We start from the raw sequence: 72,089 nt of genomic DNA, 5'->3' as shown, positions 1-72,089 counted from the left end.
TGAAATTGCGGATGCGTTAACTCATTCGCAGTGGCAGCGCTTCAGGAAGCTGGCGCCGGGAGCGGAGGCTTGCAAGACCAAGGTGCCGGAGGGTATCTGGGCCTGGGGGGAGTGAGAGTGGTGGGGCTGGTTGAAAGTTCAATAGCTGAGTCTACTAGGCGGGCGTACAGGTTGGCGTGGTCTGAGTTCGTAGCCTTTTTGGGTGGAAGAAAGGTGCGTGCGGATGCCCAAGGAAGCGTGTGAGCAGGGGGTGGTGCGTTTTGTGCTGGGCTGCATGGACAGAGGTATGTCTCAGACGGCGATTGCGGGCAAGTTGGCAGGCGTTTCATTTTACATTTTATATTTGGGTTTTGATCCGGCCAGGACGGATCTGCTGAGTTGTATGATGAAAGGTTGGGGAAGGTTCTTCATAGGTTGTGTCCGGGGGCCGGGCGCCGGGGGCCAAGACGGTCACCTGGATAGTGGGACATTCTTTTGTACATTGGGCCTCGAAGTATGCGGACAGGCAGGTGTACGGTCGTAGCCTGGGCCTGAGGAGCAGTCATCATGAGGTTCAATGGTGGGGTAAGAGCGGAATGCGTTTGGGCGAATTGCTGCCATGGCTTACGAAGAAGGTGTCACAGCTGGGCTGCACGGACATGCTTGTGATCCATTTAGGGGAGAATGACTTGGTGAAACAATCGGGGGTGTCCTTGTTGCTCCTGATGCAGCGGGACTTGGAGGCAATGAAGCACAATCTGGCTGGCGCTTGTATTGTTTGGACTGAGTTCATACCACGACGGATCTGGAGGGAGGCTCTTAAGCCCGCAGCCATTGAAAGGGCCCGTAGGAAATTGAACAGGGCAATGAGATTCTTTTGTGCTGATCATGGACTTAAAGTGCTGGCTCATGGCGGGCTCAAGCTGGAGGAGCCACTTCTCTTTCGAGATGATGACGTGCACCTTTCGCACATTGGAAAAGCGTACTACCTTATGGAGCTGCGGGATCTGATCAGTTTTCTGTGGAATGAGTCGATATAGTGTAGGCGTGACTGAGTGCGAAAGGTGCACGATTAGTGGGGCAGGTAACCGCCCTCCGGGGGTTCCCTGGGTGGCGTCCATGACGGGCAGAATCACCCTTCCGGGGAGGGGGTTACAGGTGCAGGATGGGGGTGTGGTAGATGGGAGTGGGATGAATGGAGATGCTGGAAGAGTTTGGAAGTGAAGAGGGATGTGAATAGTATACGTGGAGAGGTCGTGGTGTGAATTGGGAGTGCCCAGTGGAATACGTGAGTGGATGATGGTTGAAAGGCAGGATGTTGGGGGGGATTGTTAACTGTTAAAGATGTTATGTTTGATTATGGTCTGTCATGCCTGTCCTAATAAATGGCCTTTTACGCTAAACTGATGCGTGGAGTCGTTATTGCGCGATGCAGCCCCCGGGGAAAGCAGGTCGACAGACCAGTCTTTTCCCCGGGGTGTTCGCGCGAGAGGACGGCAGGCAGAGGGTTAGGTCAGGGGGTGGGTTTAGGGGGTGGGGGATAGGAGGTTACTTAAGGGGACAGGAGGGGAAGTACTTCCTCTTCCTGTCCCCAGTGCCTCAGGGAATAGGTTTAGTTTTGTCCGCCAGCCCACCCTACAAAATCGTTCAGGAGTGAGGTTTGGGTGTTTGGAGTGCCAGTTTAGGACAGGTTGACACATGTGGGGTTTGCGGGACCGGGGAGGGGTGGGGCGTGCATGGCGGGCAGAATCACCCTTCTGGGGAGAGGGTTACAGGTGCAGGATGGAGGTGTGGTAGATGGGAGTGCGATGGATGGAGATGCTGGAAGAGTTCGGAAGTGAAGGGGGATGTGAATGGTATACGTGGAGAGGTCGTGGTGTGAATTGGGAGTGCCCAGTGGAATACGTGAGTGGATGATGGTTGAAAGGCAGGATGTTGGGGAGGATTGTTAACTGTTAAAGATGTTATGTTTGATTATGGTCTGTCATGCCAGTCTTAATAAATGGCATTTTACGCTAAACTGATGCGTGGAGTGGTTATTGCGCGATGGCCAAACCAGGAGGAGAAGCCAAAAGCCCGGCCCTATCCCACTGAGGCTACGGTGAAAACACGCGGGAAGAAAAATGGCAACCGTCGCGTCTCAGATCCCTGCAAAGCGGCTGCTCCGGGAGAGGAAAGCATGGACCGCATACGTACGGGGCCTGATACAAAGACCCTGGTCCACGAACTCCTGTAAAGCAACCAGGAGGACTGCATGAGGCTCTCAAGCACAGGCACACAACACGTACAGCCGGCAAGGTCAAGTCGAAAAGGGGCCCTGATCCGTGCCAAACTCACCAGACGCCCGCCGGCAAGAGGAACGAGCCAGCACAGTACTACCCGGACCAGGGTGTGCAAAGGCCAAAGCAGCAGAATGTGACCTCAGGTGGCCTGGAACTGCGCACGCGGATATCCACCAGGAGAGTTAGAAGACAGTAAAACAAACAGCTACGGTCAGGTGACAGCCGCGGGCCCCACACGTACTTGGGTTACAGCCACAGGACCCTCACACACTTGGGTTACAGCCGCGGGACCCACACGCACTTGGGTTACAGCCGCGGGACCCTCACACCCCTAGCTCCGGTCGTGCACTGCAGCATGTTTCTCTTCACGCTGCATTTATCCGCGACAAAGCGCTGTACAAAAAAAGCGGTCCTATGACCCAATGCGGTAGATGACGCACTGGCTACGCCGCCAAAGGTGACTGTCACACGAAGCCGCATAAATAAAACTGCAATGGGCAAAAAGAGTCGTCCAACGCAGCCAGGCAACCCCCACATGTGGGAAGCCCGTCAGGAGAAAAACTCCACGACCTCAGCCAATAAGTGCCCCCACACCCGGACCCCGTATTTAACAAAGGTGGGGGTCGGGGACGGATGTTGAGGCCAGCGACACCCCGGAGCAGTCAGGCCCGGGGAGTCCCAACAAGGAGAACCCGCTAGAGCAGGCCTGGACAAACACCCAGAGCCCCCAACCTCAGAGCTCTCTAGAGCAGAGCAAGAGAAACCAAGGGGGAAAGGTGAGGGTACAAGGTGGGGGGGGGCAGAGCAGGAGTCCGCTAGAGCAGGGCCTCGTCCCCCGGTCCGTAAGACCTGCTGGAGCAGGCCCTGGCCCTAACTTACCTGTTGAAACACGCTCTGGAGAATCTGCAGGCAGAACGAAAAAAACAGGCTGATGAGTTAAGCTCACTTTGTTAGTCATGTGGCGAGGAAGACTAACGAGGAGGTACTGTTTTGGAGCCTGACCTGCTTTCCCCCTTTTAGAAAGAAAGGATTTCCTTCAAGAAAAACCCAGGAAGGCAAGTAAGGGATGCAGAAATGAAAGAATTTCCATTTGCTGGATGTTTAAACAAGTTACAAATGAAATGTACAAAGCTGGAAGTGCATTTGGAGCGTGTGAACTTTTTTCATGCAATGGGATACTATTTTGAAAAACTATTAGGATGTTTAGTGTGGAACATTGAAGTAAAAATCTGTAATAACGCTACTCACCTGAAATCAAAACGCAGGTTATTGTTTTTGCATGCGTGCTCTGATGAAGAAATACAGCCTGCCTTTTAAATAACACATGAGCATTTTCAAACAACAGAGAGACTTTTCCCGCGATCAAGGCTTGTAAATGCTGAAACACATAGGGAATGCGAAGGATAAAGGAATATCAACCTCCAACAGATCTGATGTCAGATTGATGCTTTTGGGGGCTCAAACAGGGTAACTTTGTCTGACACCAAGGGTGATGTTTTAGGGTTATTCCACAAAGAGATGGCCGAAGATGTAGATATAGTATGGGGCGAGAATTTATCTACCATCTTGAAAGTGCGAATATTATCGAGAAGAATATGAGTGGAATTGTAAACCATCAGAGCGTTCATTGTTAGCGCCACAAGCAATGAACATGGGGATATAAGGTAAGAGCCAGTGAACTGCTATACTGGATTGAGTGTCTAACTAGCATGGACCACAAGCTACAAGAAAAGCTTTTTGGTAAGTTAACCAGTTGGGGGGCTTGCATCACTCCATCAGATGTGGCAATCTCAGCTTCTTAAGACTCATTCTATATTTATTGTTAGTCCACAAATAGCTCGAGACAAGTTTATCAATTATAGAGAAAACATTTGGAGATAGACGTACAGGGAGCATCATGGCCAGAAAATTTACAAGTGGCGTAATCATCATCAAGGTATCCCACTTTCCCCACTACTTTATAAACTTTGGGGAACAAGAGGATAGAAGATCCTTAATTTTGTCTGATGTCTTCTATTCATTGATCACTAATGACTTTATCATTTTTGGCTGCCAATGAAGGCTAGATTGTCCAAGACAGGAGGAATGGCAATGAACATTGAGGGGCATAACTTCCATTGTATCCCTATTTGAAGAATATCCCAAGAATTCAGCAAAATATTGAATCAAGAATATTACCTTAAGGATCGCAGTGTCAGGATCCTCTGAGAAAATACGTATGTCATCCACGTAAGCGGCTGTTCTACATGTATGCTATCTGAAAGTGTCACCCCTGTAATCAGGCGGCTGATTAATTAAGACCAACAAAGGGTCTATAGCCAGAAGCGGGGATAAAGGATAGCCCTAATGGGCACCTTCGTGAAGAGAGAATGGGGAAGAAAGAGCACCATTAATTCTAATTATAGCAATAGGAGTAGCAGATAAAGACATGACCATTGAGGAGAATGAATTACCCAAGTTATATCGTTCCAGAGCTGCCTTAAGAAAAGGGAAATACACTTTTTCACAAGCCTTCTCAGTGTCTAGTGCGATGGCTACAGTGGCCACAGATTCCGGAATAGCAGCTTTCTTTATTATGTGGCAGAAGAAACGCTCATTGTCACGCGCTAGTCTACCCTTCGTAAACCCGGACTTGGATTGGTGAAATAGTCCAGGTTTCAAGGATTCTAGACATTCTGTTAAGATCTTTGCATATACTTATGCCTCCATATTGAGGAGGGAGATGGGTCTAAGTTTTTAGTATGGGGGTGCCCTTCCCCTACTTGGGAGAACAACAGTGGTAACCTCAGCTGCCAAACACTGTTAGAGAGGGCAAAGTGATAGAACACTGATTTCAGGGGCATAAAGATCGAATCAGATAAGGACTTGGAGAACTCAATCAGGAGACCATCCAGATGAGGAGCTTGACCAGCAGGAATACATTTAATTGCTTGAATAATTTCTCTAGATTCAATTGGTTTGTTGAGGGGTATGCCGTCTATATCCAAAAGGAATTTTAAGGGTATATGTTTGAGAAAGTTTGTCCAGGCATCTCGAGTAGCAGCAATCTTTAAGGTATACAGCAAGGCATACAACATTTTCAAGACCTTTAAAATATCAGAGGTTTTAGTGTTAGTACCACCTTGAGGCTCCTTGAGTGTTGTAATGAAAGAAAGATGCTAAATACGCTGGCTTTATTTGAGTTTAAATATTTCTTACCCTTCTGGACCTGAACTGTCATGTGTGATCTCTTACAAACACTGGAATTATAATAATATTTGAGCTTTTTAATCTCCTGCCTTAGTAAATGATCTCTGGAATGTCTTTTCTTTAAAAGGGTCCTGAGATAGACCAGCACTTAGCAAATTATAATCGATTCTAGAGAAGGAATTGTGAGGAGGAGAAAAAAATGTGAAATCGCTACCTGTAGGGTCCTGCAACTGCCAGACATACCAGTAATGTATGGCTTGGACATAAATTGAGCATTCATTTATGTGCCTTAGGCGGTCTATATTGAAATGCAGTCTGTCTGTCAAGAGTTATTTCCACAGGTAGATTGAAGTCCCCCCCCTTGGACAATCATGCTGATTGTGGCAAAGAGGCAAGCTTGTCATTAATAGTGTGCCAAAACTGTGGATCATCACCATTGGGGGCATAAACATTAATGGCATAAAGCTCACCATCACTGTGGGAGAGTCTGGCTGTGGACCACCTGCCCTCGTCATCTTGTTCTACTGAAATTAAGAAGAGGCCAGATTGTTTTTCAATGAGTGTCATCACACAATTTTGTTTAGAAAGCGCAGGGGCGCAGGCCAAGTCAGCGATCAGGCCAGAGTGAAGGAAAAGGCTGTGTTTGTGATCAATTTTAGTCTCTTGGAGGAAAATTATATCTCCCTTGAGACCAGTGCAGCAATCTAATATTTTCTTATGTTTTACTGGGTGATTGACGCCTTTAATGTTGAGAGAAATTACTATTAGATCATAGAGTACCCCTGAGACTATAAATCAAACTAGTACAATAGCAACATTAGATATCTTTATTTACTGATGGCATTTGAATCATTTCTTATATCATTTGTTTTTTGTTTTTCAGGTTCCTTAAACCAAACATCTTTTGAAAACAAACCATATAGATTAAATTACCCACATGGCTGGCTTGATATTGCAATACTTATACATATACAGTACAAAACATTAAAAGGAAAAACAATATACATTCCTATTCACATCACAATAAAATTGAATACATATTTACATATGAAGTGAATTAGTCTTACAGCTTCTTTCTGTGTTGCAGGAGCCTTTTCTTATTGGGTTCTCTGCTACGGTTTTACTACAGGTCTACTGAGGATCAGGGACAATCTTAATTCTCTTTTTGTCTTTTGTTCAGTGGTTCACTCTTAGTTCCCCACTCTAAAGATATTGGATGTGAGTTAAATCCTTGTGTCCTTTGGTCCTCACAAAAAAATAGTTTGGGGGAATGCCAACGCATTTCGACCTTCGGTGCTTGACCTCAACTTCTCATATGAAGGTCTTCATCAGGGCGATACATTTTATACGTAGGACAGTATACCTATCCCTCCTTCCATTTGTTGTAGGGGATATGGAATAGCTTTCAGTCTTATCCTGTTTGTGTTTGTTCTTCAGCTCTTTTCTTTCCTTTCTGGTTCAATTTATGACCTTATATCTTGGCCTGTTGGTCCTGAATTTTCTGTCGCCTTTCATATGTTCCTTATGTATCTCAAATTGGCTGTTTTTTAGTCTCCACCGTATGCTGCTGGTCTTGATGAGGTTCTCTTCATCCATCGTTTATCGACTAACTTGCCGTCACGGCCTCGCTGGCGTCCAGCGTTTGGACGCGAGCGACGCTGGATGAAGAGAGTGGTACTCTACGTTCTTTCACTAATGTTGATTCTTTCCCCTGTAGTGCTTAACAGAATCATTCCCTTTCTTGTTGTAACTCATTACTATTAGATCAGGCATCTTTAAAATGATGTATTATAGAATAAACTGGAATGATAATGCCCAAGAAAGAGTGCCATAGACAATAGCTATCAGGACTGAGTGAGGTGTTCCCCATGGCACAGGGGTGGAGATGAAGAGGTGAGGAGAGAAGAAAAAAAGAAAAAAAGAAAATAACTAAAGATAACACAAACCCATAAATACTCTTTACGAGAAGAGAGAAAATGTTCTAGGGGCGAAGTGTAAACCTAATAGGCTGTGGGAAGATCTGTACGGAGAGCCTGAAAATATACAGCGTTGTCAACATAATAACAAAGTAACCCCTAAACATAGAGTGAATACATAGGAGTAAGAGGTAAATGTAAGCAAACTACTATACATGATTGAGTGATACAAACATGTGGCACAAAAATTACATTGTGAATCCACTCAAAAACATGAGAAAAAACAACACGACATAAATGAGACCAAATAAGTAAAAAGCCAATTAAGATATAGCAAAAACATAGAGGTAATTACTAAATAATCGGTCATATGGGCCAAAAAGAAGGCGCAACACTATAGAAAACAAATAATCCAAAAAATCCTCTAATGAAATTAAGACATAGAATATGGAACAATAATACTATAATGCCAAGAAAGTAGATTTCAACAAAACAAAGAGAGAAGAGAAAGAAATGTATCCCTAACCCAGAACCCCACTCTGTAGGCACTAAGAGAGAAAGAAAAAGAAACAAACAGAATGATTGCCCAACGTTAAAAAGTTGTAATATACATAAAACAAAATAGGAAAGAGGTTAAGTATATGGTATAAGTGTGGTGAATCACATTTACAAATAAAGTGGTGAGGGTAAAAGACCAACATCAAATTGTAACAACAACATAATGCAAGGATTCCGCAATTTAGTTCGTATAGAAAAGCCTACAGCATTCAGTACTCCGGGTGATAGTAAGAGATTTGACCCGAGTCAGAAGTAGCAGAGTCACAGTGCCATAATATGTATGGATAATACCACCTGAATGAGAACAGGGCACATAAGATATAGCCCCCCAAGATTCAAGTAGCGGGAAAATTCGAGGTGCCTGTAGCACCATCTTTGTCCTTGTGAGTTTCAGATGTATTATTCAAGAAGGTAGCGAGCTCCACAGGTTCATAAACAATGTGTGTTCTGCCTCTGTAGATGATTTTTAATCTTGAGGGAAAGTCAAAGGAGTACAAAATTGCTTGTTCAGTGATTCTGTTTCGGAGGGTAAAAAGGCTCTTCGTCCTAGTTACAGTGTTTCTTGCAAAGTCTGGAGAAATGGAGATCGTATTCCCTTGCCAAGTGGCCCCCTTAGATTTTCTCATAAAGGCCACATTGTTTTCTGAAAGTTGTTGGTGAACAGGCTGAAAACAGAATTTTTACGTTGAGCGGGAAGCACCCGAGGTGCAAGTTTGATTTTGAATAATCTTTGAAAAGGGATCCATAGAGTGGCCAACTCCAAAAACTCAACCAAGGAAGGGGCCTTCTCTCTAATGCCTTCAGGAAGGCCAACACGTCTAAGATTACCACGCCTACAACCATGCCTACAACGTTCAACCACAGAGGTTATATCATGTTTGAGAGAGGAAATAACCTGATCTCTCCAGCTGCTTCCCATGTTGCCATAGTACGATCCTATATATTGCTTATTCTTGTTTCGGCCTGGTTGAGTCTAATGTTTAAATCCTTTAGGTCCGCTCTTATAGCTGCCACCTCCGCCTGGAGAGTATCTATGTTCGTCTTGGTGCTTTGTGCAATGTCATGCGTGGCATTAAGCTGTTTTCAGAATGGCTTCCTTTATCACTGAATCCTCGGATTTATCCCTGATGGGAGAATCTGGGAGTAGGGGTTCCTTGGAATGTTTGTGGCTGGACATGATGTATTGGAACTCCCTCCCGACCCACCTCCGCCTGACCCAGGACCACCTCGCCTTCAGGAAGCAGCTCAAGACCTGGCTGTTCGAGCAGTAGCGGATCCCCCTCCCCAAGCACCTTGAGACCCTCCGGGTGAGTAGCGCGCTATAAAAATGCTCTGATTGATTGATTGATTGATTGATTTATCAAATGTACTTAAATTATTCAGTACAGGTAAAGGCAAGAATGCATGGCCACAACGTTGGGAACCTACGTGCAGATTACTGAATAGGAGACTGTAAAGAATTGAACGCCTCCAGGATTGTAATGCTTTTCTTAATAATTTTATTCTAACGGAGACACCCATGACCCAGAGCTCCCGATGCATGTGGAAGACCAGCAACTGAACAAACGCTGCCCGAGTCCTGGCGCTCCTCGTTTCGGCTCCAGATCGTGGAATACAGTTTGAGTGAATCCAGAGCACACAGATAACATAGAGCATCCTCGCGCCACAGAAGCACGCGGGGATGCTCTCAGTCTCATATTACAACTTCTCCCTCCTTTTGTAAACATTAAATGCAACCAAGCATAAATACAAAAAAACTGTAAAAAGCTGCAATGCGCAACCCTCACATACATCTGAAATTTAACGATCTATCCCAAGACATAGTCATCAAACTTACAAGGCATCTTCCTTTGACGACAACCTACACCAACCCTTGACTGAGACCCTTTGACCACATGCCTTTGTAGCAGGAAGGGTGTCATCACCAAGCGGCAAAGTGACGAAATTTGAACAAGTGATGTCCCCAGAACCACCCTCATTCACCCACACTGAAGCATCTGAAGGTGAATCATGCAACCAACTGAGCCACTTCTTCAACAAACTCGCCTGAGAGTCAGAAAGGTGCACACGCGACCTCCTTGTTCCCAAGAAGTGCTGACTCTCTGCTCACATTTGTCACTTGAACTGGCGAGGAAAACCTCCACAATCCTTTGGGTACTTTTTTTAGGATTTTTGATAAAGACCCAATCATTTTTTTCAAGATGCACATTCTTAAAACCTTTGCCAGCATCCACCTTCACCTTCAGGTCATGCTGTTTCTGCATCACTTGGGAAGCAACAAGTTTACAATCACTACTTGCACTTTCAACACAATGTTTATTCTGTAACCATTCAGGACATACATCTGTGCATGCTTTTCTCCCGCTTAGAAGAGTAAAAGGTGGCACACCAGTTGTGCAGTGCAGCGAAATATTATACGAGCACACTTTAGCATCAACAAATTCTTGCACATCCTGGCATGAAGACAAAGCTGTCTGTTTACCTTCCTTCACTAATCTATTCACCCTTTAAACCAAACCATTAGAAGATACAGAGGTTTCAGGGATAGAAGTTGGAAGCCTGAAAGAGAGTCAGTTTTACAATGCACTGAACTCTTGTCACCGTTGATCCCAACAAAACCCAGACATTTTTGATCAAAGTCTACTGCCCCAATTATAACTCGTCTATCCGCCAAACCTCAGAAGGCTATTGTTGTGAAAGCTAAAAAAAACAGACTCCATTTAAGTTCTACATTATCCATCCTTTTTATTCCTCAACTCAACCCAACTCTGGAGTGAGGCCTCAAGGATGACCAGTGGGGGGCAGAATCAAAAAGCACCAGCGCCAGTGTGTGGGAAGGAGGATATAATAGGTGTAAATCTATAAGAATGAAAACTGTAAATCCATTGATGAAGGAGAACAGGATTAAATAAATATTCAACATCTTGGGCATCAGGAGCAATGGGAGATTCTTTGAAATATGATTTTTTTCAGGTACAAGGAACAGACTGCACCCAGGGAGCCAAGGAATTTTTCCCTTCTGCATCGGGAACATTTCTTGTTGAGCCGCGGGTTTTTAGGTCTCGGCTAAACGCGCGGAAGCGCGTCTCCGCCGAGATCTTTTGTTAGCGACTATGCTTCCCAGGAGACAGTTTCGGCCACGCGCATCCTTCGAGTCGATTTGTAACTGGAACGCGCGCTGTGGCCAGGCGCTGTCTCCTGGGAAGCACACACGCATGCGCATACACACACACACACACACACACAAGCGCCCACGCACATACATACAGAGTCACCCACCCCCCCTCCGCAGACATACACACACGCGCGCGCGCACACACACACACACTAGTGCACCCCCCTCTCCCCCGCCGTCGCACACATGCATACACACACAACGAGAGAACCGAGCCCCCCCCCCCCAGCCATTTGTAAGTTACCAGCTCAATGTTGAGGGACTCCGCTCTCCTTCTGGCGTCGCGAGACGCTTTCACTCCGCCTTCTCTTCCGGTTACGTACGCAGCCCCGCCCCCGTCACAGGCGACTTTGCCTGACTTCCCGTGTGCGCAGCTTCTTTGAATTAATAACTAGCAAAATAACTGCCTGTGTTCAGAAACCAAATATGTTAACACTTTCACAAAGAAAGGAACTGTACTTTGACCCCCCCAAATCAATTATAAATAATCTAACGAAAATTCTTCAAGTTGGACATGAAGACCCACTTCAATTATTCCTTTTTTTTTAAACTACAAAGCTGGTAAAGGTGCTTACCAACAGTACTCTTTAAATGTTTACTCTTCTTCTGCAAGGATACAAAAGCCTCCCTGTGCTAGAGTGAGCTGGGTAGCTATTCCTTCTTCAATGTGATATTTTCATTGACGTTCACGAAAAGTGGAACGCAACAAGTGTACCTCTTAACTTTGAAGACCAGTAAAACAGAATCGGAAAAGAGTATATAACCGATTTAAGTCACAAAACTGCACAGGGAAGGCTTACCTAACCCTCTTAAGCAATCTGCTACTACATCAAAACAGTAATGTTTCGAAAATCAGTGGCTCGATTTCTAAGATGCTACCCAGCAAATGTGAAGAGGGAACCCTTTTCCACGAGTAAAGAAAGTTTCCCTCTCGAGGAGTTACATTTTTCATCCAGTACTGGTTTGCTGGATTTTTAATAAGTGCAGATAAAGCCAAATAATTGCTTTACTACGTCAACAGCTCATAGCACTTAGCCTTCTAAAGTACAGTGACCCTTCTGCTGCAGAGGTCCGACTCGGGTGAGAGGGAGATAAGGAACAGTTCTTAGGTGGAAAACTATGAATTGCTTTTTAAAACAAAGCTGCACCTAATATCTACTGGATTGTAAACGCATTATGAAATATGCTGGTGTTCACACATTTGTTCGAAATGTGGGTTCATTAGCTTGCGTTGAAAAGATAATGTTTATCTGACAAGGCAGACCAGAATTAAAAATCAATACAAAATCCTTTCTGCATTTATTTTTAAATACCGAAAATGGTTCTTCTTTTGAATGCTTCTAAATGTGGTAAATCATGGCTATCCGGTGATTCACTATACAGGCTGACCGATCGGAAAGTTAAAGGAGAAAGTTTCCTAATGAACTTTAAATAGGTTCAGGTGTGACTCTACTTAAGCTGTTCTATAATGCTCATGTTTCTTTGATGAGCGTGTTGTATTGTATACGACTTCATATAGTGCTAAAAACTGTTAGGCATTGACAAATAAAGGTACATTTATTGGCTAAATAAATGTGGACACAAAAAAAAATGCCATTTGCAATGCCAATAGCTCTAACTTAACAAAAGCCGAGACCATTGCAGTGCAGAGTAGTGAGTGCAGAGTAGTGAGTGCAGAGTAGTGAGTGCAGAGTAGTGAGTGTGCAGACTGCAGAGTAGTGAGTGCAGAGTAGTGAGTGCAGAGTAGTGAGTGCAGAGTAGTGAGTGCAGAGTAGTGAGTGCAGAGTAGTGAGTGTGCAGACTGCAGAGTAGTGAGTGCAGAGTAGTGAGTGCAGAGTAGTGAGTGCAGAGTAGTGAGTGCAGAGTAGTGAGTGTGCAGAGTAGTGAGTGTGCAGAGTAGAGAGTGTGCAGACTATTGAGTGCAGAGTGCAGAGCAGTGAGTGCAGAGTGCAGAGTAGTGAGTGCAGAGTGCAGAGTAGTGAGTAAAGAGTGCAGAATAGTGGGTGCAGAGTGCAGAGTAGTGAGTGCAGAGTGGTGAGTGTGCAGAGTAGTGAGTGTGCAGAGTAGAGAGTGTGCAGACTATTGAGTGCAGAGTTTGAGTGCAGAGTGCAGAGTAGTGAGTGCAGAGTAGTGAGTGCAGAGTAGTGAGTCCAGAGTAGTGAGTGCAGAATGCAGAGTAGTGAGTGCAGAGTGAGTGTGCAGAGCAGTGAGTGCAGGTGCAGAGTGGTGTGTGCTGTTGAGTGCAGAGTGCTGTTATTTATGATTTAAGGGAAAAAAAAGAAATGTCATGAGCAATGCCAATAGCTCTACTTTTAATGATGCCGAGACCATTGCATTGTAAATGCTTGTTGTAACAGTCGCGGCTCCTTTCATGGGCAGCTTCAGAGGCATAATCAGGAATGCAGGAGATCGACCACTGCCCGGCCAGGAGTTGCTTCGACAGTCGCAGCGGTACAGAGCTGGAGCCAGAGCCGAGCAATGACGGGGGCGGGAATGAACAGGAGCCCGCCAAATAGAAAATAGATTAGCGGTAAAACCCGCACGAACAGATTCCAGCCGGGGGAGAAGCGCCATGCAAAAGGGCTCAATTATGCTCAGCAAACACCGAGGTAGGGACCCTCAGGGGGGAGATGAAGTCATCTTGCTCCCATTTAACGTCTTTGATTTAGCATGATTACCAACTCAAGACTTACCTCAAGGAAATCGTAATGCCATATTTTTTGCTTTTCAACACAGCTGTTTATGGATGTCTTCTAGCAATCTCTTTCTTCATCTACAAAGTGAGACATTGTTATTCAGCAGATGGGGCGAATTATCCAGCAAGACCACGGTGACCACTTTAATTATTTGAATTTATTATTTTATGGGAACAGTATTTCTTCTTTCCTATGTATTCAGTATTATTCTATTGAAAAAGCCTAACTGCACATGGGGATTAGATCACTTTAGTTCTTACTGCAATCTTCTTTCGGTAATCTCCATTGAACTGATATTCTTTGCAGTTATATTTAAACAAGTATTTCCTGAATATCTTTATGTTTATATTTGGAATAAGTAATTTCATGATTTACATGCTCCGTATTTGTTCTCGCTGCCATGCGACTAATTGTCACACCTATACCTCCAGCTTGTGATTGGGGTAGGTCTATGGTGTTACATTATAATGTGTGGCATTATATGCCATATGCCACACCTACTTAAATATTGCAGTTTTTACATTTTTCATATACAATAGGCTTCACTTTTTGTGGCGTACATTTATACCCAGTTTTACAATTTGCATTTAATCCTTCGTACTGTGTTGTTTTTCCACCACACCTAAATATATACGTATTGTATTTTATTCAGTATTGGTTTCTATGCATTGCATTTGACAGTGTAGTAGCTTTTAGTCATATGGCTTGCACCCACAACTATTATGCACACATTTCTGTCATGTAGCTTGCACCCACATTTATTACGTACATTTTGCATTGATCTGTCATGTGGCCTACACCCACATTTACTCTTCATAATATTACATTTTGTTAAGTGCATTTCACCTACATCTATTTTATACATTTTGCTTTGTTCAGTGTGCCATGTTCACACTTTATACCTACATTTTGCTTTGTTCAGTGTGCCATGTTCACACTCCATATGTACATTTTGTTTGTTCAGTGTGCCATGTTCACACTTCATAGGTATTTTACACCACACCTGTGCATTTTACAGATTGTTCCATGGTGCACAAGTAGTTTGACCATTCCACCCTTCTGTGGATTTGTCACTTACAATGTCTGACCCTTCCAGTCTCTTGTGGATTTGTCACTTAAAGTTTCTCCTAAACTTTACTGTATTTTGCTGTTTTACCATGTTCTGTACACTGCACCCTGTACTTCTTTCATCATTTCTCTTTCTCAGCATATTGCCTCAACCCTGTACTTTACTCTTGTCAGCCTAGCCAGCTCTCATTATGTTTGTATTTGGGTTGTTGTTTATTTAGTTTGTGTGAGGGAGTGGGTGCTTATCTTTTGTGAGAAAGATGCATGAGTTGTTTGTATTTTCTTTCCTGCTTTCTCCTTTTATTCTCATAAACAAAAATTATCATTCTATGTAACTTCTTTTCCAAATCTCTTTTCTGTTCTCTGCATTGCCTATTCTTCTTGTTGCATTTTATGACATTCTACTTTGTCATTGATTGTTGTTATTAATGCTCCTTTCTTTTTTGTCAAAAGAAGGGGGATGATGTTGTGGTGACAAAGTGTCCTTATTCCTTTAAGGACAATTTGTCTGTTGCGCGCCTGTTCTCAGGCGCTGTTGTCATTTGTATATGCCGATCATTCTGGTGCTCTCGTGCTTCTGTGAGTTTGACAGTTGCAGCGGGAACACCAGGATGAGCGGTTGTGGGTTTTTCTTTCTCCATGCTTAAAACCTAATAAAGGTCTTCAAACTAAACTTACGCATAAGGATCCTCATTTCAACACAAGAACCCTCTTTCAACACCAAGTCACCATCCACCTATAGCCCTGTTGCCGGACACCATGCTTAGAGGACTCTTGATCATCCGAACTGTTATGTAATGCTTTGGAATTCTGCATATGTTGTACAAATACTACAAATAATGTTTTTTTCTAAACTGCGCGTCCAAAAGCTATTGGAGTAAGCTCACATCAAGCATTGTTTGAAAGAACCATGCTAGGGTGGGATTATTATAAACGCAAAAGATGCTCCCAGTGGAGTCACTTATAAAAATATAGAGGTTGAATAAGTGACTCAAATGTTAAATGCAAAGCATGTAATAGCGCAAATCAGTGACAGTGTAAATATATAGAAAAATCAAGACTGGTGTAACAACATATTTAATACATTTTTCATAATGTTGTTTCACTATTGATAATGGGATCCAGTTGAGCTGTAGTATACCAGGTACACATCTCAGGACTGTAATACCGAATGTTCCCTATATCCCATGCAAACCCTGTCATAGTAAGAAAAGCTAAAAAAAGTGCCTCAACTTTAACTCCATGCGCGCTAGCGGAATTCCGCTCTTGCGCTGAGTTTTCGTAAATCGCATGTTACGTGACGAGCTGGGCTCGTCATCAGCGTGCGAGCGGGCTACGCCATGACGAGCCCAGCTCGTCATCAGCGTCGAAGGGGTTAAAGGCAACTGATAGACGAGGAAAGGCAAGGAAGCAAATTGACCTCCTCCTCCTCCCCAAATATCTTTTTTTTTCACAGTATTTCTCTGGCCAGCAACACTAACTCTGCAACAAGCACAATGAAGGTCAAGTGCCAACACAGCCCAACCACCAATAGCACAAGCATTGCATACAGCAACAGCCATAGGCCACATCACAATGACATTACACAGCCCATGGACAAGCTCAAGGAATACATCACAACACCGGCCACCCACCACTGAAGTTATAAATTACAAACTGATGTTGTTTCTTGTATATCTAGCATATCCCTCTGGCATTATCAAAGTTTACGCCAGCCCAACGGATCTAAGACCAATACAACTTTTTGCCATCTTTTCTTTTTTATTAACTCTTTTTATTGAATGTTGTGAAAATGTACATGCAATCACATGCATCACTTCAGATCAAAAACAGGGGTTTATAATACAATACTGAACATCCCTCCAAATGCCCCCTCCCCACCCTCCTTCAGGATTATGTCAATGCGTATGTCTGGTCCATTTCTGTGCTCTGCTGTGGACGTGCAAATATTACCACGATATATGTTCCATTGCCCGCATATATTATCCCACTTTTTAGGGCGGCCTCTGTTTGTGTAGACTGCTCGCTCTGCCAGTATACACCAATCAAGTCCGCCAATGATATCAAACTCCACCATGATGATACCTACTACATCAATAAACCATTGCAGCAGGCTTTTAAATCTCACAGATTCCCCAATCATCATTTTTTACCATAATGTTTGGGCACTTTATGTTCAGCGTGCAGTTACGCTATTAGAGGGAAAACGTCAATGTAGGAGGTAGTTGTTAAAAGTGAAGCATGTACCTTTTGATGCAATGTCATTTTTTGCAAACACCATGTTCTGAACATATTATCTAATGTCGATGTTTCTTAATTTGTAGTCTACCCCTGGCGAAGGGCAAGATTAAGCCCGAAATGCATTGGGATTTATATTTACCATTGAGGACTATGTGTGTACATTCTTACTGGAGAAAAAGGCCTGGATTGGCATATCAGCAGCATTAGATATAAAATACACAGCATCTCTCATATGACATGATTAAACAGAAGAATCAGTGTAAAAAAGTGTGGAATACAAGGAATAAAATCAATTGAAATTGGACAAATGTGTTGAAAATCTATTATGATTCAGGCATTAAGCTGTGCGCCCGGCACAGGAGTGTCACTAAGCATGAGCGCAAAATCCGTTCCGCTCGCGGATTTTGCGAATTTTCGGTAAATTCGCGATCCGCGAACTCCCGCGAATTTACCGCGAATTCGCAAATCCGCGAGCGGCGGATTCCAGGGGCAAAAGTTGAAGCCTGGCTGGCCTGTCAACTTGTAACTATTTTAGGATGGCGCCGTCAAGCTGCCAGCGCCATCCTAAAATAGTTACTAAGTTAGCTTCAACAGGAAGCTCTAATAGATAAAATAAAGCAGGTGCTCGCACCTGCTTTATTTTATCTATTAGAGCTTCCTGTTGAAGCTAATTTAGTAAGTATTTTAGGATGGCGCTGGCAGCTTGCCGACGCCATCCTAAAATAGTTACAACATGCCCTAATCGTGAGCGTCATCGAGGCAGGTGTGCCTTCTTCACAAATCTACAGTGGAAAATCAGCTGTGATGCTGGATTGAGGCTTTTGCATCCTTGACTTTCACGAGCGCAATACCCGTGCTGTTTCTGTGACCAGGAGCTTATTTCTCTTCATCTGCTGAACTGATCTTTCTCTGACCTTTTATACACACAAGAAGCATGTGAACTCGCATGGTAGCCCTGCCCGTTTGGCCCCGCCCACACACTCACGGTTTGCACCGTCTTCCCGCCATTCACCCACTATGATGGACAGCTCACTCAAGGGACCCCTGCGCCCTTCGGGCGATTGCATAGTAACACACACATGGTCGCTCGAACTAGTTGATGCTCAAATTCAGTGACTCATTCATTAGCCCAAAAACAATCGTGAGCGTCGTCGAGGCAGGTGTGCCTTCTTCCCAACTCTACCGTGGAAAATCAGCTGTGATGCTGGATAGAGGCCTTTGCATCCTTGACTTTCACGAGCACAATACCCGTGCTGTTCTTGTGACCAGGGGTTTCTTTCTCTTCATCTGCTGAACTGATCTTTCTCAGACCTTTTATACACAGAAGAAGCATGTGAACTGGCATGGTAGCCCTGCCCGTTTGGCCCCGCCCACACACTCGCGGTTTGCACCATCTTCCCGCCATTCACCCACTATGATGGACAGCTCACACAAGGGACCCCTGCGCCCGTCGGGGCGATTGCATAGTAACACACACATGGTCGCTCGAACTAGTTGATGCTCAAATTCAGTGACTCATTCATTAGCCCAAAAACAATCGTGAGCGTCGTCGAGGCTGGACAGGTGTGCCTTCTTCCCAACTCTACAGTGGAAAATCAGCTGTGATGCTGGATAGAGGCCTCACAAGAGGCATGTGCACTCGCATGGAAGCCCCGCCCCCGCCCCAAATCCGCGGATCCGCAAATCTGCAAAATCCGCGGATTTTGCGGATCCACGATCCGCAAATCCGCAAAATCCGCGGATCGTGGATCCGCAAAATCCGCCCATGCTTAAGTGTCACTCCGCTCCAGCTTTTGACTAAGTATCCAGAGTATTTGCCATGGTTAGTATAGATTTGGAGGACTCTGCTTATTGAGGCACAGGGAGCGACGACATAGAGCAGGATGTCATCCGCATATAGCGATATTCGGTCCTCCCACTGATTTTCCCACTTAAACCCCCGTATCAATGGGTCTCTGCGTATCCAGCATTCAAGAGGTTCCAGGACAAGAGAAAATATAAAAGGAGAGGAGGGGCAGCCCTGTCTTGTTCCGCAGCGCAAGGTGAATGTAGTGGACACATGGCCATTCACCACTTCCTGAGCCAGTGGTTCAGCATGGAGGAGTTTGTCCCACTCTAGATATTCCCCACCCAGGCCCATGCGTTTAAGGACGGTGAACATACATGGCCATTCCACCGTATCGAAGGCCATCCGTGCGCCTAAGGAAATTATGGCCGCTCCCTTTCTAATGGTGTTCTTCCTGGATAGAATGCCATTAATGCGACGTAAATTCATAGCAGTGTTACGTAGAGGCATGAAGCCAGATTGGTCTGGGTGGACCTACTTTGCGATGACTGGGAGCAATCTGTTCGCTAACACTTTTGCAAGGATTTTGGCTTCAACATTCAGTAAAGATATCCGTCGATATGAGGCTAAGTCTCCCGTCAGTTTCCCTGCCTTGTGTATCACAACGATTGATGCATCCTCTGTGCTCCCAGGAAGCATGCTGATCGACTGGCTCTCACTGTACATTCTTGGATGCTGTTATTTTAAGGAGTTCGACAGGGATACCATTGGAACCTATGGCCTTCCCTGAATGTAAGGTCTGGCCATTATTCACAAAATAGAAATCAAACTCTCCTAGTTAAATATGGCGAAATACTCGACCTTTGAATACCTTGGGGCGGATCGTTTAACCAAAGGCTCGCATCGGATCAAATTCCACGCCATCTACCATCCTCCTGGTGACTGAGCCTTCTTCACAGAGGAATTCTCAGACCTTATTACTTGGTTCGCCTTAAATGATACGAAGAATGTGTACCTTGGCGATTTCAACATTCTTTGGAACAAAGCAGAAGACACTTCAGTGCGACTACTTTTGAACCTTATGGATCTTAAGAACCTAAATCAACTCTGCAATGAACCAACACGCAATAAAGGTGCCATCCTAGATGTGATTATCGCTACAAATGACCTGATCTCAAACAGCTCCATATCTCCTATCGAGTGGTCAGACCACCATCAAATTGTGTTCAATATCAATACCACAGTCAGACCCCTCCTTGATGTTACTAAAAAAACAAGGCAAATAACCAGAAATATCAAAATTGTCCCTATTCTTGAACTTGAATCCAAGATACTTGAACAACTACAGCTTCCCCCACCCCCCCTACACAGCTGAAGCGCTTACTTCACACTACCACTCATCGATCTCGGTTGTTCTCGATCAAGTGGCCTGCCCAAACTAAAACAACTGAGAGTTACTAAATCAAAATCATGGTTTAATTCAGATCTCAACAATGAAAGAAGAAAACTCAGACTAGCAGAAAGGTCAAACCCCCTCGACTACTCACCTAGCTCTGTGTAGAACTACAGGGCTATGTTACAAAAAACACATCTTTAAAGAAAAAGCCTCCTTCTTCCACAACCAACTGGATCGTGCAAAAAATAGACCCAGAGAACTATTTAACATTGTGAAAAGACAAACCACGTCTGACCCTCCTCTTGCTTTAACTGCAACAAATGAAAGTTGCAAGAAGCAATCCTTCTTGCAAGTCTCCTCTCTATCCTCCATCCTTACCTCCCTCTTTGACCCACATCTCCTTCTGTTCTCATTGCTGACCAAATCACCCCCAAAGATTCAAACGGCTTCCTAAATCAATCCAAACTGAAAAACAACACAAACTGGTCTGACTTCAATCCCTTGTCGGAAAAAGAAGTCTTCAATATAATCAGGAATCTAAAGCCTTAGGTCCACACAAATGACCCCCGCCCATCCACGATGTTTAAAAACCTTAACCACATCATTGCCCAGTTTTGGACTCTAATCATCAACACATCTCTCACCACGGGCTGTGTTCAAATCTCTCTCTAACGAGGACAAATCAAACCCATTCCCAAATATCAAAGGGTTGGCCCTAACGATCTTAACAACCTCAGATCTATCTCAAACCTCCCGTTTCCAGCCAAGGCTTTGGAGAAATGTGTCTTATAGCAACTTAAATATTAAATACACAAATTTCGCCTTCTAGACACGTTCCAATCTGGTTTCAGGAAAGGCTGCAGTACTGAAAAGACCATGCTGAATATAGCTGATGACATTCACAGATCCCTAGACGAGGGAGACTCTTGCCTACTTTTCCTTCTTGATCTATCAGCGGCATTCAATACTGTTGATCACCTAGCCCTACTTGAATCTCTGAGGTGTCACTTCGGCATCAATAGCACTATCTTGAAATGATTCCCATCTTACCTGCAACACTGATCGCAACAAATCGAAATCAACTCATGTCTATTTAAACCCACACGGGTCAATTTAGGAGTGCCGCAGCACTACATTCTATCCCCCTCCCTCTTCAATCTCTTCATGGAACCCCTGACGATCATATAGAAGCAGGCAGGGATCAAATATCACCTATATGCTGATGACACGCAAGTTTATTACAAAATAAAAATCACCCAGTGACATTCGATATCTTAATGCCACACTGATCAAATTAAAATACTGGTTCTGCACTAATCACCTAAAGCTAAACCCCATCAAAACTGAAGTAATTATTTTCTTCCCCAAATGCAACCACCTTCCAATCCACAAATGGCTCAACAACATGGACACCTTAAATTGCTCTCTCACTATATCCAACTCCACAAAGTCCCTTGGCTTCTTCCTGGACAAAAACATGACAATGAAAGAACACGTCAAAAATTCAGCAAAGGGAGTGCTATACTCACTAAAAAACAATTACGAAAATTAAACCTTTCATTCCCACCGATGATTTCAAGACTGTGGTGGAATCCTCGGTCCTTACCAAACTGGAGTATGGTAATGCCATTCTCACAGGGATGCCGAAATCTCACCTTGCCCCCATTAGATCAGTTCTTAACCCAGCAGACCGGCTCATTTCAGACATCAAACAATTTGAACACATCACTTCTGCCCTCACGGGCCTAAACTGGCTTCCCATTGAAGGAAGATATACTTACAAGACTGGCTGCATCATCCACATAACACTCCCAAATACCTTGAAAACAAGCTAATAAAAGCGGGGTCTACCCGATCTTTGAGAAGCTCCAATGTTCTTTTACTCATACCTCCCAATCTAAAAAAATCAGCAACCAAGTCTTGCGCTTTTTCCGGAAATGCTCAGAGCATTTGGAATGCCTTACCATGTAAACTTCGATGCAACCCCTCCTTCCATAACTTAAAAAAAACCTGAAACAACTCCTCATCAACAAACACTTTAACTTCTAGATTATTGACCTTGTTTAATTTATCGCATGTACAGTCCTAGTCCCGATGACCATAGGCTGTTTATCTGTTTTATGTTGTAAATTTGATCCTCTCGACTTGCTTCTCTTGATTTTGGTACTGCTTTTATTTTCTTTGATGTTTAATATTTTCTATTTTGATTTCTCGCCTCGTTTGTGTTCACATGTCTGTTTTACTGTATTTTCTAGTCACAATTTTGTAAATCACACTGATACCCTTGGATTTAGCAAGCGCTATATAAAACAGACAGTAGACAAATGTTGAGTATGGCGGCTGTAACCCCCTTGACCGTGATATCGCCGACCAGCAGTTGTGGTCATCTTGGGTTAGAATGGGGAGTTGTATATGGATTATTTTTTGCCCGTACTTCCTCTACAGTAAATGCTTCCCCGGTGAGAAGAGTTGCGTATCATATTCTGTAAACCCGTCTGCTATATGTTGCGGATCACGAAGACAGGTCCCATTCTGGTCATATATTTCTCTAATTCAGCAGCCTTCCCTTTCCTTCCCACCAGCCATGTTAGGAGCTTACTGGCTCTGTCTTCCATACTTATATATTTTGAACAGTGTAGCTTGGTGTTTGAGCCTGGCAGTTTTGTTGGCTAGATCCCTATACTCTTTATGTTTAAGTTCCAGAATGTGGTTCTCAGCCTCGTCTCAGGTGCCTCCTGAAGCGCATTCCTTAGCCAGGATGTCCTGCTCCAATTCGATAAGTTGTCGGTCCCTCTCTGTCCTGTGGCCTACCGTAAGTGACAGTGATCGACCCTTAATTACTGCCTTATAGGCTTACCACAAAGTCTGCGCCGACTGACCTGTTACAACATTTTCTGCAAAATAATAGTCTGTGTCTTTGATCAATGTGTCTTTGATATGGGGGATCAGAAGGGACAGTAGATTGATGGTAAGTGTGCCTACGGGTGGGGGTCACAAGTACAGCATATCATGCCTTCATGGTAGCATGGCCAGAGATTCCCCTCGCCAAGTGCTGAACCCTCAGTGAAGTGATGTGCAGTGTCAGCTAGAGTTAGTATGTGATCAATACGAGATTGACTTTTATGAGCAGCTGAGTAGTATGTTTATTGTCGTACCTGTGGGTGAACCGCCTGCCAGATATCTATCAGGACCCGCGCTGTTGTTTTTGCTCGTGCAACGCCCCTCAGGGGGGACCTGTCAGCTTGGGCACAGAGCGTCATATTAAAGTCACCACCTAACATTACTTCACTTTCTGGTAATGCGAAAATCCTCTTACTCAATTCCGGCAATGCTAACTTGTGTAAAGCAGGAGGTATGTATACTGAGAGGACATTTAGAGTTCTACCATCCCAGGTCCCTGACACCCCAGCAAAGCGTCCGTAGTTATCTGTATGCATCTGAGTCATAACAAATGGGAGATGTTTCTTCAATAATATCCCAACCCCTCTTGACCCCGTGGTAAATCCTGCATGAACTACCAATTTGTATCCCCATCTATCAAGCGCTTTGGAGGTATTCCCGACGAGGTTGGTTTCCTGCAGCAGAACTATGTCTACCGCCAGCCGTTTAATATATTGTAGCGCTATCTTGATTTTATTCCATAGCCTATTGACATTCCAGGTGAGTATGGTTAGAGTCGCCTTGCGTATCATGACACAGGCCACATCAGTGGCCACCATTATACCTGTATGGAGTTTCTACAAGTCCCACCACCTCTAGGGCGCGGAGGAGTCGAAGACGCTCTGCATGCCTATGCAGTAGAAAATGTATTTGTAGACTGCGTATACCAGGCAAATCTAATGGGGTTCAGCAACAACAGTGTTCATTGATGAAGTGATGAGCATTGTAGGGTTACCACCTGGTATGGTGCAAATTCAGGACGGTCAGTGTAAAAATTCAGGACAAAGGGTCAAAATTCAGGAGAAAAATTCAGGACAGAAGGTCAAAATTCAGGACAAACATTTGGGACAAAACATAAGTTTTACAGACATATTGGAAGGAGGTGGCACAATAATATATAAGTAAGTAAATAGACAACCAAAATAAATACAAGTCAAAATAAATTTATATAAGGTTGAGCCAATTGTGCACTTCACATTTTTCAGTATGCGCGCAACTTTGCAAAGCGACATCGGGCCCTTTCTGCAATCAAGATTTGTGCTAGTAACAATACAGATTAATAAATAGTATTTTTTTATTTGTATGTTGGAATCTGTACAGTGAAAACGCTGTTAGTTATTTTATTTTTATTTTCTCCAGCATGGCGCCAAGACAAAAGCAGAATGCTTTGCCATAGACAGTCCCATGCAGGAGTAGGCACACCACATGCTGTCACTAAAATTGGGCCCATTGTCATTCTATAAATGCTAATCAGCTGCACTCTCAGAATGACAATGGGTCACTCCACAGTCTGCACGAGGGAGGTCCGGGAGGGGCCTCTGCAGGCAGCCTCTTCAGTTTAAAAGATAACTGCAAGAGGCCCCGAGTGAAAACTTTTAAACTCACTGGCCTCTCACATGGGAAACTGCATTCCTTACTCAGATTTCTCATTTCGATTTTAGTACAATGTCTATAAGGCGTCCGTAATTTGAGATCCCTAAATTACGGACGCCTTGTGGACATCATACTAAAATGACGGACGGTTTGTGAAATTTACGGACGGTTGGTCACCCTAGAGCATTGTGATGCATGTGAATATTAAGAAACTTCCCCTAACTTGTCCCAACCGTCCCCCCCACCCTGCCTCCCTGCAAGATGGACTTCGAACAACCCGCCATCCCAACATTTCAGAGCGCCCTTTGCCCACCCATCCCTATTCCAGAGGAGATGTGAGCCAACAGTGCTAGTCCCCCCTCTTTCCCAACAAACATATGTATTGCAAACAGTCTCCAGTTATAACATTCTTTTCATATAATCAGCCATCTCCAGCCCATGGTGTCGCCTCTCTGACTCCTCAGTAATGGTCTTTAGATAGCTCTAGGCTGGATCAGATACCAGACAGTTCGGCTGAGAACCCCGAAGGACGCCCAGTTGGCAATGTATGTTCCTCTTTCTACTTCAGTGTGTTCCTGATCCCCCTGCATTATGCAGGACCAGTTCGGCCAGTCTCTATATGCTCTGTATTTGTAGTATTGCATCCCTCTCATTCCGACGTGCTCACTTTGCGGTCTTTCCCTATTCTCCTTCAACGTCTGTCTGAGTGATGTGCACCTCCAACCTGTTTCCAACCGTCCAACCACTCCCATACCGCTTCCGGCTCCATGAAGAACCATGCCTTACCGTAAGCCTCCACCCTGAGTCCAGCAGGGAACAACATAGCATATTGCAGCTCTCTATCTCTTAAGGCCTTTTTGACTTCCAGGAAGCTTCTGCATTGTTTTTGGGGCTTCAGGGTGAAATCCTGGAAAAAAATGATAGTGCTGTTATGAATCTTGAACGAAGGAGCACATCATGCGGTTTGCAGGATTATGTCTCTATCGCCAAAGTTGAACACTCGGGCCAGGTTCAGGTTTGCTACCAGGCACCCGATGTGAGTGTTCAATCGAAAAGTATTTGGAGAGAGTCTTAGGCTGTAATCGCTGTGTAATGAGTTCCTCCACAAATAGGTCTATGGCCTGGCCCTCCGTCTTCTCGGAAACTCCAATAATTCGAACTTTATTCCTCCTGGCCCTTCCTTCATAGTCGTCCAGTTGGTCGACAAGCACCCTGGTGGTAGCCTGTAGTTCCTGGCCCTGCTTCTCTAAGCCCTTGGAGGTGGAGGTCAAGCTCTGCATAGCCTCTTCTACTTCAGTCACCCGGTCACTCATTTTGCGGAAATCCGCCCAGAGGAGACCAACTTCGATAGATACGGAATCAATATAGGACTCTAGTGATGTGCATACCCCTGTGTCAGCATTGAGAATGTCCTGTAGCTTAGGATCTGCTTGCGCTGGAGAGACATCGCAGGTCCCAGGTGGTGTGTCCGCCTGGGACTCTCTTGACTCTTGAGCCATGAAATCTTATCCAATTTGGGCTCATGCGAGCTACGTTGCCTTTGGCTCCAGACATGGCGACTCCCCTCAGGAGTTTGAGTGGAACCACGTGGGGAGGAGCCGGTGCGTCGAGCGTCACCACCACCTACCCCGTCGGCCTGTTGGCTTACCTCACTAGATCACCACTCCCCCACCGAAGATAGCAGTTCTGTCTCATGTCTGAATAAATGCGCCACAAACAGGCCTGAACCGGTCCTTCCCGATTTTCCCACCGTGATTGCACTGCACAGGATGTACTCACGCAGGACCGTTCAGTCACTTGCTGCCAATTATGTAACTAGATCAAGTCAAATCTCTGCCCAACTAGGATATGTAGAGTGAACGGAGATGGCATAAATACGCACTGCAATCGGTCTATGCAGCCATGGTTCTCTGGATGCCTCCTGGATGTGCGTGCTTATTATGTGCCCCTCTTATTTGCCTGTATCAGTCACACAGGAATACTACCTCTGGGCCAGGGGTCCGCAGGGATGCCTCTATGGTATGCTGGGCAGATGATATGCCGCTGCCTGCCCTCAGCCGGATTCACCCGGAGCTCTTCACACCTGAAATCGCACTCTGGTCGGCTCACACTCCAGCAGCGCACCCCACTCTGCTGGGTCACACCACACACCCAAACGTACACACTGGCTGTCACTTGCCGTTTTCGTGGTGTGTCCACCGCTGTCAGTATCAACCCGCGATTCACCTTATTGTGGGGCTCTCTGTGTTCATGTCTTGGCTGCGGCGCTCCTTTCAAGTGGGCGCCGCTCCCAGCTGCGTGGTTCCGCAAGACCGGGGATGCACAGCACCGAGCAGGCCACAAGGTGCAGAGGGGCCCCAGCGTCTGTTCGATTCCGCTGGAACGCCGGATCGTGTTCCCCGACCCTCACACAGTCGATTCTAGCGGAGACGTGTCTGCAAAATTGAATATGAGAGTGTGGAACTCTCTACCCTCCCATATCAAAACTGCTCCTTCTCTCATCGGTTTTCGTAGGGCATTGAAGACTTGGCTCTTCAACCAATAGGTTTGTGCTTACCACTGTATCTTAAAGTATCATACTGCGCCTAGACACCCTTGGGTAGTAGCTGCGCATTAAAAAATTCCATAAATAAATAAATAAATATATACGGGGGCTTAGGATGATCAGGGCCGGAGCCACCTACAGTGCGACCATCAGCTCCGGTGGTTGGCCACGGCCCCCAATCTTTTTACCATCTCGATTTGAGGAAAAAGGGTTGGTGTTTGGCTCAGACTCTTTTAAGTGCAGAGGGATGAAAACTGTCCAGATGTTCCTGTTAAGAGAAGGGTCTATGCTGCTAATCCCATAGCAGTAACTTTTGGTTTAACTGCGTATCCTCAGTTCCTAGTCCCGCACACTCACAAGAGTAGAGATTTTTCAGGTGGCAAAGGAGAAAGTATCTATGGCAAGGGAAAAGCCTTGCAGGTGTGACCCGTTCTAAAAAAAATACGTAGCTAATTATGGAAAGGAAGGCTATATACCAGTAAGCTTCACTGTCAGGCAACTGCCGGGAAGTAAAAAAAAAAGCCTGTTTTTGCAAATAGCTTTGCCTATGTTGTGAGCTGCCTTCAACCAGGAAGAACACAGGCAATCAAAAATGGCAATGCAAGCCAATAAAACAAGAATTAAACATGCATATGCCCAGCTATAATGGTTCATATTTAGAGTGCATCCTAATAACCCTAACAAAAAATGTTAAAAAACAGCCACATATATTGTTACATAAAAAATTACCTCAACCTCTAAGTGAAACAGGGAGGAATTAATTGAAATTATACAATATACTGAATACAGGAGTAATAATGACTTGCTGCCTTTGCTTCATCCCTAAACGTGCCATGAGGTTGGCTGACCCCATCACCTATATAACTGGTACCATATGGGAGGAAGAAACAAAACAAGTCATTATGGTCAGACATTTTGGCACATGGATTCTTATCACCTCCACACTCTTGGGGCAGGTTCCTGCAGTGAAATATTTCAGTCAGGCCTCTGGAAGGCAGATGGCTCCAGTTCATGTATTACAGGAGAATTAGACTGAATGGATGAACACATTCACTTAGCACCCAATGAGCATAGTCAGCGTGCCCAACATGTTAAATACAAGGACATGTAGAAGCAAAGGCCAGGTCAGAAGCAAAGGAAGGGTAAGAGAATCTCACTTTACGCCCAAAGGCGACTGTGATGGTGATCGGAGAAGACTGCTTAATGCAGGTAAGTACCAATGTTCTCAGACGCGTAAGGGATTTCTAGGAACCCTCCACTGAGTATGAATTTGGATGCATTCTCAGAGCTTTTGTCAAAAAACAATGTTACATCTTTCTCGAGAGAAGCAGATAACTGATGATTTGATAATTCAAGAAAGAGTGGAGTTGTTTAGAGCGGAGTGACGTACCCTGAAGTGGCATAGAGTGAAAAAGTGTACTTTGGAGAGGTGTAGAGTAGCGTACACTGGTGTGGCATAGATTGGTGTGATTCAGAGTGGAGTGGTGTAGAGAGGAATAGCTAACAGTGGAGTGGTGTAGAGTGTAGTTCCTTACAGTGGAACAGAGTGTAGTGGAGTGGCGTACAGTGGAGTGGGTTACAATGGAGTGGCATACACTGGAGTGGCGTACAGTGGGCTGGCGCAGCGTGGAATAGAGTACAGTGGAGCGGTGTAGAGTGCAGTGGCGTAGAGTGGCATAGAGTGTAGTTGTGCGTAGCAGAGTGGTGTGGCGTATATTAGAGTAATGTAGAGTGAAGAGGCATAGAGTGTAGTTGTGTACAGTGGAATAGCAAATATTAGAGTGGAGTACAGTTGAGTGGGGTACAGTGGAGTGGTGTAGACTGGAATGGCACACACTGGAGTGGTGTAGACTGGAATGGCACACACTGGAGTGATCTCCATTGATTCGTTATGGATAGGCATAACAATTCAAGAACAGAAAAAATATCATGGGGGACTTATGATGAGATATTGTTTCAAAAATGTTTAGAATTTTTTTTTTCTTTTTTGTTGCCTTTTATCAGCTTGACAACCTTCAACCAACATGTGTTTCGTGTCGAACTATGCCGTTTCTTCAGGGCTGAAATAAGAAAAATAGACTTGTTTTCATACCATAATTACATTCTTTGTGTTGCAAAAAGGTTTAAGGCTAGTCAGTTAACACAATTATATACACAAGCCCTTTCCTTAACATTCGTGAGAATAGGACATTTTTAAAGAAAAAAAACATCTTTGCAGATAGACAGAATTAGCAAATATTGCGTGCATATGTTGTATAATGTTGCAAAAAGCACAGTTGATGGACAGAATGCAGAACAATGTCTTACATTCACCCCAGTACAAAGATCTGGGCCTAAACCCATCGTTTTTTTGCACTCCACACCACCCTGGGTTAGACACTGGCTATATGCAAATCAGCCTTGACCCTGGGCCTCATGGGAACAGTCCAGCCTGAACTACCAAGCCATGTCTTTCCTAGACCGGAATCAAGCATCCAAGGACCGGTTTCTGGCTATCAGCCTTCTTCAGCCTGGATAGCTTGACTCCAGTGATGTGGAGAGCCTGGGACTCACGTCTGAGCATACCCAGCCCACTCGGGGTGAAAATTGCAAAAAACACAGTTGATGGACAGAATGCAGAACAATGTCTTACATTCACCCCAGTGCATTCTGTCCATCAACTGTGTTTTTTGCAATTTTCACCCCTATGATGTATAATGTTGCCATTATCATTAGAAATGAATCACCACAAATTGATGTTCTGAGTTTGGTGAACTGCAAACAATGTTAATACAACAGACAGGACTGCCTCCTAGTTATCACTATCATAATAAACCTGATAGCTTTGCTCATCTAATATGGTTATAATCTCTGCGTATAATATTTCTTTTGGGCAAGGTATCTGTAAAGATGTTTTTTTTCCACTGTTGGCCAAGCCCCTCCTCTCAGACCAGTTGTCGAAGTGGGCCGGATCGGCAGGGCACGGTGTGCCCCTACTTCTTTAAATCAATAGATTCCGTTCCTCTACTTTTTTTATTTTAAACACACATCACAGGACAGCAGAAATAGACAAGTCCTATAGATAAGGCTCAGCATTCATGACCGTTAAGGGACAGACAGGTGTAGAGAGAAGGAAAAGGACTCTGTCTTGCTCCTCCTCACTACTGAAAACTGTGACTTGTAAAAATGGTTATTACACCCTCTTACCTCTCCTTTCGTTTATTTGTTCCTCCGTGAAATGGGATGTCGTGTTTTTTGGGCATTTTTCCATTCCAAAGTGCAGCCTTGGGACAGAGAGAAATAAAAGGTTAAAAATGTGAAAAATAGCTAGATAAAGCAAGACAGAGTGGGTGCAAAGTGGGCAGATTGTTTTTTATCACACCCAAACGCATTAGCGCTATTTTACAGAGTTTGTCAGTGAAGCACTACTTTAGCTTTCTCCTCTTTCTTTGAACAAGATTGTTTTCCCTGGATGAGGAAGTGCATGATTTCTGAGATAATGCAATACCTGCTTGCTGGGTGGATTGGAAAACAAATTGTGTACAGCTGATCTGTGCTCAGAGATGTGGTCTTTTCAAACCATGCTGCTTATGTTTTGTAAGGATATAGTCAATGGACATTGAAACAGGTCCCTTCTGGGCCCTGTAGTCATGCCCTTAACATTTGCAGGCAAAAACACTCATTGATGTCTGAATAATGAGTGCAAAAGCCTTAAGGTAACCATGTTGTTTCTTCTTACATTTCACATGATTTACTTAATCTTGCATTCCTTTGAGTGTTTGCTTTTTCCAGGATGTTCTTACTTTTTATTTTCCAGGAAGCATATGACTCTTGTCTAGTGCATAATTTTTTGAGTTGCATCCAACAACTGGGCTGTAGCTGAAGGCAGTGCGAGTTTCTCTCAGTGGAGCAGTATGGTGTTCAGTGGGGAAGAGGATGTGGCAGAGCAGCCGAATTTGGAACTGGGGAACCAGTTTCAGCCTTCATGACCAAGCTCCCAGACCACCCTCCCGAGGGAGCACATTCCTGTGCTATACCTTAGAAGGCCCCAGAAGACCGTAGAAGCCTTGGTGTCTTAGCACCAGCAGGTGGACTCTAGCAGTGGCTATTGTGGGTTAACCTTGAAGGCCTGTCCACCACAGTCCATAATGAAGTTCACCTCCAATAAGGCCTACGAAGCAGCACACCCTAGAGTGATAGTGACTCTGTCACTGAGGTCACAGGACCATTGAGCAGGGCGGCTCTAGGGCAGTGCGACCGGTGCGATCACAGTGGGCGCTGACTATGGGTGGGGGTGTCATGTTTGCAAGTATATTATGTTTCTAAAAGCACTTGCTGTGTCCTTCCTGGCCTCCAGCAATTTTCAGCAGCAATAAAAATATTATGATAACTCCGGTGGTTAATGTTCTTCCTAGAGAGAGATTTTGTTTTTTCAAGTGGAAGTTTTGACTAGCGGAAAGGTAGCGCAGAGGGTTAATTGGCCTGCTGCCAATAACATGTACCATGCAGATCACAAAGCGCACATAATGTCATAGGTCAGTGGGTTACTGATTTTGTCAGTGAGATCCTTTTGTTACTTGAAGTTTATAAGTCAAAATCCTAACATAGAACAGTGACCTATTAACTGTCATCTAAGAGCTGCATGCAAAATGCAATATATACATTAGACCTTTATGGTTTTTTCCCAGTCTTTGATTATCCTAATGTTGCAAAAAGGGTTCATTTGGATAGAAATCAATTGTTGTTATTGAAGAGAACCTCAACCATGGCTTTAGGTTATAAAGTCAGATTTTGTGTTTCACCAGACCAATCACTATTAAATTATACTGCCTACTAGTATGGTTGTCATGTGACTCCTACACCTTGTAGTCCTTTGTATTATGTAACATTTCCTATATAGGGATTTACACATGTATGATTGATTGTCTCTGTGTAATGTGTGTGACGTAAAGTGGACTGAAATCCTACGCTGGTTTCAGTGGCGGGGCAAATCAAATTAAATGCATCTGAAGGGGAGTGTGGTATGGAGACTTGAGGGACACTATTAAAGGGCGGTAGTGAAGGAATCCGTGGCAGAGGGAGTCATTGTGGGGGCCCCAACAAACATTGTTGCACAGGGCTCCACAAGTGCTAAAGCCCTTGAGGCCAGTCTGCCTCACCCATTGGTACCTCCACTGGCCTTGTTTCAGTAGTAGTAGCTGCAACTCAGTGGTCGGCAATGCAGGATTTGCACGCACACCAAACTAAGTTCACAAACTTCACAGTCTCTCTGCTTCATGCACAACCACTTTTAACATGCTCTGCCTGCTTTGGGGCCACTGGAATTATGCCGCAATGGAAAACTAAATTATGCTGCAATGTTGGCTAAATTATGCAGCAAAACAAAGGCTGCAGCGATCTGTGGTATACAGTGGCGGTTCGTCCATTGGGGGCGTTGGGGTGTTGCTCCACTTATGCCATGACCCCATTTAGAATTTAATAGTTCTACTTCTGACACTAATTGCAGCAATCAGGACTCCTGATTGGAATTAGCCTCAGAAGTAGAACAAGCCACGGACGCTGAAGGGGTCGGGGCAGTGGCAGCACTGTCAGGGTTGAGTGACAGCAGGCAGCAGCGCGCAATAGTGCGTATGTTCGTGTTTAGGCTGATCGTAAAAACGATCAGCCCAAACATGCGCAGTAGCCTTCTCCTGAAGAGACCAAGGGTTGCTTCATGCGCAGCCCCCGGTCTCCTAACGGAGCCTCAGCCCTCAGCCAATCCTAGTCCAGTGTCTGGATTGGCTGTGGGGTCTCACCCAGAAGACGTTGAAGTGAAGGCACCAACGCACCGGAACCCGGCCCAGGAGCAGTCAGCAGAGGCGGCGTGGACCCGCTCGGTCAGGTAAGCTTAAGGTTTTTTTTCAAACTTTATTTTTAAAGCCCCAGCCCACATCCCGGCGCGGCCCCCCCTCCCTTCCCCCTGTGTATTGAGAGCCGTGTGGTACGTTTTAAAATTATTAGTTAATCCCTGCGCTCAGTCACTCTTTCCCCATGCTCCTTCTGCCGTTTGTTACTGGCGGCCACCACTGTGTATTGAACTGATTTTATGAATCGAACAGTAATCTTTAGGACATACTGTTCTCGCAACGGAATGTGGCATGTTTTTTTTTTTTCCTTTGGTCCATGTTTTTGGAGGAGTGTTCTGTGTTCTCCGTTGGGGTGGCTCATGTGAGCCCTAGTCAGAGGGGTGCTCGCACAAACACCTATGCGAACCAGTCCCGATAGACACGACTACGACGTAGGGACGCAGCATGGAAAATAAAGAGCCTCTGGGCGCCCCTGCATGGATGTAAGCACCATCATGCAGTGACCGTGTGTTGTCTTTTGCCTTCCCTAATTAGCCTGGGGGCCTGAAGTGCTAATGTTGGTCTGGTTCCAGATCAGGGAGGACACAACACCCTGCATGTACGATAAAGCAACAAGTGTGTTTTGTGTTTGTCGGCCTCCAAATGTGTACGAGAGTGTGTGTGTGTGTGTGTGTGTGCGCGTGCGTGCGTGTTAGGGTGACCAACCGTCCGTAAATTTCACGGACAGTCCGTAATTTCGGCCGTCTGTCCGTTGTCCGTGAAGGATCCTTTAACGGACGCCATTTGTCCGTAATTTTAACCGGGCACAGCTTCCACCCACCTCCCGTCTTAACTCCGAGGCTGTTCCAAAGCTCAGATACCCAGCAGCATTGGAGAGGCACAGCGGGATGGCCTCACACCTCCAGCCCTTGATGAGCTGTTAAGAGGTGCTCGAAGGTGACAGAGGGAGGGGCTGTGGCGTCAGGAGCAGGGGCATCTATTCAGATGCAAACAGCCTGAATGCGTCTCTGCAATTTAGAGGGGCCGCCGCCTCACACATTCCCTTTCTGCCGGGGCCCCAAACATCCTAGAACCGGCCCTGATTGCAGCACTGGTTCTCTTCACAGAGCGGTTCTTCAAACATGCAGCCTATAATGTAATAAAGTAAAGGCACAATCACACTCACACTGATTAACAAAGTATGGAGGACAATCAGTTACATCAGTTCTCTTGGAGTAACTCCTTTAAGTGCTGTACATCACAGTGGGGGACTGGTGAGATGGCAAAACTAACATTTTGGAAAGAGAGCCTGTCTTCTCCTTGTCTTGTCCAGGAGGGGGTGAGGAGCCCTCCCCCACCCTGGAAGAGACAGGATGATACTAGAATACTGCATGCCCACCCCTGCGCCCATCCTGGTTGATCCTGTTTCCCCCCCAGTGAAGGCTCCTGTGCCCCCCATGTAATGGCTCCTGTGCCCTTTCCCCCCACCCCGCCTATGATGGCTCCTGTCCCCCTCCTGTGGTGGATCCTGTCTCTGCCCTGGGTGGCTTCTGTCTCAATCCTTGAAAGGCTCCTGCAGCGAGGGTGAAGTTCTTGATGGGCCTCTTCTCAGAAAGGCTCAGCTCAAAATTAATATGAAAAGGTGGGCGAGTGAGTAAGTGAAGGAATGGGTGGATAGCTGGATGAATTAGTGAAAGGGTGAGTGGATGAATGAAAGATTGAATTGAAAGATGAGAGAGGATGGCTGGATTGATGAGTGAGTGGAAGGATGGAAGAGAGAAACGGTAAATAGCTGGATGTATGGGTGGAAGGGTAGCTGGATGGGTAAAAGGGTGGATGGATCAGTAAAATGATGGCTGGATGAGTGAAAGCATGGATGGTGAGTGAGTTGATGGATGAGTGAAATGATAGATGATCGATGAACTGATAAGTGCCAGGGTGAATGGATGGACAGATGAGCAAAAGGGTGGATGCAAGGACGGATGAGTGAGTGAAAGGGAGGGTAGATGGACAAAAGGATGAATAGATGAGTGAAGGAGTGAAAGGATAAATGGATGAGAGAAAGGATGGATGTGTGATAGGGTCAATGGATGGATTCATGAGTGGATGAATAGATGGGTTGGTGGATGGATGGCAGGAAGGATGGCTAAGTGAAAGGGTCGATGGAGAGAGAAAGGGAGGATGGATGGATGACTGAAAGGATGGATGGATGGAAGGATGAGTGACTGGGTGGATGGATAGTAAGTGAAAGAATGGCTGGATGGGTGAAAGGGTAAATGGCTGGATGGATGATGGATGAGTGAAAGGATGAATGAAGGGATGGATGAGTGAAATGATAGATGGAAGGATACATGATGATTAGGTTTGCAAATGGTTGCATATGTTTGGTTATGACTGGGCTTACTTATATACTATTGCGCGACCTCTGATGTGTCTGTAAAACATATCCAATTGTCCTGAATTTTGACCTACTGTCCTGAATTTGCGTCCTGAATTTTGACCCTTTGTCCTGAATTTTTACAGTCACCGTCCTGAATTTGCACCCATAACAGTTGGTCACCCTAGTGCGTGTGTATGTGTGTGTGTGTGTTTATGTGTTTGTATTTGATTTGAAAGCCTGTTCGGTGAGAGGTATAGGGCCCCGGGGGTTGGCAAGTATGGGTGGCGGAGTCGACAACAGCAAGTAAAATATCACAATAGTCTGCGATGTCCGAGCCATAGAGTTGATGGTAGTACTGTAAATAAACAGTGTTTTTTTTTATACAATTAACTTAGTGGAAAAATAAACATGCTGCTGCAGAAGCATTTTTGTTTGTAGCAGGTTTCGGACTGCTACTTGGGGGATTGGTTTGCTTGGAAAGAGGCCTGCCTTCTTTTCTGTATCATCTATGAAATGGACACACACAGTAAACTCACATCGAATGAAAATCAAGACTTGGGCAAATACACCATTAGATCATTATGTGTACGAGGAAAGAGGGTAAACTCACACCAAGGATTATTTGCTTGGGGATAAGAAGATGATGATTTGAGAACCGCATGTCAATCATGACTCATTGTTTTGGAAAGTTTGACACGTGGAAGGAGTCGAGGAAAGGGAATGTTGAAACTTGCGATCAGCAGAGAGGCCCAGTTAAGGAAAGGGTGGACTTCCTTCGATACAACACCAGCTAAATGTTAAACAAACCACAGAATTGCCTTTAATGTATAGGCTGTTGGTTCTGAAGTTGGGTGAGTGAAACTGTATAGAAATATATTTAAATTGTAACATTTTCTTCATAATCCCTTGCTCATATGTAAAGCCTATTGTAGATGTTCTTCTTCCCAGCCATCACTACATGTCCTTGTGTGGTTTTCACTCTGGCATATGAATTACCCTCAGACATTTTAGGTTACCTGGCATGGTAAGTCCAAGTCATTCTTACCAATCAGCCAGACTGGCACCAAGGGTTCAGGACTAGCTAGTTCAGCAGTGTCTCACCTAAATGGAATGCTCCGTGGTTTTTTTCTTTACCAGAGAACATGTGCACGACACTTTTGAATATGATGATGCTCCAGTAAGTGGAGTCAGGCTGGTTGGCATTCACCATACTGCTCACTACTCTCCTATGACTGTCATTCTTCATGCTCCTTTCTTAACTCCTCCTGGGTATCTTTTTTTTCGCCATTCTCTCCATCTTGTTTTTCCAATGTGTCACCTTCTGTCCTCTCTTATGTATCTCTCATCTCTTATTACTTTTCATTTTCATTTCAATTTTTCTCCTTTCTATTTCTTTCACTGTCTGCTGCCTATTCTGTGGTGATTGTTTCTCTTCACTATGATGCTTTTAGCTTTTCTTATACTGAGTTTTCTCTTCTCTCTACCTTAGTCCACACCTTTCATACCTCCCATTCAGTTTCTTCAGTTCCTACCATAATTTGAATGCACACTCCCTATTTTTACTGCGGCACATCGCCATCTTCTTTATCCATGGACCCTTCTCACCCTTTTCCTACTACCGTAAACTGTGCCATTTTTCCCTTTTTCACCCTTGCCGTCTCTTCCACATTGCTCTGGGGGAAGCTCTCTCCTCCTGCTGGCATTCCTTGGAAGGAGTCCTGTACTTCGGTGTGTGAATTTGTGCCCCGCCACTGTAAATGTTCACCATCCGCCACTGGTGATATATGTTCTGATACTTTATTATTTTTACATTTTTCACATGCTAGCAGTCTTTAAAAAGATTTTGACTTATTGTACCAGTGCAACATACAAATGCAGCAGTGAGAAAGGTGATCAGTCAACCTTTACAAAGAGCTGTGCACTTTGCAGAAACACAAGTCACATTTTTTAGTAACTTTTGACCGTTTGAGCTTCAAACAATTTATTAGTTAAAATCATCATATCATGCAGCAGATGATGCATTTTGTGGCAAATATTGCAGAACCATAATTGTATAATAAACATTTGCAAACTACGATATTTTGCCATTCATGTTTGAACTGCTCTTGTGGAAAAGGGGAGAAGTGCTGATGACAGAAACTGCATGGCTCGGACACAAATGTCTTGTACTTCCACTTCTAAGAGTATTTGGGACATTCTCTCATTGGAAACAAATCCCTTTTTGTGAATGTATTTTAATGTCAATAACTCATGTTAAACCTTATATAAACATGTATCCATTGGTTGAATTAAATAACATAATAAGATGTAACTGGCCTGGGTAGTGAATGCCAAACAAATACTAAAAATTAGAATAATTTGCTCTTTCTGGCCACACCTCTGACTCCGCCCACTGATCCAATCCTCTGGTTATTCCCGCCCTCTGGTTCTCCGCCCACATTTCCCCTATTTTTTTGCCTCACTTCGACCACTATCTCAGACAGTAAAAATATTCTTTTGGTTGGTAGATGTGATTCGCTTTTTCATGCAATGGAATTCTATAATATTTCACCTTAGTGCTCGCTACTGGGGAGAAGAAGAGAACAGTGGTCATGGCATGCAGATGGAACAGGATGTACAGTTAAAGCAGATGATGCCCATGACATGTCCCACAGCAGCACACAGTCTCCAGTGTCACCTCCCTGTTTATTTGGCGTGGTGAGGGGGTCATTCAAGGTGCTGCAATGTTAACTCAGCAGAGCCAAGATTAGGAGCTGCTGCAGGGCTGGCTGCGAGACCACAGCTGCCAAGAAAAATAAGAAGGGTACAAAAGTGGCATTAGGAGGAGGGTAAAGGAAAGGCAGAGTCCGAATAACATGAGCAGAGGCAAGTAAGCATAACACATGCACTTTTAGTGAAGTGGAATTATGTTAGTGCAGCAGTTCCTGCTCAGCTTCTGCTCTATGCACGGCCCATGAACAGCTGTTCTTATGCTCACGGGGAGGAGGGTATGTAATTGGCATATTTAATACACCCTCTGTGCAAGGAAAGACAGCTTGGAGCAATGGTCTTCAGTCTTTTTAATGCCGCCCCACCCCTTGTGCAAAATAATTTTTATCCGGCTCTCTAGAATGCCAAATATATTTTCTCACCATAATTCTATAAAATCGGTGGCTCTAAACATATTTAGAAATGCAAACCTTACTGTTATCTTCAGTTATGGCTTTTCAAAATGCAATCAAATACATAATTGCCATCATGCCATTGGCAGCCTGATTTGCTTAAAAGTGTAAACGAACCCTTCATGTGATGGCCCTGAGAGTTCTATGGATTCCTTCCACCCACTCAAAGTTGAACAAGCATTGGCATAGCCAATAGGTCTCGCCTTTGGGACCTTATAAATGTTTAGCCATGCAACACTTGATGTGATGTTGTTGCACCAAGTATATTGTGCTGGATAACTAAACACTAAGGCCCACATGCATCAACAATGCCATTTGCGATTCCTTAGTAGCGAAAAATAAGGATTTGCTAATAAGGAATAGCAAAAGGCTTTGCATGAAGAATTCACTAAAAAAATAGCGATATCTTAAAATTCCTTAATTGCGACTCGCAAATTGCGAGTCACAATTAAGGAATGCCTCCCCATTCATTCCTATGGGCCTAGAGGCCTATAGGAATAAATGGGAAGACATTCTCAATTTGCGATTCTCAATTAGAGAATCGCAAATTGAGAATGCAATTTCAAGGGTGCCAGTGTGTCAAAAGGACACCCTGTTGCACCCCTGAAATCTGCCTATGAGTACATCTTGCACACACACATGCCCCAAGGGCATGTTTGTCTGTAAAAAATGCACTTTAGTGCATTTTGCAAAGTTTTTGCAAATTACCATGAAGTTTAACTTCATGGTAATTTGCTCCCCCTATTAGCGAAATCACAATTTTTTTTACTTTGATGCATTACATTTAAGGAATCTCAATTTGAGATTCCTTAAATGCAATTTTGCGATTTCTTAAAATGCGATTTTTGCATTTGGGATGATGCATCCCAAATGCAAAAAATACTGGTCGCAAAGGGGCAGATTCTGAGAATCTGCCCATTTGCAACCGTTTTTTACTTTGATGCATGTGGGCCTTATAATCTGGAATATTCCAACGCAAGGGGAGCCACTCTCAAGCAAGCCAACAAAGGTGGGGCAGTCGGCCCTGGAAGATTTGGAACACTTAAATTTAAGAGCACTAAATAGTAGATCAAGAGGAGATAACCCCCCTGTAGCAACATATTGCTCATCCAGAATAAACACTATACTAGACTACACTTTTGTCTCCCTTGAGCTGTTTCATCAAATCACCCCCTATTTCGTTTAGGGGACAAAGGGGACAGTGATCACCGGCCACAGGAAATCGAGCTCAGAATAACAGCTCATATGTTCGAGCATTGCCGGACCGCCCACGGAGGAGATTCTACTATCAATCTCAAGAGAATTAAAATAGGGCCCGCCACACACAGCAAAATGGTGGGAATTGCTAAAGATCACTTTGAACTGAGAGGCGGACCAGACAATGTTAAAAAGTGGGAAAGCTTCACTGATACCATGGCAGCTTACACAACGAACATCAAGCCAAAAATCCAACAAAGAATCGGCAATGCGAAATCGATATCGCAATTTGCGATGAAAGAAATCAAGCGCACCAAGAGAGCTATCTATCGTACATTGAGACAGTTACGGTGGAACCCTCAAGATACGACATTACTAAATTCACTGCGAAAGCAAAAGGCTCTGTTGAAAAAACAAAAAAAGGATGCAAAAAGGGAGAAAGAGAACTCCATGTGGGCTAAACTACACGCTGATATTAAGCAAAACAACAGCACAAGTTTCTGGAGAACCATAAATAAATTTGTTCATCCTAATAACGAGGGAACTACCTCCAACATTTCGGAAGCAGCCTGGACAAAATATCTTGGGTCTCACTTCCACGAAGCCACAGAGTTTAGAACAAAGGGGGAAAACTCCTCGGGCGCTTCCAAAGGTTACAACATCAGTACTGTACATGCTGGAATCAATCAGACCACACAATGTAATACCGAAAATGACACCTTGACTGTTGACTCACCAACTAATCGAACCATGATCATAAAAAGGCAAATAGGCAAAGGAAGGAGGGAATGGGCCCCCGGCCCAAACGGTATAACGCCTGCGCTCTACAAGGAAGAGTCAACATTCTGGGCTGAAGCATTAGAACCACTGTTTAGGGAAATCAGATGGACAAATATTCTGCCAGAGTAATGGAGGGGATCCATCATTGCACCAATTCATAAGTCAGGGGACAGGTCAGAGCCCCAGAACTATCGGCTAGTTGCACTACTGGACAATGAGGCAAAATTCTTCGCGGGAATGCTCCTGGAAGAGCTCCAGGCCTGGGCAGAAGCAAAATCCATTATCCCGGTTTGGTTCCACTGAACCAAACCGGTTTTGCAAAGAATGTTGGGACAATCACAAATACAATAACGATGGCAATGCTCTTTGACAAGGTGGAAACGATTAGGAGCTCCCTGCATTTGTGCCTTATTGAGTATAAAGCAGCCTTCGATCACGTAAAATGAAACAGACTGTGGTCCAAACTCCAAAGCTGGGGGCTCACCCAATCCCTCCTAAACCTCCTGATAAACCTGCACACTAACACTTGGGTCCAGATTAATCTGGGCGACGGATCACACTTGTCGAGACGCATTGAAATGGACAAAGGGCTCAAACAAGGGTGCGTTCTGGCCCCCACACTTTTTAACCTGTTTGTAGCTAATCTTATACCGATATTAAACGCCTGCAACTCATACGCTCCAAAACTGGGAGGCATCTTAGTGCCATGTCTCTTATACGTAGACGACATAGTACTGATCAGCAAAACAAGAGTAGGCCTACAACATCTTATAAACGCCACACATGATTATTCAAAAGAAAACGGTCTAACGATAAATCTTGATAAAACTAAAAACCATCACTGCGAGCAAAAAAAGGGAAAAACCCTCAGTATGGTTCTGGGTTAACACCCGAATAGAGAGTACCAAGGAATACAAATACCTGGGTGTAAAGATCGATAAAGGAGGTCAATTCACTGCACCGAGAAACAGCATCAGGCACAAAGGATTCGCCCTGGCAATCTCCCTAAAATCTCTGAACTCCAAACTAACTGGCCCATCGATTCTGCCCATAGTTGAGGTGATAAGTGCAAAGTTACTGCCAACAATAACTTACGGAAGTTAAGCCCAGAAAGGAAGAGACACCAAATTACTGGACTCCACAGTTACAAGCACGTTTAGGATTATATTTGGGCTGCCCAAATACACCTCCCCTTCGCAAATAAGGCTTGAGTTTGGCATCCAGAAGCAATCTCTTGCGAGACATGGGGCATACATCATATTGTGGGATAAAATACGAAAAGCCGCTTAAGGGTCTCTGAATGCACAGTTATGGAAAGAGTTAAGCGGACACACTACCTCACCCGCAGCAAGATACCTCAAAGAAGGGCTAGACAAATTGGGACTGAACCAACTGTGGGAAACTCCCACCAGCTCCGGTGTACTCAAGAAACTAGTTTGGAAATCAGTCAAGTACCTATCGTGGCTGGAGGACAAAACCTCACTCGTTGAAAGGTCTCATGGTTGGATGACTCTGAATACTTACAGTGAGCAAGCAGCCCAGAAGTACTTCAACACAGGTTATGCCAAGCACACAAAAATTAGCTTCATGAAGTTTAGACTTGGCCTGATACCTGGCACTCAGCACTCTCTACCCTGGCTTAAGGAAAAGGTGGACCCGAGGTGCCGCCTATGTGGGTCAGCACCGGAAGACCTGCTGCATCTATTATGCTCCTGCAAACAACTCTCACAAGAACGGCTACAAATATTAAAAGTAAAATTCAACCAGCGCGGAATTCGAACTAGGAGGCAGGCTGTCCTGGCTTGCTTTGCTCCAAGTGATCCCCAATTAAACTGCGCTTTGGTAACATTCTTGACAGCATGCCAAAAGAAGTTGCCGGAAATGAAAACATCGGCTGAAATCTAACTTTTAAATTTACCTGTGCATTTACAGACAAAGGAATATATCCAAGAATCACAGTGGTGCAAACAAACGTGACATGCATTTCTGGTTATATCGTGCCTAAATAAGTGACTTCTAACAGCTGAATTTTTATTTTACAGTCTTTTTAATAGAATTTTTATCCTTTTATAATTAAGGAGATTTTATATACATAAACTTGTCTGTAATGAAATATGTTTGTGTTGCAATGGTTTTAACACACTATGCAAATAAAATAAACTTGAGCTTGAAACTTGAGCACTTATAAGGTCCCAACGGTGAGACCAATTGGCTATGCCAATGCTTGTTTTATGTTTTACAGTCTTGTATTTGGCTATGTTCAGAAATCCAAATTGTATTTTATTACATTTAAGCATTTTCTATAAACTATATATTTTTTAAGAAATTGGCGCACAAAGATTTTAAAATAATGCTTGAAGGGTAAGATTAGTTTAAAAAAAAAATAGCTTTAATAACAAGGCTGTGGCGCAGTCATTGCATTCTTAAAGTGCTTGTGAAAGCTTGTTTGGGGTTAGTTTTTTTTTTTTACTCTTTTCCTTTAAAATGGAAATATGTATTTAACGAATGTGTTCTTTCAGTATGTATTGATTTTTAATGCCTATTTTGAAAAGGTTGTGTTCATAAAACAGTACATTGTGTCGACGTTGGAAGCATGACCTGCAGAGTCAGACATGCTTCGATGTAAAGTTCACCTGCAGGTTAGAAGTACGTATCCGGATGGGGCGCGCAACACACTAAGCTATCTTGGCAGCCAGTTTAAGACGGGGCACTGTAAAAGCGGAGAGATGTGAGTGGATCAGCCCCTCTTACTGCTCCAGTAAGTATTGTCTGGACACCACCAATGACACCGAGGCTGAGGGGGAGGTGGGGGGACACGATGGAAAGCCTGGCAGGGAAGAGCAAGTTTTTTTCTCAGTCTGATGCAGGCCCGGCTCCAGGAATTTTTATTTGGGTGGGCCAAGGGTGCTTTCGGGTGGGCCACTGCCGGCCCAATTTGTCGCTTCTGGAGGTAGTCTACAAGCCATAGATTACATCATATCGACTTGCAAACAGTCACCAAGATACAAGGATTGCTTTTGTGTGTATAGAGAGCATGTAGAGAGTTATTTATTGGTGCCCCACCACTAACCTCTTGCTCCGCAGATACCTTTACTACCATCTTCCAACAGTGCACTTCATCTCTCTGTAGCCCCTACCCCTCATGACTTCCTCCTCAGACTCCCTCACTACCACCCTCCACCAGTGCCCCTCCTCTCAAAGTATCTCCCACCCTCCCCCAATGACCTCCTCCTCGGATTCCCTCACTGCTACCCTCCAACAGTGCCCTTCATCTCTCCAAAGCCCCTCCCCCTCATGACTTCGCCCTCAAATCCCCACAGTACCACCCTCCAACTGCACCCTACTCTCTCCAAAGGCCCTCCTCCTTATGACCTCCTCCTTGGATTCCCTCATTGCCACCCTCCAACAGTGACCCTCATTGCCCCAAAGCCCCTCCCTCTCATGACCTCCTCCTTGCATGCCCTCACTGCCACCCTCCAACAGTGCCCTTCACAATCTCTCCATAGCCCCTCCCCCTCATGACCTCATCCTCAGTCTCCCTCACTACTACCCTCCACCAGTGCCCCTCATCACTCCATAGCCTCTTCCCCTCATCACCTCCTCCTCAGACTCCCTCACTACCACCCTCCAACAGTTCACTTCATCTCTCCGTAGCCCCCCATGACATACTCCTTGGATTCCCTCACTGCCACCCTCATGCAGTGCCCCCCATCACTCCATAGCCTCTCCCCTTTTTTACCTCCTCCTCAGACTTCCTCACTACCACCCTCCACCAGTGCCCCTCATCGCTCCATGGCCTCTCCCCCTCATCACCTCCTGCTCAGACTCCCTCACTACCACCCTCCAACAGTTCACTTCATCTCTCCGTAGCCCCCATGATCTCCTCCTCAGATTCTCTAATTATCACCCTCATACAGTGTCCTTCATCTCTCTGCAGATCCTCTCTCATATTCGATTTCATATGTTGTATAGTGCTACTCATAGTGTAGGGGGTCACAGTACTTACATCACGCAGAGACAAAGAATCATACAAGTATGTAAATCAGTCTATAGGGAATGTCACATAAGCCAATGAGGATTACAAGGTGTAGGTATCACATGTCATCCATACTGGTGGGCAGCATGTTTTAAGAGGGTTTGGTCTGGAGAAGCACAAACACAGGACTTAAAGCATACCCTAGTGGTTGCGGAGTTGGCATTACAGATTAAAATGTATATCTGCCAAAACAAACTTTTTATAGCAACATTAGAGTAATGAAAGACAGGGTACATTCTAGCTATATTGCAACAACAACAAAATAAGTTCTAATTATACCATTCAGGTATGTATGCAGCTCTTTGATGTCAGTTCATAGGTCACTTTCCTATTTTAGGATTGTAACTTCTGTACTGCAAGTAACCCACTGAGCTATCCACATAAATACAGTTTATTTGCATTTAAAAATTAGGAACAGACAAAATATTGCTCTCCAGCAGGATCATTAATCACCAGAGTTATCTGGACATTTTAACGATGCAACGATATAAAATATACATAGCATACACGTATGTGTCATGCTGGGCCCTCATAGTTTTAACTGCTCCATTCAAACTCTGTGGCACAGCCCAATCTCATAAAAAGCTGAAGGGATCAGGAAAGGTGAAACTGGATCAACAAACTCCTTTTCTCCAGCGCTGAAATACCCATACAGTGAAGTAGTGTGGCTCACTGGTTAGAGGCGGCAGACCCGAGAGCAGAGGACGGCCCGGGACCAGGGTTCGATTCCCGGCGCGGCAGGTTTCTGGACCAGGGTCAGCGGACTCGATAATTCTCTCGCCTCGGTGCCCACTCTGATCAGCGATCACACTTGGCAACTCTGGGCACTAGCTTGCCTCATCTTCACTAACGGCCCCACCAGACCGCCGGGGATGCCTGGTCTCACTCTGGAGATACCCATTAAGGGACCATCTCTCAGGGAAGCCAGGAAGGGTTTCGCAGCGGTCGAAGCGCCTTGGGACCCTACGGGTAAGTAGTGCGCTATATAAATGCCAATACATTTACATTTACATTTACAGTAGGACAGTGCGCACACATTACCCGGTGCCAAAGAGGATTTCTCCCCTTCGCCATGCCCCTGTACCTGCACAAGTGGGTGGGGACACAACCCACCTTCCTAAAAGGAGACGCGTGATTGGGTGTGCCTGTGAGAAAAAGCCCAGGCCCAATCACGTAACTCCTAGAAAAATAACGTTCAAATTAACGTTTTAATTGCCATGACCATTTGTTGTTGCCCCCCTGACATCAGGGCCACGATTCATGTTTGGGTGGGCCAGGCTCATGTTTGGGTGGGCCTGGCCCACCCGGCCCACCCGCTAGAACCGGGCCTGGTCTGATGTGACATTGTTTATCACACGCCGAGGCCGAGGGGGGGACGCGATGGAAAGCCCTGCAGGGAAGAGCCAGTTTTTATCCGTCGGATGTGACATTGTTTATCAAGGCTCCGTGAGAGCATTTTACTGAAATAAAACTAATTACGGTCATGGAAGCGGGGAAAAGACACGGAGATGAAGACGGAAGAGAGAGCTGGCAAAAGAGAAATAAATAAATATAGGTAGAGCGAAAGAGATCGAGAGAGAAAAGCAAATGAAGACGGAAGAGAGAGAGGGATGGAGAGAGAGAGCGGGAGAGAGATGTTGGCAGGAGAAGAAGGCGGGAGAGAGCGCGGTAGACAGAGTGAGGTGAATACGGAAAGAAGGAAGACAGAAGAGTCGAGGTGAGAAACAGAACAGCAAAAAGGCAGGAGCGAGAGGCGTTTGAGGAGAGACAGAGAAGAAGAGGGTGGACAGAAAGAGTAAGTGTCAAGTCTGACTGTCCTCAGGATCGGTTTGATGTTTAGTATGGTCCACCTCTAGATCTAACCAATGTCTGGATAGCCGTGATGGCACAGGACATCAGAAGGATCAAGCGGGGGAAGAGAGGAAGGTTGGGAAGGAAAGGAAGGGGACAGCGGGGAGGGAGATCTGAAAAACACAAAGAAACGTACAAAGGTAAATATACTAAAACTCTTTCTCTACATTAAGCAAAGGCCTTACATATTTAGTATGAACCCTTCTTGCGCTAAATACCTGTAAAGCAAAATACGAATTCTGAGGATAGGCAGTAGTGCTTGTCAGTGCAGAGGATCGCATTAGAGTATCGCTGTATGAATACAAAATGAATACACACAAATAGGGATACAATCCACAAGTACACAAGAGAACACTGAGCAAGGCTATGATGAACCAGAGAACATACCCATGTCTAGACTCCTTAGCGAATCACAGGGGTAGAGCGTAGCCCTCTACCACTCATGGGGAACCCCTGTTAACAAAGGGAGCCAGAGACATAATCGTTATTGCACCATCAATCATACACACACTTCACTGGCCTTACTTTCCATTGAAATAAATGATAAGAAGGAGATAGGCTAATGATTGGCCACGTCGTATATAGCTACAGGTAGTAGTCGCTCTTGCTCCTTAGTATAATGCCTCTTATACTGGGAATCTAAATTACAAGTCATGAAGAACCTCGAATTGTGCCCATGTAAAATTTGTGTGCACTCTGCTCCATTTAACATTTCCTTGGAGAAGATACAGGTAACTGTATTTATCCAATATAAAACAATGATTGGGGAACCATGGATTTCAAGCCATTCACGACCCCGTCAGCCGACAATACAGACCGAACTAGATCCTGATTGCCCATACAAAAGTCAATGACCAACTCGATGCGCGTCCGGCAAACCTTGCCGACGTGCAGGAAAACAAAAATCAGCACCCTCGCTGATAAAATAGAAAGTGGTGCAGAGCACCCTTACTGCCACCACAGAGAGAACAGGTACACGATGCAGGCCTTACAGGAACGGTGAAGGAATCACAGACGCCAAGCCCGGACATTGCTTCCTCTTATGTTTCCTCTCGCGATGTCTAGCGTGACTCGCGGAGGATCATGAGAGAAGTAGTTCTGTCTCGCGCCTGGTCGGGAATTGTAGTTCTGGCCAGTGCGCGATCGTGATAGTAAGTGCTTAGGAGGGCAGATTTAGGAGAGGGCCCGAGAGGTGATGGGATCAAAAATGGAAAGGGGAAGTGAAACTATGGGAAGGGAAAGAAAGTTGTGCTTGAGAGGAGAGAGAACGTGTAGACAGGGATTGGGGGATGGGACTGGCGTGTTAATGGAGAGGCAAAAAGGAGACGGAGAGGGCGGAGTGAGTGAGTGGGCGAGGAGAGAGGCACGCACATGTGTTTGCTTGAGAGAAGAGAGAACATGGAGACTGGGATTGGGGGTTAGGATTGGCGCGTTAATAGAGAGGCAAAAAGGGGGCAGAGCGAGTGAGTGGGCGAGGAGAGAGGCATGCAAATGTGTTTGCTGGCCCGGTAGTGGTGCGTGCGTGCACAGCCTGCTCTTTTTCAAAGCACATACTTATGCTTGTGGCGCGCTCCTGTTCGCTCCTGCAAGGTGTATGCCGCCACAAGCACAAGTATGTGCTTTGAAAAAGAGCTGAACGACGGCTAAAGGTCTCCTATGCGGCGCATGTGCACTGCGTAGGCGAGACCTAATAAAGGGGGCCTGAAGTGGGGGTGTAGGAGGCCTACAATATATACGAAAAAAATGAACTCAAAAATAAATCACTAAATCTAAAAAAGCATGTGTGCACAAAATGGAACTCCAGAGGCCCTTCAGTCAAAGACAAGCATGTTTAGAGTCTATTTTTAAATGAGTGATTGTGAAAGACAACTTAGTTACTGACACATAAGCAAGGAAATTAGAAGATGAACTAAAGATGATCCAATATGGTTACGTGTGGGAACCTGGGAAAAGTACTCAGATCTCCTGAATTTTAATGCAATAACTTAGCCCTTTGACTGCCTTTTCATCAAGAAAGACTAGGCAAAACTTCGGCTGTAAGAAAACTCTTTTGATCAACTTCTAACTGCATATGACTGTGATTGCTGAGGAAACAAAGACTTGCACGGCTAACAACATTCACACATTTTTACCTCAGAATTAATCTAGCCATAAACCATTCTTCCCCAACACAATGATTTGCGAATCCCTAATGATTTCAGAATAGGAAACTCTTCTCCTTTGGAATAAATGTTGCAAATGGTGGTGCTATGGTGTCAAAATACAGCTGACAGAAACTCCAATAACACTCGATTGCATTAGTTAAAGACTGAATAGAGTCTATTCCAGCAGTAAACTCTAATGTAATAATCCACTAACAAGAACCAGCTAGCTCTGCTCTCAAGTTGTCACCTTCTGCTTGACCCACAGTTATGATGTCTGAGGCATCGGTTGATCATTTAGCACCCTATGCACATACTGCTTATCCCAGAATCGAACTCTGTGCCACAATACATTTACTACATTCTGGCAGATTTTCTGCAAACCTTTTTGAAATCTTGCCACATTCGACCCATTGCAATTACCTGGTTGTTGTTAAACTGCTCTTAAATGGATACATTTGCTTTTCTACCTTAACTTAATGCAACACACTCCGAAAATAATGAAAGGGCGAGATGCTGTAACAAAGATTGTTTTGGGAAAGAATGTAATAAAATAAAAGAATAAAATAACATTTAGCTGGAAAGTAACTCTACAAAATTTCAGTATGCCGCCAAATCTTTTGCCCGGTTTGCAGTCACTAGTCCTTGGGCCTCAAATATTAGAGGCGTCTGTGTACCCGTCATATAAGGACATCTGCAAGAGATGCACCTACTCCTGTTGGCACGTCCGGGCCCATGATTTGTGCAAACACCTCAGGACATTGCAATAACATTTTTAGTTTACTCTAAAAGGTGTGGGTATATTTAAGCCACATGTTCTCACAGCAGGTAATAAGCAAGTGTAAATAAAATAACTTGTTAAAATAGAAATAAAGACTGCTACTAAAACTCAAGCTTTAAGTACAAAGTGTAGGAAGGTGGATACCTGACTATGGTTACCCCCAACTTTTTGCCTGGTGTTTTGCTGGTTTTCTGACTTAGTTGACCTGGGACCCTGCTAACCAGGGCCCCAGGCCTACTGCTCTCTCTGTAAAATGGATTCCATGTACCTTAGGTACATATCTAATTGGTACTGGGCCACCTTATCAGTCCCTGTACCCAGGGCATAGGTGTACCCAGGGCCTACCAGGGGCTGCAGCATGTATTATGCCACCCCTGGATGGCCATCCAAATCTGACACAACTGGCTGCACGACAGCTGGGGCAAGGTGGTGTAATCACCCTTTGCTTTAGATATAGTATTCCTATATCTAACCCTAAAATGGACACATATCTTCTTATCAGTCACTCCTATGGCAGGCCTTGACAATCCTGAAGGCAGAGTGCTTGGAATTATGTGAGATGGTGCTCTGGCATGAGCTGAGCCCGTCTGCAGCTTGCGGAACCGAGTCCTAATAGCTGTTCTATGATAACGCGTACCATATACTCTTAAGTGCATTATAATCCTCGCGGTTATTTGCTATCTTTGGTATCGCTTTATCAAAACATGTCGAGTAAGGTGTCATACGAATTGGAATACTAACCCCTCGCCAATTCTGGCGACGGGGTTAGCATTCCACCCTTCTAGAGCGACACGACATGTATGTAACTGTGAACCCCGGTTAAAGTTAACTCTAGCCTCAGCATCACAAAATGGATGCTGCCACCACAGACACAAGTCTGACCTCCTGCTGCTGGGAGCCCTTCCAGCGAGGAGTGCTTGGACAAAGGGTTTCGTGTCAGGGGCGGTGCTAGCACCATCCCAGACAGGGTTTTGTGTATCCCAGGTAGGCAGGGCTTTACAGGAAGGTGACTGCAAGTGGCACCCCGGTGCTCACTGTGCATCTGCCGGTTTGAACCAGTTCCAGGGGCACACCAGCCCCTGAGCTGGGGAAAACTGGACAAAGGAGAGGGGTGTAACCACCCCCCTCCTGGTCCCACCCATAGGGCTGGGCCTAGTCGCGCGCCTGCCCCCTTTTGCAGGATAAAGGTAGGAGCAGGCCCCCTTCCCAAATTAGATCATCTTTGAATCCTGAAACTACTTTCAATGAAAGGAACTCTCGACTTCTTCTCAAGATTTCTCCCTTGTGACTAAGAAGTAGTCACCCTGCATCCGCAGGCACCAACTAAGCATCTTGCGGTTTGCTGCACGTACTTCCTCCGGAACCAGACTGCCCAGCTCGACGAGACCCGGATTCCCTGGCAGCTCTGACCTCTACCTGCATCATCAGCTCAGCTGAGATTCGTGGGTGTGACGAGACCTCGAGGGACCGGCCATCTTCAGAACTGCACGACGCTTATCCAGCACGACCGCCGAGGGATCCTCGAGTGAGTGCTTTGGGGTTTGAGAAGCCCTAACCCTGAGCAGCTCCAGCACCGAAGTCCAGCTCCCCAGCATCCACGAGATCTTCGTGGGGCCCTTCTGCTCTTTGCTGCTCACCCCGTTGTCCGGCTACTTGCCTGCTGGCTTGTGGCCCTCCTGACGACGAACCACGACACTTCCATCGCTGGTCTGGTTGCTCCAGACTGGCCCTTGCTCCCCTCCAACAGAGGAGCACCCCGGACCCTCCTGGTCCACCCCAGACGCCATTTTGAGTCCACCGCGTGGGCTTGCATTTGCCAAGAGTTGTTGCCCCAATCCTGGGTCCAGCATCGCCGACAGCAGATACCTTCGTGGGACAGCTCGCACCTCCAACCTGGTCGCCGACAACGCCTCCTGGTCCGAGAGACTGCAGAGCCCAGCGTCGCCCACTCACCTGGTCGAGGTGACTTCATCCGGTGCCATCCCTGGTGCCCATCTGATCACTGGCTAGTGATTAAGAACTGAGTCCCCTCTGCTTTCAGGTCGTCTCCTTCTTCGATCCAGGCTTGGATCACATCGAACTTCATCACTGGTCGCCTAACAGCAACTCCTTCTTTCAGGCTCCATAGACTGTAACGAGGATTCCCGACGTCTTTTGAACCCTATGCAGCAGCAGCCCCTGGGCTAGGTAACTTGAGTATTTCGGTGCTCCAACATAGGTTAACTATCTAAGTGTCCAGATCCTTTTTCGTTTTCAGCCTACCTAGTCGGATTCGTCCGACAACACTAACTTTACGAAATCTAGCATCCATAGACTTTGTCCCGCATCCCGCGTGAGAGTGCACACTCTGCACCCGATCCCCCTAGGCCTCCTGCTCCTAACCTGAAGGTTCAGTAGTGTAGTCCTAGCGATCCTAAAGCCTCTGGATCTTGTTACTTACCTGCTAGTATTTCGCATTCCACTTTTGTAGTATATGGTTTTTCGTGCCCCTCGGGCATTTGCGTAAATTGTGCGACTTTCAGTATTTCTTCAAGAGTTTTGTATTGTGCTTAGCACCCTGTCCTCATAAAGAGTCCAGGGTTGTTGTGTTATAAATAAATATCCTTTTATTTTCATAACTTGTGTGGTGTCCTTTCACTTGGTGTTCAAGGGGTATATGTGATGGTATAACAGCTGGCCTAACACGCCCTCTAGAGTTTAGCCTAAAGACTGCTCTTGTCCATGCTACTAGGATAGCTGGTCTATAAGTTTGACTTACAACCAATCATCAATAAGGGTCGTTTGGTATGATACACAGTGATCACTAGAATAGTGAGCACTATATATCAGGCCAACTTCTCACATTGGTGAGCAGTGGTTGGGATTTGAGCTTGCTGTTGTTTTATCACACGTATCCTAAGAATATCATTTGAAAGATCACATAAGTACCAAGGTACATATAACTTAGCTTAGAATACTCTGAGTTCTACTGAACCAGCTGTTGTAGTTCAACAGGGCCTAGCACACCCTGACTACAACTCTTAGCAAGGGATCAGTAGGCAAACAAATAGTGTAGGTAAGTGCACCACTTGCACCTCACTAGAAAAGCATGTCAGACAAAGGAGGGAACACAGAGGCCCCCCTTATGTCAGTTGACCCTCCACAGGTCATGTCAAGATATGCAGCTCTTAGCTTCCAGGAGATGAGACAACTGTGTACCTCCAGGAAGCTAAAACAGGGTTCTAACCCTACAATCCCATTTCTGATAGGTCTCTTAGAGACTTATGATGCCAGGAGGGCTTCTAACACAGGCCCTTCTAATCCAGATGGGAACCTGCCTCCCTTAGAGGGAACCCTTGGTGATCCTGACCTCAACCTCCTTGATCTGGAAAGTGAAGAGGAGGGAAGGGAAGATGGGTTATCAGGGGATGAGGCAGACAAAGGTCAGGTAGAAGTCAGTAGGCTCACCAGGACCAACTTAAGCAGGCATGAAAATGGACTTGGGGGACCCCCAGGCCCACTCTCAGGCAGGCTTAACATTGGGAATGGACGAGTTAGGTCTCTCTCCAGAGGCTCTAACAGATCAATTCATACCAATGGCTCTCAGGCATCTTCTCACAGAGGGATGACATCCCCTCAGAGGAGAGAGCATGAAGCAAAGATGAGGGAAGTCAATCTGAGGATTGAAAGGGAAGAACTTGCCCTGGCCAAAGAGAAACTTGCATTTGCTAGAGAGCAGAAATTGAGTGGGGCAGACCCCACTGGTGGCAGCATTATTAGAGAAAAAGACAGGAGTTTTGACACTAGACACCTGAGTAAGATAGTGCCCCCCTTTAAACAAGGGGAGACATCCACAAATGGATGACTGCTTTGGAGAGGGCCTGCACTGTCCAGTGCATCCCCCAGAGTCAGTGGGCAGCTATCTTGTGGCTCTCCTTTGAAGGCAAAGGTAGAGATAAGCTCCTCACTACTAGAGCTGAGGATGCTAACAACTACCAAGTCCTGAAGAATACACTGGTTGATGGGTTTGGCTTAACAACTGAGCAGTACAGGTTGCTGTTCAGAGACACCCAGAAAACTCAGTCTCAGGATTGGGCTGACTTTGTTGATTGTGCCACTAAGGCTCTAGAAGGCTGGCTATTGGGTAGTAAAGTTACTGACTTCACAGGATTGTATAATCTTATTATGAGAGAGCAAGTCTTAAATAATTGTCAGAACCAGTTATTACACCAGCACCTGGTAGACTCTGATCTGACCTCTCCACAAGAATTGGGTAAGAGGGCAGACAAATGGGTCAGAACCAGGATTAGGCCTAAGAACCAGGGTGGTGACCAAAAGAAGGAACCAACCAAGCCTCAAGAGAAGGGTGGGAATAAATCTTCTGATCAAACCCCAGGGCCCCAAAACTCCTCTGAAAAGGGTGGGCCCCAAAATCCTTCCAATTCCCAAAAGAAACCTTATTGTCATACCTGCAAACAGGTAGGCCATTACAAAAGTGACAGCAGTTGCCCAAAGGCCAACAACAATAAGGAGAACATACCCCCAAGTAAAACTTCCCAGCCTCCTGTTACTACTAGTAGTAATCCCCCAGGTGGTGGGAGTGCCCCCAATAATCTGGGTGCATTTACTTTGGGAGTTCCTGGGGACTCTGGCCTAACCAGGTCCCCAAACTTAGATACTCTTGTCTGTGAGACTGGCATGGGGTTTGCCAACTTCACCACTTGTCCCAACACTTTGGGCAAGTACAAACAGGAGCCCCTCATCAATGGTTCAAAAGTTGAGGCCTACAGAGACACAGGGGCTAGCATCACCATGGTGACTGAGAGCCTAGTCCTCTCAAGGCAACTTATACCTGGAGCCACATACCAGGTAACCAACATTGATGGAGTGCAGCGAGATCATCCCATAGCAGTGGTCAATCTCAGCTGGGGAGGTGTCACTTGCCACAAGAGAGTGGCAGTGTCACCAAACTTGCCTGTAGATTGCCTACTGGGGAATGATTTAGAGATCTCAGCCTGGGCTGAGGTAGAGCAAGAAACCCATTTTAAAATGGTAAACCTCCATGGTAAGGTTAGTGGGGCAGTGCTAGCCACAGCCCCAGTCCAAGATGTCCTCCCTGAACAGGTCAGGAGGGCTGTGCCAGTCACAGTCCAATCTCAGACAGATTCCTCCCCTGAACAGGTGGGCAAGGCTGTGATGGTCACAGCCCATACCCAAACTGAGTCCCTTCCTGAAAAGGTTGGTGGAGTTGTGATGGCCACAGCTCAAACTCAGACAGGTAATAGTGTTGTGAAGCCTGAAACTATGGATCACTCCACTTAGACAGAGAGCATTAAGGAGGAAGAGAAATCTCCCTCCCACCAGACTTTAGGAAAGGATCAACCTCCTCAGGGAACTGATCTGACCCCTTGTGACGAAACTGCCCCAGAGGTAGTCAGGCCTAGCCTGGCAGAGCCCCTGAGGTCAGTGGATCCTTCCAAGGTGGGACCCAGTCTGGAGCAGGTAACCTGCCCCTCTCTACCCTGCCTCAGTCAGCCCAGGGCTGTAGAGGTCATGGAGGCCAGTGGTGGACCCCAAAGGGCCCCCTGTCCAAAAGAATTCCCCAATCAGCAGATTAGGATCACTGAAACTAGTAGTCCTAGCCAAGTGAAAATAAAACAGACTCCTGAGGGATCCCCCTAAACTTAGTTAGGGACCTCCCACAGCTGGACACTGCTGGGCACAGCCAAACCTGGGGCCTAAAAACCCCAAACCTGACCTGTCCCTCCAGTAAGCCAAACAGAGGGACTCAGCCTCCAGCTTTAGGTAGCCAGAGGTTGACCCTGAGAGCTCACAGCAACTCAGTCCTGGAAAGAAAGGCATATATGGTGAGTAGTGATTGGAGGAAGTTGAGCCCAGCATTAGCGGAGCCTCACTTCAATACTCCATCCCAGCACCAGCCTTTTACTTTGCCAAAACACACCACAGGTAGTGATTCCCTATGGTGGAGACCCTCAGAGACCCTTAGGGTGAAGGATTGCTTAGTGGACCATGAGATAGGGGGTAACCATGCCAGTGCATGTACCACCTCATATGGCCACTCAGGCAATATAGGCTTACTTGGTCAAGGATAGCCTTATCTCCTTTCGTTTGGGGGGGGGGGTTATGTAGGAAGGTGGATACCTGACTATGGTTACCCCCAACTTTTTGCCTGGTGTTTTGCTGGTTTTCTGACTTAGTTGACCTGGGACCCTGCTAATCAGGGCCCCAGTCCTACTGCTCTCTCTGTAAAATGGATTCCATGTACCTTAGGTACATATCTAATTGGTACTGGGCCACCTTATCAGTCCCTGTACCCAGGGCATAGGTGTACCCAGGGCCTACCAGGGGCTGCAGCATGTATTATGCCACCCCTGGATGGCCATCCAAATCTGACACAACTCGCTGCACGACAGCTGGGGCAAGGTGGTGTAATCACCCTTTGCTTTAGATATAGTATTCCTATATCTAACCCTAAAATGGACACATATCTTCCTATCAGTCACTCCTATGGCAGGCCTTAACAATCCTGAAGGCAGAGTGCTTGGAATTATGTGAGATGGTGCTCTGGCATGAGCTGAGCCCGTCTGCAGCTTGCCGAACCGAGTCCTAATAGCTGTTCTATGATAACGCGTACCATATACGCTTAAGTGCATTATAATCCTCGCGGTTATTTGCTATCTTTGGTATCGCTTTATCAAAACATGTCGAGTAAGGTGTCATACGAATTGGAATACTAACCCCTCACCAATTCTGGCGACGGGGTTAGCATTCCACCCTTCTAGAGGGACACGACATGTATGTAACTGTGAACCCCGGTTAAAGTTAACTCGAGCCTCAGCATCACAAAATGGATGCTGCCACCACAGACACAAGTCTGACCTCCTGCTGCTGGGAGTCCTTCCAGCGAGGAGTGCTTGGACAAAGGGTTTCCTGTCAGGGGCGGTGCTAGCACCATCCCAGACAGGGTTTTGTGTATCCCAGGTAGGCAGGGCTTTACAGGAAGGTGACTGCAAGTGGTACCCCGGTGCTCACTGTGCATCTGCCGGTTTGAACCAGTTCCAGGGGCACACCAGGCCCTGAGCTGGGGAAAACTGGACAAAGGAGAGGGGTGTAACCACCCCCCTCCTGGTCCCACCCATAGGGCTGGACCTAGTTGCGCGCCTGCCCCCTTTTGCGGGATAAAGGTAGGAGCAGGCCCCCTTCCCAAATTAGATCATCTTTGAAACCTGAAACTACTTTCAACGAAAGGAACTCTCGACTTCTTCTCAAGATTTCTCCCTTGTGACTAAGGAGTAGTCACCCTGCATCCGCAGGCACCAACTAAGCATCTTGCTGTTTGCTGCACGTCCTTCCTCCGGAACCAGACTGCCCAGCTCGACGAGATCCGGATTCCCTGGCACCTCTGACCTCTACCTGCATCATCAGCTCAGCTGAGATTCGTGGGTGTGACGAGACCTCGAGGGACCGGCCATCTTCAGAACTGCACGACGCTTATCCAGCACGACCGCCGAGGGATCCTCGAGTGAGTGCTTTGGGGTTTGAGGAGCCCTAACCCTGAGCAGCTCCAGCACCAAAGTCCAGCTCCCCACCATCCACGAGATCTGCGTGGGGCCCTTCTGCTCTTTGCTGCTCACCGCGTTGTCCGGCTACTTGCCTGCTGGCTTGTGGCCCTCCTGACGACGAACCACGACACTTCCATCGCTGGTCTGGTTGCTCCAGACTGGCCCTTGCTCTCCTCCAACATAGGAGCACCCCGGACCCTCCTGGTCCACTCCAGACGCCATTTTGAGTCCACCGCGTGGGCTTGCATTTGCCAAGAGTTGTTGCCCCAATCCTGGGTCCAGCATCGCCGACAGCAGATACCTCCGTGGGACAGCTCGCACCTCCATCCTGGTCGCCGACAACGCCTCCTGGTCCGAGAGACTGCAGAGCCCAGCGTCGCCCACTCACCTGGTCGAGGTGACTTCATCCGGTGCCATCCCTGGTGCCCATCTGATCACTGGCTAGTGATTAAGAACTGAGTCCCCTCTGCTTTCAGGTCGTCTCCTTCTTCGATCCAGGCTTGGATCACATCGAACTTCATCACTGGTCGCCTGCCAGATACTCCTTCTTTCAGGCTCCATAGACTGAAATGAGGATTCCTGACGTCTTTTGAACCCTATGTAGCCGCAGCCCCTGGGCTAGGTAACTTGAGTATTTCGGTGCTCCAACATAGGTTAACTATCTAAGTGTCCAGATCCTTTTTCGTTTTCAGCCTACCTAGTCGGATTCGTCCGACAACACTAACTTTACGAAATCTAGCATCCATAGACTTTGTCCCGCATCCCGCGTGAGAGTGCACACTCTGCACCCGATCCCCCTAGGCCTCCTGCTCCTAACCTGAAGGTTCAGTAGTGTAGTCCTAGCGATCCTAAAGCCTCTGGATCTTGTTACTTACCTGCTAGTATTTCGCATTCCACTTTTGTAGTATATGGTTTTTCGTGCCCCTCGGGCATTTGCGTAAATTGTGCGACTTTCAGTATTTCTTTGAGAGTTTTGTATTGTGCTTAGCACCCTGTCCTCATAAAGAGTCCAGGGTTGTGGTGTTATAAATAAATATCCTTTTATTTTCATAACAACTTGTGTGGTGTCCTTTCACTTGGTGTTCAAGGGGTATATGTGATGGTATAACAGCTGGCTTAACACGCCCTCTAGAGTTTAGCCTAAAGACTGCTCTTGTCCATGCTACTAGGATAGCTGGTCTATAAGGTTGACTTACAACCAATCATCAATAAGGGTCGTTTGGTATGATACACAGTGATCACTAGAATAGTGAGCACTATATATCAGGCCAACTTCTCACACAAAGCTCTTCTCCATTACCTCCAGCTAAACAGTGAAAATACGGTATTCTCAATTGAGGCTCCGAACCCTCCTATAATGGTGCAATGGGCCCTTCTCCTGCTGCGTACAGGGCCCATTCAAGCATGTTTAACGTACGTATGGAGCCTATGGAATGTATTTAGCACATCATTTGTGTTGCCTAAATGGACAAGTAATCAGGGCCTACAACTGACCAGTGTACCGCTGCAGCATTTTCAGGTGGGATGCAGGTCAGAAGGCTGCCTTCCAGGAAGTGGATCGCCATGACCAAACAATGCTCCCATGAATCCAATCTACTTGCAGCCTCCTGTAGCGTTGGGCTGAATTGAACATCTTTGCCAGGGTTTACTTTGTTTTCAGCCAGGCCCTGCATTCGAGGAGCACCAATTGATGTTTCCTAAGTATCTGAATATAAATACCCAAAATACTTGTTGTGGAAAACTTCTTTGTTGGCTTGCAAGGCTGTGCACTGCATTACAAAAATGAAGTTTAAGGTTTTGCATGCATAAAGGAGACAGAGAGGGCAGAGCAAGTGAGTGGGCGAGGAGAGAGGCGCACGCATGTGTTTGGTGGCCCAGTAGTGGGGCGTGCGCTCGCAGTCTGCACTTTTTCGAAGCACATCCTCGTGCTTGTGGTGTGCTCCTGTTCGCTCCTGCAAGGTGTATGCCGCCACAAGCACGAGTATGTGCTTCGAAAAACAGCTGAACGATGGCTAAAGGTCTCCTAATTAGCGCATGCATATTGCTTAGGCGAGACCTAAAAAGGACTGCGTATGGGATAGCAATAACAAATGTCATGAACATGCAACGGTAGAAGCACCCGCAGCCGCCGCAGGTAAGAGCGGTGGAGCGAGCTGGGGTGGGGGGGCTATCATGAGACGACCACAAGGGAAAATTAAATAAATAAATAATTTTCCTTCGTGGTCGTGTCTCAAAATACCCCACTGCTCTTATCAGCAGAGGCCACAACTGCGTAGAAGCCAGAGTACACTCTGTCAGGACATATGACACTGTGATATACGGAGACCTAGACACTCCAATGACCAGGCCTGCCAACTTACATGGTTACATCGTGTGTCACACAGTGCCGTAGCGCAAAATGATGGGGCCCCCTTCAAAGTACAAAGAGGGGCCCGAGTCTCACATATCTTATTGGCCTTGGGGCAGAAGGGGGGCCCCTAAATGTTTCGGGGTCCCCTGAAGGGCGACGCCACAGGGGTTGCAGGGGCTTGCATTACTTCCCTGGTATCACACGATATTGGCTCACTTCACACAATCACCCACTGAAAAGCTGGCATCAAGCAAAGTGCAAAAAGTTTGCATCTGATATCCAATAGGGTGTTTGCAACCTCCCACAACGTTGGCACCGGTTTGGCAGCAGCTTCATAAACCTTTTTTGTTAATAAATTAGGGTGGGAAGGTCTGCTCTAGCAGGACCATCTCTAAGCCCCACCCCCTCTTCTTGGTCATGTCCCTCCATGATTAGTGCCTCCATTGATGGGCAATTGATTTGAAAAGGGATATTCAACCTTGCGGATATTTTAATACAAAAAAGTAAACAATGCTGATCAGGCTTCCTTTGGAGGACATTAAGTTTGTCATAGCTTGGAGGCTCGTTACTGATAAGTAGTCAGGTTTTGATGACTACTGAGTGAAACTTGATTTAGCCATCGTCATTTTAAAATCATATTACTAAAAATAAGTGTACAATTTTCCGGCGGGGACCATCTGACGTATTCCATGAGCCCACTGCATATGAATGGAAGTAGGGCTGGTACTTTATTTTAAGAGGAAGGACCGAAGCGGTCAAGAAAATGTGAAGATAGAAGGATGGTTTCATGGATGTGATTCATTGACAGTGGTGCTGTAAATAGGTGGCTGGGATGTGTTGAGGAACCATCTGATACCAAGGAGGAAGGCCAGCAGAAGGATGGACATAACACAAGCTCCTTCTTCAAAGACATCCTGGAAAACCAAAGACCAAGCATAATTAAACAGTAAACACTGAACAACACCTGCAATTGTATTCATTAGGCAAATCCTTGTTTATGTTTTTTCAGCGCCAATGTCAACAGAAAGTAACTTCATGCCAGCGTACCTCTCTAGAGGAAGTGGTATCACTGCATTTAACAAGGCCCACCTCTGCAGGAAGTAACATCAGTTGTTTCTGGACTAAAGAATTGTTGCAAAGAAGGAACCAGACAAGTAGACCGTATTTTCCACAATCCATTTCTGCAGGAAATTACATCACCACATTTCTCAGCATGCACCTCTAAAGGAATGGACATTAATGCTTTACCACCTGGAACGTCTTCCTTCCTCCACCCCTTCAGCCAGCTCATCAGATTGTCCCCAACTAAATTCATCCATCAGAAACAGTATCTCCTGACTGGGCAAGTTATGGCCAGGAATAGCCTTGGGAAAAGAGACCCTTACTCCACTCCAGCCACTGCAAGCACCAACAAGACAAGACTTCATCATGTCCCTAGCATAGTATCCTGCACTACTCACACTCAAGCCAAGATCCTACAAACACTAATACTGCAACAGGAACACACCCAATCTCATACACGTCTCACTAACAACCACACACCCTTAAACTACTGTATACATAAACACACACACTCCCCAGCTCATGCTCATCAACGCTGCAGTACTGCATGTTCTAAACATTTCATACCCTATCACAACCTGACATTCTCTTCATCATAGAATCCAGGCTCACACTGACAGCCTCCTTGTTTCTATAGGCTACATCCAGCATATAGACTGTGCTCATAAGAAGTGAGGAGACCTTGCCATCACCCATAAGTCCTTTTGGTCTTGCATCGTAGGCAAGCATGCAACATTCGACTTCATGGAGCCCCCACATGCCAGTCTGCCACATTCCATCTCATCTAAATGCCTCCCATTCATAGCTAGGTTTCATAGATGAATTGTTGTATCATTCGTCCAACATGCCCATGTCACTCTACTTGATAGCTTTAACATCTGACATCTCATAAACTAAAAAAAGTGATACCCAGATCAACCTTATTGACACTGTGAATATGCTACCACATATCACCCAACCAACACATTCCAAAGACCACATCCTCAACCATTTCTTATGGGCATCCCCAAAAATCCAATGCAGACCACCCATATCTCTGGACTAGAACAACCACCTCACCATTGGTATCACCCTGTTCAGCATCCAACCAACACACAGAGGTCAACATAAAAGTGAACATCAACCCTTCGCATTTGCAGAAAGCAAGGAAAATGGACAACAAACAGTATACATAATGACCTTGCACTGTTCAAGCCCCTGCAAGCAGAGCGCACATCGGCCACAGTCAGGGACTGTACCAACTCCATCAATAAAGCAACCAGCAGAATGCACTTCAACCCCCAATGTACTCTAGAAACTCACACCCCATGGACAAATCTAATGCCAACACCCTATTTTTCATGACAAAATAAAGAACATTGACAACACCAACCCAACATTTTCTTAGACCTACTACTGTGTGCTGCATCCACAATGGTTATCCTCAAAACCCCTGTCTCAAACCCTGCCAAAATCCTCAGCTCCCTCAAAGACAACTTCTTTGAAGATAAAGTCCTACCAAATCCCCCATCAATGTTATCTCCGGAGAGGCTTACCTGCCCTTATCACTCCCAGCACCAGATAAGCCAACGGGAACGCCAGAGAGAGAGCGGGAAAGAGAGAGTGATAGAGAGGGGGAAAGAGAGAGAAATAAGATGAGAGAGAATTGGAATATGAGAATGGCTATGGAAAGGAAGAGAAAGCAAGGGAGTGGGGCTAGTTTAAATATATGTTATAGGGATGCTTTCGTTCCTAGTCCGGCCCTGCTTCTAGACATCCTCTGCCTCAAGCAATGCTTGTATCTCATCCAGATCTGAAAGCTCAGCACCTACCTTAAACTTAGGTCCACTAAAACAGAATTCCCCTTTTTGACAATAAGCAACAACTAATCTAAGCTTGGTTTTAAGACATGGATTTGGCTGGATTCAAAGCTAAATCTTTGACCAGTGCTACGATAGTCTGATTCACCCTTGACACAGACCTCAGACTCCAGGAAAAACATTGCGAACAAATCTAAGACTGCTTGATGACAGCTCTTTCTAATACAGAAAGTGAAGATTTTCCTCACAGAATTCAGAACTGCTATCCGAGTTGTCAACTTGTCTTACTCTTGAAGGTTTGATGCTGCAATGAAGTCTGTATCAAAGAAATTAATAAAGCACTGTTTAGTTCTGTACTTTTTTAAATTAAAATTGCCAATACAACGATTTGTAAAAAAGCCTCTGTACAGGGCTCCATTACCTTTGGCTACGTTTGTATTCGCCAAATGTCAAAAACATGAATAATCCCTAGCTCTAAATTTTACCTGAATTCAACCCTGACGCATACCCTTTCTCAAACCCAGAACTGAACCTTAACAATAACTTACAGTCTTTTGTTAACCATAAGTTGTAAAGGTCTAAAGGGTTTTTAGTCCGGAGAAAGGGAGAGAAAGGGCACACTGCTAAATATTAGCGCAATTCTATCTAGAGATTCTTGGTAGGATTGAGGTGCAAAAGGGTGAGGGGATGAGCCGTATAACTCCCCAATGTAGTATCAGCCTAGGCTAATGCTATGAAAATTTGCAACCCAGTACCCTTGCACACAACAAAATCAAATAATAAATTGTGTCAGTGTGGACACTTGTACAATAGAAACAAAGCCTGTTAAGAGACAAAATAATTTTTTCATTATCAAATCAATCGTTGGAAATGTGGTGTTTAATGTTCTTAAAAGAAATCCAGCCGACACGTGTTTCGTCGCATGTGGGACAATCTTCCTACGACTCCTCAGGGCTATACTAGATATTGAAGTCACTAGGGAAGTCGCTTCGTCGGTGATACTTCCGACCCAACAGGGCCCAGATGCCATATAGATGCTGAACATATATGCGTAAGTTGTGCGGTCTGTGGATATTAAGGAGCAGTAGTGCAAGTTCTTCTAATGACGGTCCTCTGCGAAAAAGTTGAATTGTTGGAGTCTGATTCGGTATACAAACCGATCGTAAAACGAGACGTTGTAATTGAGAGTAGAGTACTCCTGATTTAAAAAGGGCACCGTTTCATAGTTGGGACGTATGCATCTTGACTGATCGCTTCAATTACGGGGGTCAGTATCCCTGCAATAGCGGGTGCCTTGGAGAAAGAGACGGGTGCGTCTACACCAGTGAACGGTTCTGTGTTCCGGACCGCATCCGGATGATAGGAAGAAATTAGTCACTAAAAGTAGGCAAGGGTTTCCTTCTAAATATATATGTTTCATAACTTTAATATTAGGGTGGACGCACTATAATCCGTCTGAGGTTATTGCCTAGAGTTAAATACAACTGTTGAGCCTGTATCATGCCTGCATCACAGACAGTGCCACGGGTGGCAAAGTTGGCTCAATATTCCAGATGGGGTCGACTTCTGACAGGAACACCTTGACAGGGAGGCAGGCACACATGCAAACATGCACACACGTGCATACCTACAGATACACACGCAGACACCAGGGGTGCTCTTAGGCACGTGCAAGCTGTGCATCTGCACAGGGCCACCAAACCCCAGGGGCCACCACCCCAATATATATCCTTAATATAATAATCCTCTGAGGATGGATACATATTTGCGTGGCGGCCTACGGCAGGGATTTGTCGGCTCCGGCTCTGTTCCACTTCCAAACACCCTGACTCCCCCTCTTCACTCACCTCCCCGCTCCGCCCCGCCCGGACCCCCTCTTCCGGGGCCCCCTACCTATGCTCCCAACCCAGGGCCGCCATGAGCCTAGAGCCGCCCCTGCAGACACTCACATATACATGGATACGTGATGATGTGACCGCTGCTGATAGTTGCGTCATTCTTCTGGCACACGCATGCGCAATGACGTATGTGTTCATACGCATCACAATGCAAGTAGCCACGGAAATGAAATGGGTGTCATTTGTTTTGGTTTTTTATTTACCCACCAAGGTGGCACACACCAATTGGACAGGTAAATAAAAAAAATGTGTTTTTGTGCAAAAAAGATGAGAAGAGACTTAAGGAGTGAGAGGAGAAGGAAGGAGCGAGTGGGAAGAGGCAAGGAAAAACAGCACACAAGGAAGGCAGTAACAACGAGGTGGGAGAGAAGCACACAATGAAGAAACGAAAGTGGAAGGCGTGGTGAAGCACGAGTGAGGAGGACACTTGAAAGGGGGAAAACCAAAAGAGGGGGAGCACCGTGCGAGAGTAGCACGCAAGGGAGAAAACAACACGAGCCCTGAGAGTGAGTGAGAACTATACAAGCAAGAGCAGCACACATGCTAGGAAGCAACATGGAGCTGACAAGGGACAGAGCTGGAAACCATTTGCACTCTCCTGGAATGCTTAACCAAAAAGATAAAAAGAGAGATGGATAAGAAGCTACGCTTCAGGGATGTACAAACACAGAAGGGACAACTTCAACAAGGAAAGCCATTGAATAAGAAGCAAGGAAATAAAGTCAAACCATTGTAATGGCAGGCTGTACGCACCTGTAATTTCGCGGTCGACCCACAATAAATCTTTCGCAATCAGACATGTTGTTAGATGAAACATAAAAACTGTAAAATCCCTTAAATTAATCTGTGTCTGTTATGCAGTCACTGTTCACATTCCCCATGTTTAACTGCATCTTGCGTGCCCTAAAAATATTTGTTTTTTACAGATGTTTTTCTGTAATTTTTTCCATGCAAAATGTAACTTTTGTACATAGGTCTGGCTGAGTTCAGATTGTGCGTGTAAATGATGGTGAACAACTGAGATTTCTGCATCTGAGACTGAAGCAAATGTGGGTTGATCATAGAGGTGTATAGACTACAACCTCATCCAAGCCTTGGTCTCTTTTTAGAGAAGAGAGAGCTATGGTCACCAGTGTTGGATTGGTAAAGCGGGCACTCAGGCAATGCCCGAGGGGCCGATGTCTATTTCCAGCTGCGGGCTGCTTTTTTGAGCAGTCTGCGGGCCGATTTGGGTGGCTTCTGCGTTGTTCAGATACTGCCAGCGGCCCAGTGGGTGCCTGAGTGGCCTTTCTGGAGGTGTTCCATGCCTCCTTTTTATCAACGGGCAGAGGTGTCACTCCCTTTCTCTCCCTGAGCCGGCCCATTAATGTATGCATATTGAGCCAGGGCAGGGGGCCTTCGCAGATATGGCCAATGGCCTCACTTGTTTTCAGGTGTGTTTCACAGTGTAAAGTAATCCGTGCACTCCCCTCCTCCCCCCCATTTTTTTTTTAAATAATATATCGCCGGAGCAGTGTTTTGACGATAGGGAAAATACAAATGTGTGCCATTTTTTTAGCGTTCCCAGGCCGAATGTTAAGCCCAATCCAACCCTGATGGTCACAGATGTGCCAATCACAATTACCATTTTATGTGAAAGTGTGTGAAGATGGTAGATGGCTGTTCAAAAATTGCTAACACCAAAAGCAATGAAAATGCAGTGTGCACACAGGGCACAAGTCCTAAAAAAAAGAAGTTGGGGGGACGCTGTCACCAGAAGTGACATCACGACAGGAAGTGACGTCACGAAGGTGGCTTGAAGAATCGGGCTCATTGCCTCCCCTCACTCACCCCTTAGATGCGAATGCATCTGAGAAGCCAACGCATGTGCAGCGTGCTGTGAGCTCCGATCTCATTCCAGAGAGGCCAAAGAGTGAAGTCCAGCTGTTTGGCAGGGGGGATGGCGCCCACCCGTTAAAGTAAGTGGTGGGACGCCTTCCACCCGCGTGGTACCCCGACTCGAGCCCTGTGTGCACATGTGAGAAGAGTCAAAGACAAAGAGGGAGCGAGTTAGAGACAGAGAGAGAGAGAGAGAGAGAGAGAGAGAGTGTGTGTGTGTTTGTAGGTGAATGAGAGTGTGTGTGCATGCGAGCCTGCATGCGTGCGTGCGCATGTCTGTGTGTCTGTGTAAGGTTATGGGTAGGTGACGCAAAGCAGGGAATGCAGAAGAAAACACGTTGATGAAGTGGAAGGAGATTATGTGTGAGATCTGCAGATGGAGAATTATTTGATACAAAATCGTGGTTTATTTATCTTATAGTGCTAACAAGCACTGGTAAAGTCAATACGTCTGTCGTGTTTCAGGTATATGTTTGCTGTTGTGTGATGTGTCCGTAGGCAATATCAGAAAACTCACAGAGAGGCACCTAAATATCGGTCCGGTGGCCAGCTGTGTGAAGTACAACATTTTAGTTTAAATGATTTAAACCATTCCCTTAATTGCATTTGCTATGCCTCTTGCTGAGGATTGTTAGTTATGCTTCTTTGGCCACCCCCGTTTTAGAGATGCTTCCTCATCCCACTTAAAGCAGTGCCTGCACCTCATATACATGTGGAGTAGAAGCAGTAAACATGTTATTTTCTTTGTCTAACTTGAATGCCATTTCTGCTGTCTGTCTCTGTTGTATGTGAATGTTATTCTCTTTCATTTGGAATTTTATTTGCCTTATCAAAGTATTTCAAAAGGTACAGAACTTCCATAACTTAGTGTATCCCCTAATTCACTTGTATATTGAGGCACATTGTATTGTGGGAGCTGCAGTGCACTATTTAGATGTGCCCCAGACCTCCCCCGTCTCAGGCATGCACCCAGCCAGCCCCTTAACTACTACAAATCAAGTATCAAATATAATCAAGGGCAGGGGATTTCTGGGAGGGAAGTGGTATCTCAGGTGAAACTGCTGAAGGCAGTGGCATTGCATCTGGAGACATGGTCAAAATGCAGGTTACATTTGAAATTCCCCCAAAGCTCTGAAATTGTACCGCCATGCGCCAATGTCACCCCTTATGCTCAGGTTGAACTATTTCATGTTATTTTAGCACCACGTTATGAGGTAGCAACATGCAGTTGAATTTTGTTTTGCAAACTAGGACTTGGAGAGCTCTGGTAGTGGCTGAAGGCCCTAGATCTGTCTCCAGACAACATTGTCAGTTCTGCTAGGACCCCTGCTGAGGAGTGGGGTTACATCCTGGCTTGAGCTCCAGGCTGAGTCTCAGCAGAGCTGTCACTTCATGGACTCTGTAGCAGAGACAACAGCCCCTCAAGACTGAGGGAACCAAACCAGCATTGCTGACCAGCAGCACCTTGGCCAAGTACTCTGATTGCCTACTAGTTAAAACGTTGTGCATGCTCACGGTGCTTCTGGCCCTCCCATGGTATGTCGCACCATCAGCTGAAGGACATTGCCTTATCGATAGGCTGCTGTGCTCCCGCCATGCAGCGCAGCAGATTTAAAGAGGGAATGTATTTCCCACAAGACCATATACCAAGACTGAGGGTCACCAAGCTGTCCATGTGCATCATTACTGAAGCAATACAGCAATGAAAGGAATTATTGAATTAATGTCTGCCACTGGTAATTACTCTGGCCTCATCACAGTCCATCATTTTTTTATTTTTTGCAGAGTTTTACATAGCACGAACTTGACCCACAACCGAATCAGGTATCAGAGCGCTTTACATCGCACCAGTTAGGTTACATGAGAACACACAAAAAAATTTTTAGGCAAGAGATTAAGTGCCCGATGTAGGTAAATCTCATTTACAAACTCTAGAATACCAAATTTTACCGATTCGGTATTCTAGATTCGGTAAATGAGATGTAGGAAAAAAATCGATCATTTTTACCGAATCGGTAAATTTAACGATTCTGTAAAATTTAAGCCCCCTACATCTAAAACTCCAAACACCGGTCGGTAACGGCCGGTATTTGGCCACCTACACCTGGCCCTAAGTGATTTGCCCAGAATCATAGTATGTTCAGCGTCGTTAGCGAGACTCGAACCCAGTACCCCAGGTTCGAGGTCGAACGCCCTAGCCATTAGACCAACAAATGCTCCAGCTGCTACTTTCAAGAATTATGATAGGGACCTGAAATGATTAAGATCAGAAAGTACGTCCTAAAGGGTCAGGGGTAAAAACAATCCAATGAATGTGACTAGCAGCAATGATAGCATCACATTTGCACCTGTTTATAAGTAAGCCACCACCGCTGACTATTATCTTTTTAACTATAATGGATGCACAAGAGGATCTGCATATCAATGGCTCTGAGGGTGGTGATGGGCCGGTAATGTCCCTGGCATGACGTAAGGGCAAGTACCCCTGCCCTGAGGGCCTGACTACATGTGAAACTGGAGACCTGACTTATTTTGGCCCTGCGTAAATTTAAGCTAGCATGCGCACAGAGCCTTAGGCCTGTCCCTGGTAATACAATGCTCAGAACGTGTTCTGTGACCTTTATGGACGCCCAAAGCATGCCCTCATAGTGAATATTATACTCCGATCAGTCCCAGCTATGTGCAAATCAGCCTTAGTCAGGTTCCAATAGAAACAGCCCTGGCAGAGCTGTCAAGTCAGTCCCTCTCTGAATTAGAAGAACAAACAGCCCAAGACCGGTTTCACTCTCACTGGGGCTGTCAGTCAGGTGCAGCTTGGTTCATTGGAACAATGGTCTGGGCTGCAGCCAAGAGTGATTGCCAGGGGCAGATACATTGAAGCATTCCTTCCATTTCCTTGTTGTTTTGGCAGTGAATGCTCTGAACGCTAAGGCTATGCTCACACGTAGGCCCTAGGTTCACTGTACCATAGAACACAAGCTATACCTTACGAATGAGATCTAAGTAGGTTGAAATCCATCTGTGGTGGCTTGTCTTCCCATGTATAGGGGACCTAGTCTGGTAGTTCGGCTGGACTGTTTCTACTGCAGCAGGACCAAGACTGATTTGCATAAGGTGGTCTCTGTCTATAATGGGACACCTGGCAAAAAATGGTGGCCTGGAAAGTGGCCCAATACAATGCCCAGTGGCGGAGATTAATTAATGCTGTCTGTCCGTCTCCTTGGGTTTTATGCATGTGTGTCTTTGCGGAATGGGCAGGAATATATTTGGCAGGAGTTTAACAGAGAACTAGAGCCCTGTTTCCTATGCAGATGGAGGCTAGACACATCTGTGACACGAGAGCAGCCATGGGATGGCTCTAGCCAACCAGAGCTCCCCACCCCCGTTATGGTGTATTTAACAACTATCAAGAAGTTTGAGATTTCAAGACCATCTTGACATGCAGCAACTCTGAATGACAGACAGCCCACTTAAAAAAAAATCTTTGCAACCAGTCTGAACTTGCTTTGAACCTGAGACTGTAGGAGGCTGTGACACGTTTACCCACTATGGATTACAACAGCTGTGGCCTTTGGCTGATCATCTGGAAACTGCTTTTCAAACACTAGGCTCTCTCTGTCTTCTTTTCTGCTGGTTGTTATGTTATGTTATGGTATAGATTATTTGTATAGCGCCTATCACTACCGGTCTCTAAGCGCTTAAAAGAAGAACATAGCATAACTGTTACCCCGAGCCCTCAGCTGTCCCCCAATTAAGCCGGAGTCATTGCCTTTCTGAATAGGTGAGTTTTCAGTTTTTTCCTGAAGGGTAGTAGCTGTGATTCTTCCTTCAGAGTGGCCGGAAGCTCATTCCACAGTTGCGGGAGAATCACAGACAGGGCCCTGCCCCCTCTGGTTTTTAGTTTAAATCTGGGTTGGATCAGATTGGAAGTTTTACCTGAGCGCAGGTATCTACCAGGAATATATCAATCAATCAATCAATCACAGCATTTATATAGCTCACTACTCACCCGGAGGGTCTCAAGGCGCTAGGAGGGTGGGGGGGTCCGCTACTGCTCGAACAGCCAGGTCTTGAGCTGCTTCCTGAAGGCGACGTGGTCCTGGGTCAGGCGGAGGGGTGGGTCGGGAGGGAGTTCCAGGTCTTGGCGGCCAGGTAGGAGAAGGACCTTCCTCCTGTGGTGGCTCTTCGGATGCGGGGGACGGCGGCGAGGGCGTGGCCGGTATATCTCTTCAGACTTGCATAATGTACTCTGGGGCTTTCCCAAAGAGTGCTTTATGGGCCACACAGAGACACGTAAACTGAACTCTGAATTTCACAGGTAGCCAGTGCATCTTCTGGAGCAGAGGGGTTGCGTGCGAATTTCTGGGCACGGAGTAGATCAGCCTTGCTGCGTCGTTCTGTACCACCTGCAGCTTCCTCAGCAGCTTCTGCGACAGGCTGAGATATAAGGCATTGCCATAGTCTAGTCTTGAGATAACTGTGGCAGATACGATCGATTGCAGGGTGGAGGCTGATAAGATGGGGACCAGCTTTCGTAGTTGCCTCAGCACACCTGTGCAAGAGCCAACCACAGCTGAGACTTGAGGGGCCATTGAGAGGTCTGCATCGATCTTTAGTCCCAGACTTTTTACCACCATCCCAGGGGTATGGGTTGTTCCTAGGTCTGGGGGCCAGTACAGGTCACACCAGGGATTCCCTTGATTGGTGATCACCAGCACCTCCGTTTTATCAGCATTCACTTTCAACAGATTGTTGGTCATCCAGTTGACCGTGAAACTGAGCAGGTTTCTCACTGATTCTTGAGCCTCCTTAGTGTTTTCCAGCTGAACCAATAGCTGGGTATCGTCTGCGTAATTAAAGATTTCGCAGTTTCTACGCATAAGCTCCTCCACCAGCGTTGTAACTAAATGTTAAAGAGCAAGGGGGATAGTGCCGACCCCTGGGGCACACCCCATGTCACGTCACTAATCCCAGACAACTGGTCTCCCAGCTGCACCCTCTGAGTTCGTCCTGACAGGAAGGATTCCAGCCACTTAAGCGCATGGCCTGTGATCCCCAGCTTCGCGATACGCTCCAGAAAGATGGTATGGCTGACCGTATCAAAAGCCGCCGACAAGTCTAAGAGAATCAGGGCGCATGGCTGTTTATTGTCTGCTCTGACTCTCAGCTCGTCGGCGACCGAGGCCATAACTAGTTCTGTACTGTGTTGGGGCCGAAAACCAGCCTGCCTGGCATGAAGTAGATGGTGTACCTCCAGATGACCGGCTAATGTGCCCAGGACGTGTTTTTCTAGAATCTTACTCAAGAAGGGCAGCTGCGAGATAGGCCTATAGTTTTCTAGAGACTTTGTGTCAGTTCTGCTTTCTTTAAAAGTGGGGAGACCCTAGCTTCCTTCAACTGGGTTGGGAGATAACCTGCTTCCAGTGAGTTATTCAGTAGGCTCAGCACCTGGGGCAGGATGCCTGGCAAGGCCATCTTAAAGATTCTCGGGGGCAAGGATCAGTGTTAGAGCCAGATTTAATGTGTCCAACAAGCTCTGCTAAGCGCTTGTTGTCGATGGATGGGAAACTGTTCATAGTCCTTGACGGCGCCTGAACCACCGGACTGGGCAGCATAGTTGTGACTGGACGCGCATTGATATCAGTAATAATATCCTGTACTTTCTGGAGAAAGTAACTTTGGAAAGTGTCACAGTCTGGTTGGTCGCTCACAGAGATTTTTCCACCCAGCTGCGTGAGTTCCCTTGGTATCACAAAGGTCTCTCGTTGTATGTTAGTAGCCTCTCTAATTCTTCCCTCATAGAAAGCTGACTTTCTCTCCAAGATGTCCGCCTTATATTTTGAGAGTAGAGTTTTAAAGGTTTCAGCCTCTGCTTGACAGTAATTGATTCAGAAAAGGGGGTGGTGATGAACAGAGTGTCTGAATTAAGCAGACCACTCTTACCCAGTCCAAAGATCAGGGCTTGATCCATCACTGTTTTTTAGCTCACTGCACCATCCCAGCTCAGAACTCGGCTATATGCAAATTAGTCTGACCCTGGGAACA

This window comes from Lissotriton vulgaris, chromosome 5 (genome assembly GCF_964263255.1).
Source record: "Lissotriton vulgaris chromosome 5, aLisVul1.2, whole genome shotgun sequence".
Lineage (NCBI taxonomy): Eukaryota > Metazoa > Chordata > Amphibia > Caudata > Salamandridae > Lissotriton > Lissotriton vulgaris.
This window is presented reverse-complemented; position numbering follows the sequence as displayed.